The sequence below is a fragment of the Salvelinus alpinus genome, chromosome 26 (assembly GCF_045679555.1).
Source record: "Salvelinus alpinus chromosome 26, SLU_Salpinus.1, whole genome shotgun sequence".
Taxonomy (NCBI): domain Eukaryota; kingdom Metazoa; phylum Chordata; class Actinopteri; order Salmoniformes; family Salmonidae; genus Salvelinus; species Salvelinus alpinus.
This window is the reverse complement of record NC_092111.1, coordinates 14222070-14294158: the sequence shown is the minus strand read 5'-3', so window position 1 is coordinate 14294158 and position 72089 is coordinate 14222070. Positions and strand designations below refer to the sequence as shown.

At 43.7% G+C, this 72089-nt stretch overlaps 2 protein-coding genes, 1 long non-coding RNA gene and 1 pseudogene across 6 annotated transcripts; all 4 read left to right on the top strand.

The window, feature by feature from the left end:
- The first annotated feature begins 16734 nt into the window (after positions 1-16734).
- LOC139554793 (uncharacterized) lies at positions 16735-26091 on the top strand. Of its 3 annotated transcripts, XM_071367943.1 has the most exons (6): positions 16735-16864; positions 17220-17395; positions 17636-17736; positions 21710-21865; positions 23336-23464; positions 23653-26091. In XM_071367943.1, exons 3-6 carry the CDS (start codon positions 17657-17659, stop codon positions 25256-25258), a joined length of 1971 nt encoding a protein of 656 aa, XP_071224044.1. In that variant the 5' UTR covers positions 16735-16864; positions 17220-17395; positions 17636-17656; the 3' UTR covers positions 25259-26091. The 3 variants fall into 3 exon arrangements, with proteins under 3 accessions (XP_071224044.1, XP_071224043.1, XP_071224042.1); XM_071367942.1 differs by lacking the exon at positions 17220-17395 and having other exon boundaries at positions 16763-16864; XM_071367941.1 differs by lacking the exons at positions 16735-16864; positions 17220-17395 and having other exon boundaries at positions 17444-17736.
- A 14449-nt stretch (positions 26092-40540) lies between these two features.
- On the top strand, positions 40541-45357 carry LOC139554791 (uncharacterized). 2 transcript variants are annotated; one of them, XR_011670893.1, is made up of 3 exons: positions 40541-42249; positions 42369-43060; positions 44488-45357. It is a non-coding gene; the product is annotated as an uncharacterized lncRNA (long non-coding RNA). The 2 variants fall into 2 exon arrangements; XR_011670892.1 differs by lacking the exons at positions 40541-42249; positions 42369-43060 and adding exons at positions 43074-43744; positions 44075-44215.
- Positions 45358-45902: 545 nt separating this feature from the next.
- LOC139554792 (ras-related and estrogen-regulated growth inhibitor-like protein) lies at positions 45903-48049 on the top strand. Its single transcript, XM_071367940.1, has 4 exons — positions 45903-46083; positions 46293-46346; positions 46464-46540; positions 46713-48049. The coding sequence occupies exons 1-4, from the start codon at positions 45969-45971 to the stop codon at positions 47127-47129; spliced, it is 663 nt and encodes a 220-aa protein (XP_071224041.1). The 5' UTR covers positions 45903-45968; the 3' UTR covers positions 47130-48049.
- Positions 48050-50095: 2046 nt separating this feature from the next.
- On the top strand, positions 50096-66866 carry LOC139554314 (CMP-N-acetylneuraminate-beta-galactosamide-alpha-2,3-sialyltransferase 1-like; annotated as a pseudogene).
- The last annotated feature ends 5223 nt before the right edge of the window (positions 66867-72089 follow it).

Sequence of the window (72089 nt, the reverse complement as noted above, 5' to 3'; positions counted from 1 at the left end):
ACTGTAACAACGATTACAATCTCATTGAATAGGGTTTAGGTCATCTAGCAGCCATGTTCCATCCTCATGCTCTGCATCCTCTTGCCAGCTTCTTCCCCTCTGGCGTTCCCCGAAATCATTCAAAAGATGAAAACACGTATTTATTCATGACCTTACCACGTTCGGGCCAAGGGTCGTCTCCTACCATAGGGTGGTTGTAACAAATTCCCTTCTGGTGACTGTTATCAGCACCTCACAACCTTGAGCTGCACACTCCACTCCCCATTCCCCCAGAACCAGAGCCTGCAAGTCTAGACAGTACCAAAAACCTGCATCTCAAACTCTCTCTGACCTGAATGACCTGTGCCCTGATAGGTTCCTAGGGAGGTTACTAAGGGGCTGGATATCTGCCCATCCTCTTGACTCTGCAGGTCACGCAATACTTGCAGTCTCCCAATATTTGCAGTCTCCCTGCCAGTGACAGAGAGCAACATCTGTCTATGCCCATCCACTACTGGACTCACTCATATCTCTGGACTTGTGGGATGGAGTGCGTGCCCAAAAACCATCCCCATATTCATCTTCATCTGTGTGTGGTTAAAGTTCCTGTGTGTGTTAACTCTTGGGCTGCTTTATTCCCCTCTAACCGGGGGCGGTGTCATTGAGTCACAAACCAGTAAAATACGTAGAGCCGGGTCGCTCTCTTTCAGTGGTCATCCCCAACAAAGGCTGTCAGAGCCTTGGGACCGGACCACCTTGCTTGCGAAAGTTTCAGCCGGATACAGAGAACATGGCAGCTATGAAGTAGTGGCCCCAGCGCTCGCAGCCCCGGATACATTGATGCAGCTGGAACATCTGGCGGCAGAAGTTGTTAAATTCGGATGCCTTGAGGCCCTGTCTAAGCTCTCAGAGGGAATAGTGCTCCTTCTGGTCCCGGAAAACATCAGTGAATTTCTCAATTTCTTCCAGATGGTTAGAATGAATGTACTAGAAGGTTGTCCTATGCACCTTGAATGCAGTCGTTCAGAACGTAATACAAGTCAAAAACGGTCATCCCTGGAGTTGTACCTGTTCTCCACCAGCAGATTGAGAATGGTGGTGAGGTGCTTGATGAGAATGTCTCCCATGGGTTTGTGGTCAGTCAGCCACACGGGCGTGAGGTTCCCCTGGGCGTGTGCACTGGGACGTAATCTGGAGCGTGCCTTATTTCATTCTACTCAACGAACAGGCTCCATGTCAGCCCCTCTAGACAGTCAATCTACTTCTTACGCAAGTCTGCTGAGACAAACATTTGAGTGTAGGTCAGCCATTCTAAAGTCTGTATGTATAGGGCATGCCCCTGGTAGTTGGGAATGACCTCTCCTCTTTACTTTACTGACTTTATTGGGGAAATTTTGAGGCAGTGTCATGCATACATTTAAAGTGGGTTTTTAAATACAAAACAAAGTGAAAACTTTCATAAAAGTTTCATACTAATAAAAAGAGACTAGCCTGCTGGCCTTACTGGGTCGATAGGAACATTAGCCAGAGCTGTTTAGGAGGCATATGACACAAATTATTGTCTAGTTGTGTTTTTCCTACCGAGCTGTGCCCTATACCTGCACGCAGAGGGGAGTAGTTCAAAGTCCGGGTACAGGGGGTGGCTTGGGTCTAAATTTATTTTGTGAGCCTGACCTTAAAGATCTCATCTTGGCCTTTCTGTTTGACTCCAAGTACCTGCTTGCTGTGGTGATAATCCTTCTCAGCATATTTCCTGGCTGACAGTGGCATTGCCAAACCAACAAACAATACAAAAAGTGTAAATACTCTCAATGAAACAGAGGCAGTATAGTCAACATTAAAAGATCCCAGCTTTTTGGGAAAGTAGTCTCTGTTGACTCTTTTTGTAGGTCAGGTCTGTACATTTATGCAACTGAAGCTTATTGTCCAAGAGGTCACCCAGATATTTGTATTCTTCTACCATCTCTATCTTCTGACCTCTGATAGATGTTGCAGAGGTAGGTGTTGTACGCTTCCTGAAGTCTATGCACATCTCTTTGGTCTTGTTGATATTGAGGACCAAGTGTGATTTGTCACACCACTCTACAAAGTAATTTAGGACTGGGCCATGGTGTTCCTTGTCATCATGCAACAGGCTGATCAAGACAGTGTCATCAGCAAACTTAACGAGGTGTCTGTCAGGATGGGAACTAGTACAACTATTAGTGTACAAGATGTACAGGAGTGGGGACAAAACACATCCTTAAGGAGAGCCTGTGTTGGTGGTGCGTATGTCCGTGCGTATTTCCGACACGTGGGGACCTACTTTGACCCGCTGTGACCTCTGGCTCAGGAAGTCCAACAGCCACAAAACCAGCCCCTAATCTAAGGATAAGTCCCTAATGAGTCTCTGTGCCAGAATGTAAGGCTGGATTGTGTTGAAGGCAAAAGAAAAGTCAACAAACAGAACCCTGACATTGGATTTGGCACCCTCTAGATGTCTATAGACCATGTTGAGGAGAGTAAGAATGGCATAATCAATTCCTCTGGTGGGCTGATAGGCAAACTGAAATGAGTCAAGGAGCTTCTGGGTGACGCTGAAAATGACTTTTCACAATTTTCTCAAAGCATTTTATTACTATGGATATCAAGGGGACAGGGCAGTAGTTATTCACCACAGAGGGATTAGATGCTTTAGGAATTGGTATAATTATTGAGTTTTTACACAATACTGGCACGTGTTGCTGGTTAAATGAGGATTGGAAAATGTCTGTAAAAACACCAGCCAATTGTTCAGCACAGTGCTTTAACACATGTCCACTTATTTTGTCTGGGCCTGGGCTTTAGTGTGCGTTACATCCCCTGAACAACTTCAAAACATCATCCTGTTTCACAACAACCCTCTCAAACATTTGTAATGATGCTTCCATTTGTTTTACCTCTGACACAAAGTTGTCAGATTCAAATCTTGAGAAGAAAACATTCAGTTCATTAGCCATGTTTTGGCCCTCATGTCTCCCAAGGTCAGCATTGGTTTTTCCCCTGCCTATGTGGGGGGCACTAGCCATGGATTTAATCCCTTGCCAGGCCACCCTTGAGTTTCCTGAGGAGCGGGTCCTCTCCACCCTTTGATTGTATGCCTCCATGTCCACCAGTATCTGTCTTCTGATCTCAGGTTGTACGTCTCTTAAAGCCTGTCTGTTACCCTCAGCATAAACTGCCTCCTTCCTATTAAGTAGTTATTTTAGATTTTTTGATACCCAAGGCTTATTGTTAGGGAAGATTTTATAGGTTTTAGTAGGCACAACTGACTCAACACAGAAGTTCACATAGTCTGAAACATCTGTCATCAAGATCAGAGCTGCTGTCCTCAAATAGCTCCCACATAGTACAGTCAAAACATCCCTGGAGACCAAATACCTCCCACATGGTACAGTCAAAACACCCCTGGAGACCAAATACCTCCCACATGGTACAGTCAAAACACACATGGAGACCAAATACCTCCCACATGGTACAGTCAAAACACCCCTGGAGACCAAATACCTCCCACATGGTACAGTCAAAACACCCCTGGAGGCCAAATACCTCCCACATGGTACAGTCAAAACACTCCTGGAGACCAAATAGCTCCCACATGGTACAGTCAAAACACCCCTGGAGACCAAATACCTCCCACACGGTACAGTCAAAATACCCCTGGAGACCAAATACCTCCCACATGGTACAGTCAAAACACCCCTGGAGACCAAATACCTCCCACATGGTACCGTCAAAACACCCCTGGAGACCAAATACCTCCCACATGGTACAGTCAAAACACTCCTGAAGACCAAATACCTCCCACATCGTACAGTCAAAACACCCCTGGAGGCCAAATACCTCCCACACGGTACAGTCAAAACACCCCTGGAGGCCAAATACCTCCCACATGGTACAGTCAAAACACCCCTGGAGACCAAATAGCTCCCACATGGTACAGTCAAAACACCCCTGGAGGCCAGATACCTCCCACATGGTACAGTCAAAACACCCCTGGAGACCAAATAGCTCCCACATGGTAGTCAAAACACCCCTGGAGACCAAATAGCTCCCACGTGGTAGTCAAAACACCCCTGGAGACCAAATAACTCCCACATGGTACAGTCAAAACACCCCTGGAGACCAAATACCTCCCACATGGTACAGTCAAAACACCCCTGGAGACCAAATACCTCCCACATGGTACAGTCAAAACACCCCTGGATACCAAATACCTCCAACATGGTACAGTCAAAACACCCCTGGAGACCAAATACCTCCCACACGGTACAGTCAAAACACCCCTGGAGACCAAATACCTCCCACATGGTACAGTCAAAACACCCCTGGAGACCAAATACCTCCCACACGGTACAGTCAAAATACCCCTGGAGACCAAATAGCTCCCACACGGTACAGTCAAAACACCCCTGGAGACCAAATACCTCCCACACGGTACAGTCAAAACACCCCTGGAGACCAAATACCTCCCACATGGTACAGTCAAAACACCACTGGAGACCAAATAGCTCCCACATGGTACAGTCAAAACACCCCTGGAGACCAAATACCTCCCACATGGTACAGTCAAAACACTCCTGGAGACCAAATACCTCCCACATGGTACAGTCAAAACACCCCTGGAGGCCAAATACCTCCCACATGGTACAGTCAAAACACCCCTGGAGACCAAATACCTCCCACGATACTGTTGTCGTTCCAGATCTGGAAAGTTTTAACTAAGTTTCTCCCTCTCCAGGAGCCGGCAGTAGGTTAGCCTGAGGTAGACAACATTGTGGTCTGATGTCCACAGGGGAGGTCTGGTGGTGGCAGAGAAAGCATTTGGTATGGTTCCATAGCACAAATCAAGAGTCTTATTTTTCCTAGTGTTATATTTCACATACTGGTAGTACATGCGCAGGACCTTGTGCAAAGTACAGTTGTTAAAATCCTCTAAAATACATTTGGGTGCATCGGGGGAGATAGATTCCAGTTTCTGTGAGAGATTATAAATAATCTCTGATGCTTTTGCTATATTAGCTTTTGGTTGAACATACACAACAGTAAAAAACTATTGGGGGAACTCACGGGGCAGATAGTAGGGTCGCAGTGACACAGAAAGCAGTTAATTTACACCACTGGTCCCAGACAAGAAGGCAGATGCTCCCGCCGTGATGTTCCCTGTGACGGTCAGATCACGGTCCGCTCTGACCAGTGTGAAGCCGGCCGGCTCCACTTCCCTGACTGGGCCTCTAGCCAAGTCTCAGTAAAACGCCAGCAAAGAGGCCTCCTGGTATTTGTGTTGGAAGCGCAGATTCGCTGACAGCTCATCCGCATTCCACCTCAGTGACTGGGCATTGGTGGGTAAAGGTCTTTGTTTAATTTGTCTGATTCCCCCGCGTTTTCCATGTTTGCATTTGGGTTTATAATCCACTCGCAGACAATCAGGGATTAGATAGGCCATTGGGATATCCATCGCGTTTGTGTTTGAGTTGCATTTTAGTAGGAACGTGTTCATAATTTAGTCAGTTTGTAGAGTATGTACATGATCAACAAGATCAGTCCAACACCCCACCACTGTAAAACCATTGTTGACAGATGGTTTACAAAGTGTACAAATTAAAAACATAAAAGAACGCCACACACTGTCACCCCCTCCACTCTGGTCAGCAGGTTACCGTTCTGGTCCAGCTGGGTGATGACTTTCTTGCTGCCATCTTTGTGCCTCCAGACCCCCTCCTCTCTGGTCACCTTCTCTCCGTTGGGGCTGACGGATACTGCTGAGCTCCTCAGGTGCAGTTTGGTCTCCATGTTGAGGGAAATGAGCGCCTTTAGCAGCCACTCCGCGAACTGGAGGTCCTTTCCTAGCACACAGCCCATCAGGCTGAGAGTGTGCAGATGCCTATCATCTGTCTTCATGGCCTCCAGGACTTTGGCAAGTTCCTCTGGCCCATAACTCCCTAGTCTGGCCACCCCAACACTGCCATGACCCACCAGTACCACACGTCTGTCTGGTTAAACATGGCACTATCGGGCACTGCACAGGCTTTCTCAGGCTTGACATGATCATGTAAATCAGCACTGGATCTAGCACCATTTGAGGATGTTAGTGAGGAGACGAGGGCTGTGGTCCAAACACTTAAAAGACAGACTCGTCCACTTACCCTCGCCTTATGCCCTTGGGGGAATCCCTTTTGCTATCTTGGAGGGTGGTCCAAATGATTAGCCAAACAAGGGAAGTTTGCAGTGTTGTTTTTAGTCGGCTTTGCGAGTGTACAATTATATTCACACCGGGGCCTGAAACTCCCCATAATAAAATTTGCGACGATTGTACATCCGCAGAGAAAAGTCAGCGAAAACTTAAAAACAGCATCAATGGAGAAGTCAACATACAAGTGTAAGTAAAGACGAATGCAAATCAGTTAGAAATTGTGCTACTAATGCATGATGGCACAAACACGTCTCGTAAAAAGTACATTTGTTTTGTTTGGTTATCTTTTGAAAATTGTAGAAAACATTTTCCTTCTTCAGAAGTTCCAACTAGGCAGGCTAACGTTAGTTAGCTAATTAATTTGCTACCTATCATACAGTATGCATATATTAATCATTATATATTTAATATAAGTAGACATGCACAAATAATTGACTATAGCGCATAAAAAGCACCCACAAGCTTCCGGTGGCTGAAAACACAATCATCGCGGGATGAACGAGTGACCAATTTCCGGCCAAGGGTGATCCATTTAAAAATCATTCCTTCCTCCCTCGCCCATTGCCCTGCAAGTGTATACTCGTCAGACGTCATGATACGTAATCAGAAGTGTCCACTTAATTTGAGGGCTGAGGGGATAGGGTGTGTCTTTTAAGTGTTTGGACCGCAGCCAAGATCCCATGGAGTCTTTTCAGTTGGTGGCAGTCTGTACCTGACAAAGGCAAAACTTGGTTAGAAAAAAAAACAATATCTTCATAGTTCTCATTTTTAACAAGATGATTTAGGCATGTTATTTGGATTATGCTACAAAGGTCCTACCACTCCCATTGTTTTGCACCCTATGATGCGTATCAAACCAGGATCATTCAAATACTAAATTGAAAAAATTCTATAAATAATGTTACAAAGTTTAAATAACTGCATTCAACACGAATGTTGAAATAATTCTGGCCAACAAAATATATATATATATATATATATTTTTATATACATACATACAGTTGAAGTCGGAAGTTTACATACACCTTAGCCAAATACATTTAAACACTATTTTTCACAATTCCTGACACTTAATCCTAGTAAAAATTCCCTGTTTTAGGTCAGTTAGGATCACCACTTTTGTTTTAAGAATGTGAAATGTCAGAATAATAGTAGAGAGAATGATTTATTTCAGCTTTTATTTCTTTCATCACATTCCCAGTGGGTTAGAAGTTTACATACACTCAATTAGTATTTGGTAGCATTGCCTTTAAATTGTTTAACTTGGGTCAAACGTTTTGTGTAGCCTTCCACAAGCTTCCCACAATAAGTTGGGTGAATTTTGGCCCATTCCTCCTGACAGAGCTGGTGTAACAGTCAGGTTTGTAGGCCTCCTTGCTCGCACACGCTTTTTCAGTTCTGCCTACAAATTTTCTATAGGATTGAGGTCAGGGCTTTGTGATGGCCACTCCAGTACCTTAACATTGTTGTCCTTAAGCCATTTTGCCACAACTTTGGAAGTATGCTTGGGGTCATTGTCCATTTGGAAGACCCATTTGCGACCAAGTGTCACGTTCTGACCTTTATTTCCTTTATTTTTGTCTTTATTTAGTATGGTCAGGGCGTGAGTTGGGGCGGGTAGTCTATGTGTCTTTTTCTATGTTGGGGTTTTGAGTTCGGCCTGGTATGATTCTCAATCAGTGGCAGCTGTCAATAGTTGTCCCTGATTGAGAATCATACTTAGGTAGCCTGAGTTTCACTTTTGAGTTGTGGGTGTTTGTTGCCGTGTCAGTGTTTGTTCGCCACACGGTACTGTTTCGTTCGTTTGTTGTTTTGTATTTTGTAGTGTTCTGTTTGTTGGATTAGCATTAAAATTCATCATCATGAACACTTACCACGCTGCGCCTTGGTCCTCCTCTCTTTCACCCGAAGACGAGCGTTACACCAAGCTTAAACTTCCTGACTGATGTCTTGAGATGTTGCTTCAATATATCCACATAATTTTGGTCCTCATGGTGTCATCTATTTTGTGAAGTGCACCAGTCCCTCTTTCAGAAAAGCACCCCCACAACATGATGCTGCCACCCTCGTGCTTCACGATTGGGATGGTGTTCTTCGGCTTGCAAGCCTCCCTCTTTTTCCTCCAAACATAACAATGGTCATTATGGCCAAACAGTTATATTTTTGTTTCATCAGACCAGAGGACATTTCTCCAAAAAGTACGATCTTGGTCCCCATGTGCAGTTGCAAACCGTAGTCTGGCTTTTTTATGGCGGTTTTGGAGCAGTGGCTTCTTCCTTGCTGACCGGCCTTTGAGGTTATGTCGATATAGGACTCGTTTTATTGTGGATATGGATACTTTTGTACCTGTTTCCTCCAGCATCTTCACAAGGTCCTTTGCTGTTGTTCTGGGATTGATTTGCACTTTTTGCACCAAAGTACGTTAATCTCTAGGAGGCAGAACGTGTCTCCTTCCTGAGCGTTATGACGGCTGCGTGGTCCCATGGTGTTTATACTTGCGTACTATTGTTTGTACAGATGAACGTGGTACCTTCAGGCGTTTGTAAATTGCTCCCAATAATGAACCAGACTTGTGGAGGTCTCCGATTTTTTTTATGAGGTCTTGGCTGATTTCTTTTGATTTCCCCATGATGTCAAGCAAAGAGGCATTGAGTTTGAAAGTAGGCCTTGAAATACATCCACAGGTACACCTCCAATTGACTGAAATGATGTCAATTAGCCTATCAGAAGCTTCTAAAGCCATGACATCATTTTCTGGAATTTTCCGAGCTGTTTAAAGGCACTTAGTGTATGTAAACTTCTTACCCACTGGAATTGTGATACAGTGAAATATGTGAAATAATCTGTCTGTAAACAATTGTTCGAAAAATTACTTGTGTCATGCACAAAGAAGATGTCCTAACCGATTTGCCAAAACTATAGATAGTTAACAAGAAATTTGTGGAGAGGTTGAAAAACGAGTTTCAATGACTCCAACCTAAGTGTCTGTAAACTTCCGACTTCAACTGTATATACACACACAGAAATATGATCCCGTTGTCATTTCCTTTTTTTAAATCATGGCTTGTAGCCTATGTAACCTAACTTGATATATTTTCAGGTAAAGGAAGGTTATCATCAATACCCTCACCCCTTTTGATGCTTATGTTTTGCTCATTGTCTACTGTTAAATCTGACTCTGGCACAAAATATACTGAAATATGTCTCTTCAACTGACCACCAACTAGACAAAAATTATATTATTTCGGAGATAGTACTATTGGGACTATTTACTACTGACATGGTCAAGTCATTTGTATTGTAAAAAAAAAAAATGATACAAAACTATTTAGCAAAAAAATTGCAATTCTAGTCTAAATCAAAGCAACATACAAACCCAATGAATTTCCCCACAAATAGATAGGACTAGTCCCAATAGTACTATCGCTGAAATAATATAATTTTTGTCTAGTCGGTGGTCAGTTGAAGAGACATATTTCAGTATATTTTGTGCCAGAGTCAGATTTGTCTAACACCATGCCCAAACCGGTCGTGCGCATGCGTCCGCCATCGTGCGCAGATTGATTTTGTCCCCCACACAAAACGCGATCACGACACGCAGGTTGAAATATCAAAACAAACTCTGAACCAATTATATTAATTTTGAATAGCTGTCAGAACCCGGTTTGAGAAACAGTTACTAATAGTCGGCAGAACCCAGAAGATGAGGCAGACACAGCAGTACTAGAGACGGTGGTTTAATAAAGGAAAAATCTTCAGGCAAAAATAAAAATCCACAACGTCAAAAGTAATGCCAAGAGAAAAAATGAAAAACCACAATGTGGTAAGAACAGCAGGGGAAAAAACAAACCTCAAAAGACTAATCAAAAATAAACAAGAACAAAACCAGAGTACCTCTGGAAAATCCAACTAGAGAAATATATGTTCACAGCATGGCTGGGGCTGGGTGCTAACATACAAACACAGAGCAAAGAACTGAGGAACACAAAGGGATTAAATACCTACAAGGAAATGACACACAGGTGCAAATAATAATTAGAACAAGGGAAAAACAAAAGGTTCAAAAAAGGTGCAATGGGGGCATCTAGTGACCAAAACCTGAACAATCCTGGCCAAATCCTGACAAATAGCATTAAACATTTATGGCAATTGAACTGCTAGCTAATTTGTCCTGGGATATAAACGTTGAGTTGTTATTTTACCTGAAATGCACAAGGTCCTCTACTCCGACAATTAATCCACACATAAAACGGTCAACCAAATTGTTTCTAGTCATCTCTCCTCCTTCCAGGCTTTTTTTTCTGTACGCCTATGTAGATATTCCATTAAAAGATCTGCCGTTTCCAGCTACAATAGTCATTTACAACATTAACAACATCTACACTGTATCTCTGATCAATTTGATGTTATTTAATGGCCCAAAAATGTGCATTTCTTTCAAAAACTTCCGGGTTGGAGCGAGCGAGCGGTCGCATTCGCACTTCGCTCCGCAGGTAGTATAACTTTTCATTACATTTCATTATAGTACAACGGTTTGATTTGTCTAATCTTAGCAATTTCTTCTTAGCTAGCTACATAGCCGTCTTTGTATCAAAGACAATTGCGTAATTATCGTATTTCGTCGTCCTAACGTAGTCTACACTGCTATCTGCCCAGCAGCTAGCCAGCTAGCCAGCTAGCAAACGTCCACCGTCTACCGAATAGCAGCACTGTAGAAACTATTACACTCAACGGAACGACTTGATTAGTGTAGTGTTAGCTAGCTACATAGTTGTCTTTGCTGTCTTCGTATCCAAGATAATTGTGTAGTTTAGAGTGTGTAGTTTTAGAGTGATTATCTTAATTTACCGAGGTTAGCTAGCCAGCTATTTGTCGTCCTTAACGTAGGAAACACTGCTAGCTAGCCAACAGCTAGCCAACGTCTACCGAATAGAACTTCCGCACTCAACAACCCGGTCGCATTCGCTTCGCTCCACAGGTAGTATCACATTTTCATTTCATTTCATTACAGTACAACGGTTTGATTTGTTTGATCGTAGCTAGCTACATAGCTAGCTACATAGCCGTCTTTGTATCAAAGATAATTGTGTAGTCTAGAGCGATTTTCTAGGTTAGCTAGCCAGCTATTGTCGTTCTTTTAACGCAACGTAACGTAATCAACACTGCTAGCTAGCCAGCTAGCCACGGAATAGCAGCACTGTAGCAGCACTGTAGAAACTATTACACTCAACGGAACGACTTGATTAGTGTAGTGTCAACAACGCAGCCACTGCCAGCTAGCCTACAAAGTCAACAACGCAGCCACTGCCAGCTAGCCTACTTCAGCAGTACTGTATCATTTTAATCATTTTAGTCAATAAGATTCTTGCTACGTAAGCTTAACTTTCTGAACATTCGAGACGTGTAGTCCACTTGTCATTCCAATCTCCTTTGCATTAGCGTAGCCTCTTCTGTAGCCTGTCAACTATGTGTCTGTCTATCCCTGTTCTCTCCTCTCTGCACAGACCATACAAACGCTTCACACCGCGTGGCCGCGGCCACCCTAATCTGGTGGTCCCAGCGCGCACAACCCACGTGGAGTTCCAGGTCTCCGGTAGCCTCTGGAACTGCCGATCTGCGGCCAACAAGGCAGAGTTCATCTCAGCCTATGCCTCCCTCCAGTCCCTCGACTTCTTGGCACTGACGGAAACATGGATCACCACAGATAACACTGCTACTCCTACTGCTCTCTCTTCGTCCGCCCACGTGTTCTCGCACACCCCGAGAGCAGCTGGTCAGCGGGGTGGTGGCACCGGGATCCTCATCTCTCCCAAGTGGTCATTCTCTCTTTCTCCCCTTACCCATCTGTCTATCGCCTCCTTTGAATTCCATGCTGTCACAGTTACCAGCCCTTTCAAGCTTAACATCCTTATCATTTATCGCCCTCCAGGTTCCCTCGGAGAGTTCATCAATGAGCTTGATGCCTTGATAAGCTCCTTTCCTGAGGACGGCTCACCTCTCACAGTTCTGGGCGACTTTAACCTCCCCACGTCTACCTTTGACTCATTCCTCTCTGCCTCCTTCTTTCCACTCCTCTCCTCTTTTGACCTCACCCTCTCACCTTCCCCCCCTACTCACAAGGCAGGCAATACGCTTGACCTCATCTTTACTAGATGCTGTTCTTCCACTAACCTCATTGCAACTCCCCTCCAAGTCTCCGACCACTACCTTGTATCCTTTTCCCTCTCGCTCTCATCCAACACTTCCCACACTGCCCCTACTCGGATGGTATCGCGCCGTCCCAACCTTCGCTCTCTCTCCCCCGCTACTCTCTCCTCTTCCATCCTATCATCTCTTCCCTCTGCTCAAACCTTCTCCAACCTATCTCCTGATTCTGCCTCCTCAACCCTCCTCTCCTCCCTTTCTGCATCCTTTGACTCTCTATGTCCCCTATCCTCCAGGCCGGCTCGGTCCTCCCCTCCCGCTCCGTGGCTCGACGACTCATTGCGAGCTCACAGAACAGGGCTCCGGGCAGCCGAGCGGAAATGGAGGAAAACTCGCCTCCCTGCGGACCTGGCATCCTTTCACTCCCTCCTCTCTACATTTTCCTCTTCTGTCTCTGCTGCTAAAGCCACTTTCTACCACTCTAAATTCCAAGCATCTGCCTCTAACCCTAGGAAGCTCTTTGCCACCTTCTCCTCCCTCCTGAATCCTCCTCCCCCTCCTCCCCCCCTCCCTCTCTGCAGATGACTTCGTCAACCATTTTGAAAAGAAGGTCGACGACATCCGATCCTCGTTTGCTAAGTCAAACGACACCGCTGGTTCTGCTCACACTGCCCTACCCTGTGCTCTGACCTCTTTCTCCCCTCTCTCTCCAGATGAAATCTCGCGTCTTGTGACGGCCGGCCGCCCAACAACCTGCCCGCTTGACCCTATCCCCTCCTCTCTTCTCCAGACCATTTCCGGAGACCTTCTCCCTTACCTCACCTCGCTCATCAACTCATCCCTGACCGCTGGCTACGTCCCTTCCGTCTTCAAGAGAGCGAGAGTTGCACCCCTTCTGAAAAAACCTACACTCGATCCCTCCGATGTCAACAACTACAGACCAGTATCCCTTCTTTCTTTTCTCTCCAAAACTCTTGAACGTGCCGTCCTTGGCCAGCTCTCCTGCTATCTCTCTCAGAATGACCTTCTTGATCCAAATCAGTCAGGTTTCAAGACTAGTCATTCAACTGAGACTGCTCTTCTCTGTATCACGGAGGCGCTCCGCACTGCTAAAGCTAACTCTCTCTCCTCTGCTCTCATCCTTCTAGACCTATCGGCTGCCTTCGATACTGTGAACCATCAGATCCTCCTCTCCACCCTCTCCGAGTTGGGCATCTCCGGCGCGGCCCACGCTTGGATTGCGTCCTACCTGACAGGTCGCTCCTACCAGGTGGCGTGGTGAGAATCTGTCTCCTCAGCACGTGCTCTCACCACTGGTGTCCCCCAGGGCTCTGTTCTAGGCCCTCTCCTATTCTCGCTATACACCAAGTCACTTGGCTCTGTCATAACCTCACATGGTCTCTCCTATCATTGCTATGCAGACGACACACAATTAATCTTCTCCTTTCCCCCTTCTGATGACCAGGTGGCGAATCGCATCTCTGCATGTCTGGCAGACATATCAGTGTGGATGACGGATCACCACCTCAAGCTGAACCTCGGCAAGACGGAGCTGCTCTTCCTCCCGGGGAAGGACTGCCCGTTCCATGATCTCGCCATCACGGTTGACAACTCCATTGTGTCCTCCTCCCAGAGCGCTAAGAACCTTGGCGTGATCCTGGACAACACCCTGTCGTTCTCAACTAACATCAAGGCGGTGGCCCGTTCCTGTAGGTTCATGCTCTACAACATCCGCAGAGTACGACCCTGCCTCACACAGGAAGCGGCGCAGGTCCTAATCCAGGCACTTGTCATCTCCCGTCTGGATTACTGCAACTCGCTGTTGGCTGGGCTCCCTGCCTGTGCCATTAAACCCCTACAACTCATCCAGAACGCCGCAGCCCGTCTGGTGTTCAACCTTCCCAAGTTCTCTCACGTCACCCCGCTCCTCCGCTCTCTCCACTGGCTTCCAGTTGAAGCTCGCATCCGCTACAAGACCATGGTGCTTGCCTACGGAGCTGTGAGGGGAACGGCACCTCAGTACCTCCAGGCTCTGATCAGGCCCTACACCCAAACAAGGGCACTGCGTTCATCCACCTCTGGCCTGCTCGCCTCCCTACCACTGAGGAAGTACAGTTCCCGCTCAGCCCAGTCAAAACTGTTCGCTGCTCTGGCCCCCCAATGGTGGAACAAACTCCCTCACGACGCCAGGACAGCGGAGTCAATCACCACCTTCCGGAGACACCTGAAACCCCACCTCTTTAAGGAATACCTAGGATAGGATAAAGTAATCCTTCTGACCCCCCCCCCCCCCCCCTTAAAAGATTTAGATGCACTGTTGTAAAGTGGCTGTTCCACTGGATGTCATAAGGTGAATGCACCAATTTGTAAGTCGCTCTGGATAAGAGCGTCTGCTAAATGACTTAAATGTAAAATGTACATGTAAAAACAAGGACATTTCTAAGTGACCCCAAACTTTTGAACAGTAGTGTACATACAGGTTCAATATTATGTGCATTTATAAATGATTAATAGCTAAAGGTAAATAGTGGCTCACTATTTTGACCAATGTTTTATAACCCATTTAATAATGGTTTATAATGCATTTACAAATGATTAAATAACCATTATTAACGTCATTACAAACGGTTTAGAAACCATTGAAAGTGATGCAAATTAATACAAATAGTGGAATCATACCATAATGGAATAGACCAGGTTAAACGAGGTTGGAATGTTCCTATATAAATTCAACAAAATACAATTTGTTTATTTGACAAAAATCTGTGTTAATCACACTGGATCTATGTGTCTAGACTTTAGAATTGCATTTTTTGTTTTAAAAAAATTCACCTTTATTTAACCAGGTAAGCTAGTTGAGAACAAGTTCTCATTTACAACTGCAACCTGGCCAAGATAGAGCAAAGCAGTGCGACACAAACAACAACAGAGTTACACATGGAATAAACAAGCTTGCAGTCAATAACACAATAGGGGGGGAAATTAAGTCTATATACAGTGTGTGCAAATGGCGTGAGGAGGTAAGGCAATAAATAGGCCATAGTAGCGTTGGGGGCATATTTCACTGTACAGCCTTACCTATGGATTTTGGATCAATGACATGGGGTATCAGTCTACTCAGTGACAGCCAGAGAACATTATCGTCGTAGCTCTTATTGCGGGACTCTGAAACCATTGTGAATTGAGACACATTTATTGTACCAGTCAACCTGGTAAAAATCTGTGTATTGAACACTATTCCAGAGAATTAAAATTAAAATTACAACGTGGATGTTTTGGAGCCTGATAACTATTGAGGACTTTGGGAAAAGCACTTGGGTACTAAGTATTACATTTTTTATTTTATTTAACTAGCAAGTCAGTTATGAACAAATTCTTATTACAATGAAAGCCTACCGGGCAACAGTGGGTTAACTGCCTTGTTCAGGGGCAGAACAACAGATTTTTACCTTGTTAGCTCGGGAATTCGATCCAGCAATCTTTCGGTTACTGGCCCAACACTCTAACCACTAGGCTACCTGCCACCCCTAGTAGACTGATACCCCATTTCATTGATCCCCAATCCTTAGTGCAATATGAATGTCAATACGCACAATAGCCTAACTGGGGAGGTGATTTCCCAGTCAAAGTTCCGCAATAGTAGCTACGAAAGGCCAAACGCAAATTCCACTGTGTGGCTAATCTTTATTGTGGCTAGCTTCACAACACATAACCCCGTCCGGTCACGCCATACAAGACAGATGAAGCTAGCTGGCTGCTTATAACGTTAGATTTGGGCAACAAACAGGGTAGCTGGCTAGCTAGTTGTTTCAATAGGAGAACAACAAGTGGCTACCTAGCTAATACTTGCTCACATGGATTCCTAAATTATTGCTAAGAATATTGAAAATTACTGCAATTTCTACTGGTCATTGTTTTCAGGCTTGTTTCATTTGCGCTAGCTATGTACCAAGCTAAAGCTAGCTACCCCATAAGTTGCTAATAACGTCTGTATCAAAGATATTTGAAAACATTGTTTATCCTGCTCGTTTGATCCTGATCTAATTTCAAATGCTCACACAGACGTTTTCCCTTTCAGTCGAACAAATAATGCCTTATTCCCAACGCAGTATTGTACAGCAGTGATCATAATGGTGGTGCTTGGCTTGTACATGCAAATTCAGCACACACACCATTCTATAATATAATTGTGTTATTTGACGTGTCAAATTAAATGTGTATTTATATTTTGACACGCAAAGACCCTAACTTCGCTCCATAGAATTCTACTGTCTGAAAAGGTACATACGCTTCTGATGCGGCACCATTTTTACTAAAAACTCTCAGATCGAACGTAGAACCAAAACCAGCAACAGGTCTTTAAAAACAATTTGATTGGATATTAACAAACACAAACTACATCGCCTACCACCTACATAGATTCATTGGCTAGATTAGAAAGGAGGCGGGATTTATGGTAGACTAGTCGTCGTCGCAGGAGAGGAAGAGCAAGACGGCCATCTTCGTGAGGTCGAAAGATTGCGTGTTAAGGTAATTCTTCAAGTAGTGAACTTTTAAAAATATAAACTGCACAACGGTATACTATATGTGTTAATAGTCACACTGTTGTTGAAATATGGACAGCAAAGACGGCGCTCAGCTTCAACCACAGTCGTTTCTGAGCTAGCCAGTCGTTAGCTAGCTTGCTGGCTTACAACTTCTGTACGTTAGCTAGCTAACAGTCTTACTGCTGGAAATGAATGTGTTTTGTGGCGATGATATTGCCACTGTGAAAAATAACATGCAATGTTTGCTTGCTAGGAATAGTTAACAACCTAATGAGCTCCTGGGTCATCAATCGTGTCATCTTTTTATGATGAAACAAGCGCTTTTCTTCCATGGACAGGCAAGGCAAATTGTGCGAGTTTGACTGTGACAAGATGTGCTCGATTTAGCTTGGAAGGCTAGCCGGGTGGGCGTGGTGTAAATGTTTGGGACCATACCATCGGCTGGCACATCGGGCTGTGACTTAAATCGAGTGCACCTACTCTTATTTATTGCAACAAGCACAAATGTAAATGGGTATGTACCATAATAACGAATGAATGCACACGGTTTAGTATTTGGGAATTTGACTACAGCATAGGTACCTTCATTGTCAAATAACCAGTATGTTTCATGTTATTAATTTATTGAATTAATTAACCCTTAAATAAATTATTTGATTCAAACGAATAAGTTACCATATAAGTTCATGTGTAGGGTATGTCAGAGAATGGTTTATCTATAGATGGCTATAATAACAAATGTTTTCCCCCTCAGCTTTCCAGCTATCCTGCTCAGATGCCTAGACACTGCTCTGCAGGTGGATGCAAATCCCGTGACACCAGAGAAAATCGTAAGGCTGGCATTACCTTTCACAGGTAAGTGGGTCCAATCTAATTTTAGCTAAGCATTAAGACTGTGGCCTCCATTTTCGGCTGGCGCTAAGGAGGCGCAAGTGTCAAACGTATGTTAGTTTGCAATTTTGTCATGTAAAAATTGTCGCACTTACATTTTCAAGCTCTAACACCAGGTTTGGCAATTTACCTGTACAGTGCCTTGCAAAAGTATTCATACCCCTTGGTGTTTTTTCCTATTTTGTTGCATTAGAACCTGTAATTTTAAATTGATTTCTATTTGGATTTCATGTAATGGACATATACAAAATAGTCCAAATTGGTGAAGTGAAATGGAAATCTTTTTTATTTTTTAAATTAATTTAAAAGTGGTGCGTGCATATGTATTCACCCCCTTTGGTTGCACCAGATCTTATTTAGGGGCTTCATAGCAATTACCTTCAGAAATCACATAATTAGTTAAAGTCCACCTGTGTGCAATCTAAGTGTCACATGATCTGTCACATGATCTCAGTGTATATATACACCTGTTCTGAAATGCCCCAGTGTCTGCAACACCACTAAGCAAGGGGCACCACCAAGCAAGCAGCACTACCAAGCAAGCAGCACTATGAAGACCAAGGAACTCTCCAAACAGGTCAGGGACAAAGTTGTGGAGAAGTACAGATCAGGGTTGGGTTATAAAAAAATATCAGAAACTTTGAACATACCACGGAGCATGATTAAATCCATTATTAAAAAATTGAAAGAATATGGCACTACAACAAACCTGCCAAGAGAGGGCCGCCCACCAAAACTCACGGACCAGGCAAGGAGGTCATTAACCTCTCTGGCGCAGGTGTGCCGCTAGCGACCCACATTGACAACATCCGGTGAAATTGCAGAGCCACAAATTCAAATTACAGAAATAGTAATAATAAACATTCATGAAAATAACAAGTGTTATACATTGTTTAAAATATGAACTTCTTGTAAATCCAGCTGCTTTGTCAGATTTCAAAAAGGCTTTACGGCGAAAGCATAACATACGATTATCTGAGGACAGCGCCCGCACACAAAGCATACAAAAAAATTCCGACCAAGCAGATAAGTCACAAAAGTCAGAAATAGCAATAAAATGAATCACTTACCGTTGAAGATCTTCATCTGGTTGCAATCAGAAGGGTCCCAGTTACACAATAAATGGTAGTTTTGTTCGATAAAGACCCTCTTTATATCCCAAAAACTCGGTTTTGTTGGCGCGTTTTGTTCAGTAATCCACTGGCTCAAAGGCGGTCAAAACATGCAGACGAATACATCCTAATAGTACCGGTAAAGTTCGTCGAAACATGTCAAACGATGTTTATAACTAATCCTCAGCGTGTCAATTATCAAAATAATCGATAATATTTCAACCGGATAATAGCGTATTCAATAGAAAGGAAAAGAACGAAGGGCGCGCACACAGTCACGCGTGCAAACCAGTACTGCATGCTTCCCCAGTCCCCTAACCAAAGGGTATTTTTTTCTTCGTCGTTTTTCAGAAAACAAGCCTGAAACCATTTCTAAAGACTGTTGACATCTAGTGGAAGCCATAAGAACTGCAATCTGGGCCCTAACCAATTACATAGTCAATAGGCATTCAATGGAAAACCACTCACATAAAAAAAATCCCACTTCCTGGATGGATTTTCCTCAGGTTTTCACCTGCCATAACTTTTGGAAACTGCAGTGTTCTCTATCCAATGCATATCCTAGCTTCTGGGCCTGAGTATAAGGCAGTTTACTTACTTTGAGCACGCCATTCATCCGAATTTCCGAATACTGCCCCATGTCGCTAAAAAGTTAATCAGAGGCACAAAGAGACCAAAGATTAACCTGAAGGAGCTGCAGAGCTCCACAGCGGAGATTTGAGTATCTGTATCTGTCCATAGGACCACTTTTAAGCCATACACTCCAAAGAGCTGGGCTTTACGGAAGAGTGGCCAGAAAAAAGCCATTGCTTAATAAAAATAAATTGCAAGCATGTTTGGTGTTTGCCAAAAGGCATATGGGAGACTCCCCAAACATATAGAAGAAGGTACTCTGGTCAGATGAGACTAAAATTGAGCTTTTTGGCCATCCAGGAAAACGCTATGTCTGGCGCAAACCCAACATATCTCATCACCCCGAGAACACCATCCACACAGTGAAGCATGGTGGTGGCTGCATCATGCTGTGGGGATGTTTTTCCATTGGCAGGGACTGGGAAACTGGTCAGCATTGAAGGAATGATGGATGGCGCTAAATACAGGGACATTCTTGAGAGAAACCTGTTTCAGTCTTCCAGAGATTTGAGATTGGAGGTTCACCTTCGAGCAGGACTCTTTTTTTTTTTTTTGTAGAATCTGCCTCGCACATAGGCAACGATACAATTGACAGGAGCCTATTTATTTTGTATAGACGTGCGAATGTTCTGCGTAAAGATATTTAGGCCTGCGAGTGCACAGAGTGCCTTGGAACGAGAGAGGCAATTAATAATTTTTATGTCCGATCCTATTTAGAAGTAACAGGGTTTTATTCAAATTAAAAGAGTAACTTATTAGAAGGATTCACCGTTCATGGGTTTATGGTGTGAACGTACATGGCTCAAATGTAATGCTATTTTTGGAGAAGTGCAAATATGATCTGTAAGATGGTTCCACGGTGTTTATAAAACATTACTGTTATAATGCTCGCAAATGTGAGGTGCCATTCCCTCTGTCTTTATATTGGATCTTTATCCAGCCCCTTTGAAAAGTTTGGATGTGCATCAAACCCTCCATAGTCTACCATAGATACCTTGTCTGTATTATACGCCCACAGGGAGCAATTATAATTTACCATGTTAGATATGTTAAAATAGACCCCTGTGACTTGTACAGTGCGTTCGGAAAATATTCAGACCCCTTCCCTTTTTGCAAATGTTGTTGCGTTACAGCCTTATTCTAAAATGTATTAAATTGGATACCCCATGACAAAGCAAAAACAGGTTTTTATAATTTCTTCGAAATGTATAAAAAATAAAAACATAACATAGTAATAACGACACATAATAGTGTCGTCTGCGTAGAGGTGGATCAGAGAATCACCAGCAGCAAGAGCGACATCATTGATGTATACAGAGAAGAGAGTCGGTCCAAGAATTGAACCCTGTGGCACCCCCATAGAGACTGCCAGAGGCCCGGACAACAGACCCTCCGATTTGACACACTGAACTCGATCAGAGAAGTAGTTGGTGAACCAGGCGAGGCAATCATTAGAGAAACCAAGGCTGTCGAGTCTGCCGACGAGGATGTGGTGATTGACAGAGTCAAAAGCCTTGGCCAGGTCAATGAATACGGCTGCACAGTATTGTTTCCTATCGATGGCGGTTAAGATATCGTTTATGACCTTGAGCGTGGCTGAGGTGCACCCATGACCAGCTCTGAAACCAGATTGCATAGCGGAGAAGGTATGGTGGGATTCGAAATGGTCGGTAATCTGTTTGTTGACTTGGCTTTCGAAGACCTTAGAAAGGCAGGGTAGGATAGATATAGGTCTGTAGCTGTTAGGGTCAAGAGTGTACCCCCCTTTGAAGAGGGGGATAACCGCAGCTGCTTTCCAATCTTTGGTAATCTCAGACGACACGAAAGAGAGGTTGAAAAGGCTAGTAATAGGGGTGGCAACAATTTCAGCAGATAGTTTTAGAAAGAAAGGGTCCAGATTATCTAGCCCGGCTGATTTGTAAGGGTCCAAATCAATTTTAGAAGGCTGTAATGTCAATGTAACAAAGTCAAGGAGTCTGAATACTTTAAGAATGCACTGTAAAGCAGTAGCCTACTATGGCAGAAAAGTTGTGTTCAGTTATGAACTGGTAATCATCACCAACCCACTGTTTTGGAAACTATGTTTGTCAATAATACAGAAGATTTTTTAAATTAACACAGACCTACTTAACCATGTATTACTCTGCCATGCACATTATTGCAAGTCTAAATTAGGTTCCTGTGGTTGCCAGGTTGCCAAAGCGTGGAACCCCACGCCGGGACCTATGGATCATCAACTCGCACCGCAAGGGCCCACAAGGCCAGGGGCCATGGGACCCCCAGAGCAACTTCATCTATTTCTGCTCCAAGCATTTCACCCCAGAGAGTTTTGAACTCTCAGGAGTCAGGTATGTATTGTCTCTTCCAACTGATAGAGGGCAGTGTTTACCTCAGGATTCCAAAGGTTAGGTGATAATGTACTGTATCTCTAGTGCCTAGTTTCCACTGGAAAAACTTCAGCCTAACTGTCAGGGTGATTATGTATTGATGTTTAGTGTTATAGTCTAACTCTTTAATCCCATTTTTTGGGGGGATGTCTGTATAAGGACTGAAATGAAAGAAAATGCAATAAATTGCAAAGGAAGCTTAGTGCTGTTGATATTAATACACTATACATAGAAAAGTATTTAAACAACCCTGCAAATTAGTGGATTTGGCTATTTCATCCACACCCGTTGCTGACAGGTGTATAAAATCGAGCACACAGCCATGCAATCTCCATAGACAAACATTGGCAGTAGAATGCCCTTACTGAAGTGACTTTCAACGTGGCACCGTCATAGGATGCCACCTTTACAACAATTAAACTGGTCAACTGTTAGTGCTGTTATTGTGAAGTGGAAACCTCTAGGAGCAACAACGGCTCAGCCGCAAAATGGTAGGCCACACAAGTTCACAGAACGGGACCGCCGAGTGCTGTAGCACGTAAAAAACAAACATCTGTCCTCGGTTGCAACACTCACTACCGAGTTCCAAATTGCCTCTGGAAGTAACGTCGGCACAAGAACTGTTTGTCCGGAGCTTCATGAAATGGGTTTCCATGGCCGAGCAGCCGCACAAGCCTAAGAACAACATGCACAATGTCAAGCGTTGGCTGGAGTGGTGTAAAGCTCGTCGCCATTGGACTCTGGAGCAGTTGAAAGACATTCTCTGGAGTGCTGAATCACGCTTCACCATCTGGCAGTCCGACAGATGAATCTGGGTTTGGTGGATGTCAGGAGAACGCTACCTTCCCCAATGCATAGTGCCAACTGTAAAGTTTGGTGGAGGAGAAATAATGGTCTGGGGCTGTTTTACATGGTTTGTGCTAGGTCCCTTAGTTCCAGTTAAGGGAAATCTTAATGCTACAGCATAGTGACATTCTAGACGATTCTGTTTTTCCAACTTTGTGGCAACAGTTTGGGTTAGGCCCTTTCCTGTTTCAGCATGACAATGCCCCCGTGCAGAAAGCGAGGTCCATACAGAAATGGTTTGTCGAGATCAGTGTGGAAGCACTTGCTGGGCCTGCACAGCGCTTAATCGCCTAACATCAGTGCCCGACCTCACTAATGCTCTTGTGACTGAATGGAAGCAAGTCTCCGCAGCAATGTTCCAACTTCTGGGAAGGCTTTCCACTAGATGTGTGGAGGCTGTTATAGCAGCAAATGGGGGACCAACTCCATATTAATGGCCATTATTTTGGAATGAGATGTTCGACGAGCAAGTGTCCACGTACTTCTGGTCATGTAATGTATGAAAATATACGGTATGTAACAGTGCATCAAGGATAACTGCCAGCATTTTAAATGATCGTCATCTTACCTTCCAACTTTACACAGTGGGTACCGAAGGCTGAAGGACGATGCATTGCCCACAGTCTTCGAAATGGTCATGCAGCCAGGAGGAAGAGGAGGGGGGGAAACTCCTAGAGGAAAGGGCAAACAGAATGTCATAAGCCTACAGCCCAGGTAAGAAAATGGAATAAATCAAATGTATTTGTTATATTGTCTATCATATATATGGATATGGAAGTACATGTAGCACAGTGTGCAATTTTGTTTATTTAAAAAAAATGTTTTAATAGAAACAATGAGTCGCTATTGTACATGTAGCTCAGAGCTGGGATGTATGTTAAATGTCATCTTTCCTTTTTAAGGAGGTCCCGCTCTCTGAAAGTGGAACAAAACAGCCAGAATGGTGCACAACAAGAAATTGAAGCGAAAAATATAGATCGTGGAGAACAAGTTCAGAGCTCTGAGACACCCAATGGGGAAGCTAATAACCGGATAGAGCTGGGCAAAGCCCAGGCCCTCCCTTCCCCCCAGGGAACGTCTGCGCCGACTGTCGAAACACCACAGAGTTCCCCTCAACAACCATCAGGCTCTTCACCCGGAGACCCACCTGGCTCTCCCCGTCCTCATTCCCCATCGCGATACATGCTGCGCCTACCCCCACCTCCTGGCTTCTACCTGCCCAAGGAACACAACTATGCTCAGCATTGCCCCCTGGTGTGGCGGAAGCGTTACGACAGGGCCATCGACAACCTGGAGAAGTCCCTGCGTCTGCTTAGTGCGGCCAGGCGGAGGGAGAACCGGCTGCGGCATGCGCTCCTGCGCCTCAGAGAGAATCGTCTGAAACACACCCTGCTTCGCTCCCGTGACGGAGCTAAGGGCAGGGGAGGTCGAATTCAGGGGTTGGAGAGGAAAGGACATGGAGATAAGGCAGGAGGTGTCAGCCTGGCTGAGCCAGAAGAGACTGAGATGGATGGAGTGCCAGAGGACTTGGGGTTATTTGAAGACGGACCTGGGGAACCGATTGACTGGGGAGGGCGGGTCCGGACTACAGAGACTAAAGCTGGGTTGGAAGAGGAGGGAGGTTACTGCTTCTACTGTGGAAGAGGGCGAGAGGACGATGGGGTTAAAGTGACCAGGGGAAGCTCTCAGATCAGGAAAGGTGGACAGGGAACTATGGATGATGGCTCTTGGAGCTCTCAGGTTGATGAGGGGGACAGAGATGGTCGAAGAGGAAGACGAATTCCAAAGAAGGCTCGAGTTCGGAAGGTTGTAGAGACCACAACATATGCAGGAGCGCCACAGGAAAGCTATGAAAGCTACTACTATCACTGTGGCGCGTCTGAGAGTGGTGAAGATGTGCAGGTAGTCATGGTGGAGCTGCCACCTGAGAAAGGGGTGAAAGCTGGCGTGGAACTTCACTGCAACCCTCAGCTGTCCATCCCCCTGTTGCAAACACAATCACCGGTGGGCCTTCAGCAGATGCAGCCCTCAGGCAGAGCAGCACTGCAGGATACCCACAGCCGGGTTCAATTCCTGCAGCCTTGCCCAGCCTCCCAGCAAGGGTTACTCGTCACAGACCTGAACTCAATAGAAGCAGAGCCAGTGGACAGCCAGCAGCAGCTGGAGGAGCCGGTGTTCTGGATGCAGGAGGGCCAACTGCTCTTAGTGCCTGTGCCCTCTGAAGACTGGCTGAAGGGCACAGTTGGGATGGAGGGAGTGGCAGAAGAGGTGGGAGCACAAACCATATTAGTGTCAGAGGTGGGATTTCCTAGAGACTTGGTGGAGGAGAAAAAGGGGCTGTGCTTGGAGGGTGGGGGTACAGGGCTGAGGGTTATATTGCCCACTGATGGACAGGGAGGCCACCACTCAGACATCAGGACTACTGTGGTGAGCGGTGATGTGAGGGAGCGGTTGAAAGAACACTTGGAGGGGTTTCAGCTCCAGCTTAGCAGTGAGTTTATTGACTGAAGGCTGTATCATATTAAAGGGCCAAAGGGTGAAAGCCTTCATGTAGAGAGTGAAAAGGTGTCAGCATACTGTTGTGTTTTATATACATCAGCTAAGATGGTGGAATGTTAACTTATAACTTAAATCAGGTGGAAAGGTCAAGAGAACCATTTAGCAGGACAAATCAGTCATATTCTTACCAGCTTGTTAGCCCAAAATGCTTCATAAAAATACAAAAACATTCCATTTACTCACTTCACGCAGGCTTGTGTAGTAGAGCAGTGGTTCCCAAACTGTGGGGCGCGCCGAGAGGTCGGTGGGGGGGCGCAAGGTGCAATTTCGAAATTGGGGTAGTGCAGCATCAGTTCCTGTTGTCTTGTCAGTCATTGCAGACCTTAGAGCTATTTATAACTTGTTAGAAATCAACTCGCCCATGTCAGCTAACTTTTTTTTTTTGCTAGGTTTTTTTAGCCTATAGATTCTGTTGTGATGTTTGAGTCATTTAAATATCACATGAATAAACATTAGACATGGCAAACTGTATAGAATTGCAAGAAAATTTGCTTTAAACGGCAAAATGTTCTCTAAGCAAACAAGAAGGGTGTGAACAGTTTGTGTCATGAACAGTGCTTGTGCCCATAAAAATAAACATGGTGCACGCATGCGCGTGATGTTCCCCAATGCCTGTGTGAAACGTTTGGGAACCCCTGTAGTAGAGCATACAAAGTCTAATTGAAAACATTTCAAAGCATACATCACAGAATTAATGAAATACATTGTAAATTATGCTCAGTTACACTTGTCATTGCCTGTACATACAATTATTACAGTTAATAAAATAACGTATAATTTCACCATCTGTAACCTTAAGACTTTGTTCATGCTTACACATTTCATGAAACTGATTACATTTGGCATGCATGTAATTTATACCGTATTACAGGGGCTGCCAAAAGGTTGCTGGAATTGATATTTAGTTATTTTAAGACATTTCTGTTAGTTTATTCACAAAATAGTACAGAAGTGTGTGGGTCACTGCAATGTCCCCAAAATGACTCAATCTAGGTACGCAAAACCCATCCAAAATATTGTCTTGGGCAATAAGGTACAGCCAAAATAAGTGAGAAAATCATGTTAGATTGTATTAAGTGGAACATCCCTTTAATTAGGGTGCCCTGTCCTAAACAACATGCCACAATCGGCTCACAATCTGAGGGCAAATTTAAACAATCCAGACTTGGAATGTTTTTTTTCCCCAAAATGTGTTCTACCTTTACCCCTTCAACTGGTGGTTTGATTATTCTTCACACTCAAGAAACTAGTGGCAACTTGCTATATATTTAACATTTTATGCAGCTAAATTCATACATTGTGGGCAGTCTGTTTTAACTTCGAAAAGGTCTAGGCCTTTTCTCATTTTGAAAAAGTCAGTTCTCCACCCTCTGTCCTCCATCCTCTGACCCAGAAACCGATAAGTGGTCGAGGAGATGTCAATTTGCCTGTAAGTGAACGGAAGTGTCCCCTCCTCAATAGCCAAATCTCATCGAGGATAGTGTGTATCCTACCTGAATCCTTTGCGTTAGACTTTTGAAATCTAGGTCTTTTTCGCAATTTTCAATTCCTCCGTCCTGTCGCCTCTTTTTGAAAAAGGTAATCGAGGAGAGGCGGCGAAGAGAGGGGAAAGTCAAGGAAAATGTGCTTGTATGAAATTACTCTCCTCCACTCGCAAATTCCGTTTATAGGGGTGGATCCCAAAATAAATACGTAAAGTGATGCAAACAAATTGAAGTTAGCATTATATAGGTAACACGATAAGCAGTGGGGGAAAAAGTACCCGATTGTCATACCTTGATAGAAAATGACTCAAGTGAAAATCACCCAGTAAAATACTACTTGAGTAAAAGTCAAAGTATTTGGTTTTAAATATAAGTATCAAAAGTACATTTGAATTGCTCAAATATACTTTATCAAAAGTAAAAGTATAAATCATTTTAAAATTCCTTATTATTAGGCAAACCAGATTGCACCATTTGCTTGTTTATTTTAATTTACATTAATACCCAGTTGACTACATTAAAATGGTAGAAGCACTCAATGGTGCTGCCCATCCTTATACAGCCTTTTGGCCCCTAGAGGCCTTTATCATTATCTATGGGTAGGATACACTTGACTAGCCCCAAAGAAAGGTGGCTATTGAGGAAGCCTACTTGGTGGCTTTCCACACAACCCCCTCATAATTGTTCCTCTGTCTTTAAAGGGGCCGTTTGATTGCTACATACATTTGACTTTTAATTTCATGATATATAGCCATTGATTCTTAAAGATTATAACTTAGAAATGCCTCATGATCTTAGCTCAACTGTCCAACCCATCAACCCAAAGTTTATGCTTGTTTTACTCCTTTGTGTGTAAACAATGTGTAATTGTAAACCCTGTATAGCCTCAAAATTGTTACAAATGTAAAAATATATCATGGATGGTCAGTCCTTGCATACATAGCTCTATGAATTCGAGTGGTTACATTTGTCTATTCCAATTCCTCAGCTGTTTACCAAAACAGTGGCGGGGACCCTGCTTTGTTATTGTTTGAACTGCAGATTGTCTCTTCAATCGAGATTCGGTAATAGACAGTCGTGAGAACACCACAGACAAGACAACTTTTTGTCTGCTCTCGTGGAGTCTGAGGTAAGTAATCTCTGGCCAATTTTAGCAATTGCTTTAATGTAGGTTAAAGCCGAATGGCTAGACTTTAAGTGGTTCTGTCATTAGCTAACGGTCGCTTGGAAATTAATTTGAGGGCCTTGCTTCCAATGTGACTCCAGGTTAATGCTTCGTGTCATTGTATGCATTTTACTCTTCATTACTGACTTTTCTTCTCGCCTTTTTGTTTCATGGTTACGAAGGTAGAACGTTTTTTTTACCGTTTGGTGAAACAGTATCTCTGAGAACTGACGAGGACAACCTCGCCTGTAACCGCGTGCCCTCTGTGGCCCCTTTGACAGTGGTTGTGGTTTGTGTTGCACGGAATTGAAGCCTGACAAATCTACCATGCCTACCTACACTCTGTGTGTTCCCTTGAGTGATTTCAAGACCGATAAGCCATATTGAATGACGGCACTGTAAAACGTTTAATTTCAGTGATTAGGTTATATTTAGTACTGTTATAACTAGGCTGAAGAGTCTCTGACCAGTCTGATTCACATACTTTAATTATTGGACTATGTCACACATGGGCAAATAACACGTTTACCACAAGTACAGTTTGAAGTCTGATCAAGACATGACAAAGTGATGGCATACGAGCATTCCTGTCCCTCCTGTGAATTAATGTCACTTCAATTTTTCTCCTGGAAAAAGGCGGTACACTTCAGAAATCATTGACAATCCTTTCCTCTAGCTTCCCCAATGATTCAAAACCTCTGATAGGTAGTGGATGGATGCTGCTGTGAATGACTGTGAATAAAATTGTGATATTAATCACTCAATGTATACATACCTGTTGGCTTTGAATGTAATGAACGCTGATGTGATGCCCCTTTCTCTCTCGCAGTGTGGGGGTTGTGATGAGTCTGGCTGGTGTGCAGCATGTGGCGGCCCACAAGATGGTGAACTTAACACGCGACCATAATGTCATACCCCAATTACCTCCAGGTACCACAACCTGTCATTGTCACACCAGACTGACCACAAACCTGTAGCACTGATCAATAATTTTTTTTAATGCATTCAAAGGAACACCTTATTCAAAGCAGTGCTAACACCCGCACCTGTTGGATATTTGTTTAGCTGTCAGTGATGGCATGAAATGTTCTATGTCCAGGTTTCAGCAGGACAGCATTGTGTCCCATCCATAAGAGAGAGCAGATGAAACTTTTCTGTGTGACTTGTGATCAGCGGACTTGCCGTGATTACCTCGACTAACCTGTACCCCCTGTATATAGCTTCGTTACTTTGTTTTACTTGAGTTTATTTAGTAAATATATTCTTAGCTCTATTTCTTGAACTGCATTGTTGGTAAAGGGCTTGTAAGTACGCATTTCACGGTAAGGTCTACGGCGCATGTGGCATACGATTTGATTGTCAGCTAACCTTCCACAGGGAACACAAGTAAGATTTCCCTCAAGCACCTCTTTGCTGGCAACCCCGAAGGTGGCATTAGTTCCCTCATGCCTTACATTACTTCCTATGCCAAAACACTTTTTTTTAACTTAAGTATATTTAACTCTTTCCTCTGCTTCCTTCAGGATATTTTTTTTAAAGATCCCACTCTTATAGTCTTGTTCTCTCAAATTGTTTTGTTTATTTTCTCTAGGTACCAGTTAGCCCAGGAAGCTTTGCCAGAGCAGAGGAAATGGTTACAGTATCTAATGGAGACTTCGAGGACAGAGAGAGTGACCGTGCAACAGGGCCTGGATGGACGGTCAGTTGTTAACATGTTTGTGTCTGGGTGTGCGTGAATGAAAAATTATGTTGCTGTGAAAAGGATGACGGCACACCTTGTTCAGGAGTCTGCTGTGTCCAAGACAGTGTCCAAGTCTCTCACTGGGTCAGACACTGTTGATCGTTCATTTGTGGTCATTTATTCTCATGAAAGAACAAAGAATGAATGTCTTAGCTAGCCTTGTGTCCTTTGCTCCCAGGCTGTCCGACTTGAAGGATCAGCAGGAGAGTGTTAGAGCGGAGGTCAAGGATATCCTCAAGGGCATCTGGAGTGTCCTGGTGAAGAGAGCCATGCAGCTTTCCAAGGAAATGCAGGTAAAATTTCACACTCACAGATTGTCAGAATCTGGTCTCTTGGCCCTCCCACCAATACAGTAGGGCAGTCAAAGCTATTTTCTGTCCTCACACCCCAATGGTGGAACCAGCTTCCCCCTGAAGCTAGGACAGCAGAGTCCTTGCCTATCTTCTGAAAACATCAAAAATATACCTCTTCAAAGACTATTTTAAATAATTCCACAGAACACCCCCTGCATGACTAAAATGTAAATGTGATGTAAATCAGAATGTCAATAATCCTATGTGATGGCCAATTTGCTTTGCTAATTGCTCTTTGGGGTCTCACTCTGTTAGACATCTATTCCTCATGTGTCTTGTCAGTAGGCAGGTTTCCATTGAGGCAGTTTTATTCAACAAAAGCAATGTCTCCCCCCAAAAACATTGCAACATGTGTAATGGAAATGGCAGCTAAATGAGAAATGTTCTAACTATTTTTATCTGTTGACAATTCAGAAGTAGGTGATACTTATACACTTCAGAGCCAATGAGCTTAAGTTTGTAGATAACAGCCCCACCCACATCCTCTACCAGTAATGCAATGTTGTACCAATTTGTGTATTGTTCACACTTTCTCACTGCTGAAGCAAACAAGTACAACACAATTAGTCTGATGGACTGAAGATGATGTTTAACCTGCTGTGAGGTATAGCCTAGGTATCTTCAGGTCTCCGATAAGGTTACTCCTCATGAAACTTACGAGTCAACTTAATTCCCTGAGTCAACCCAGTCCTACCAATTTTTTTTAATCCACAGTATCCAGCCAGCTGTTAAAATACCTCTATCACTGCATTTGAATGATTGGTCATGGACTCGTTTTTTGCCTAGGATAACTGTTGGAAGGAGAGTGAGTGTGTCACAAAGAGACATGCCCATCTTAGGAAACTGGGAGAGCGGCAGGAGTATGTCCTGGCCTTCACAGAGAGAGCCCTGAACAGTGAAGACCACACCTTCCTGCTCTCTTGCAGAAGACAGGTACATAATACGTGTACTCTAAGATCAAAGGTAATGTATAGAATTACACTAAAGACATACTCGGGTAACATTAGAGATAATACATACTACTGCCCTGATCTATTCATGTAAAACTAAAAGGTATAGCCCAGCGTTGTAACGGCTGTCGTAGTCGTTCTCCTCCTCAGACGAGGAGGAGCATGGATCGGACCAAGATGCGGATTGGTAAGTATTCATATTTTAATGGGAAAACAACAAACACTACAAAATACAACAACCAACAAACGTGACTAACCTGAAACAGTCCTGTGTGGCCCAAACACTGACACAGGAACAAACACCCACAAAACACAGGTGAAACCCAGGCTGCCTAAGTATGATTCTCAATCAGGGACAACGATTGACAGCTGTCTCTGATTGAGAATCATACCAGGCCGAACACAAAATCCCAACATAGAAAATCAAACCTAGACCAACCCACCCAACTCACGCCCTGACCAACTAAAACAAATACAAAACAAAGGAAAACAGGTCAGGAACGTGACAAGCGTTTTATTTGCTTCAATCGCTGAATGCAACCGGTGCTTATTTGAGACAGGCTTCTATTTGAGCCAGGCTTCTATTTGAGCCAGGCGTCCATTTCCTTAATGCACAAAGCTTTTGCGCCAAATAAAATGTTGAATAGACTACCACACTGTTTATTCTGACCAGTATAAACATTATAATAACATCCATCGCAGATCAGACTTGCAAAGACTAGATTGCCTATCATATACCGCTTCGTGGCGCCATGGCTAGCAACGTTGACCGAATAAAGTTACTATGGGAATGTCAGCGCTGTGTCCATGGTAACCTCGTAAACAATTCATTTAGACCCAGCGTTTATTTGAAACAGGCGATTATTTGTTTAAATGTGTGCCGATACCTGGCTATTAAAGGGATACTTCAGGATTTTGGCAATGGTGCTTCTAGTCGTTGCGCAAATGCTAGTTAGCATTGGGCGGGCATAAGCTACGGACAACCAACACAATTGCATTTTAATGTTATAGCTCAATGGAGTAAAATGGTTGAAGATGATGGTAGTTGTACTTTTAATTGTCATTCTGTTTGCGTACAGGGGAAATTGACTAAGGAGGTCCCGTTTGCACGGCTAAACCTGAGAACCTCGGGTTAGTCCCATTCAAATCAATCTTCCCAAATGTTCTCTGGAACAGCAGAGAAACAGCACAGCATCCACAACATTGTCACCTTCATCCCAGGGATCCTCCAGTACATCAAAGGGAAATGCTCCCTTCTTCCGATGGCAACCAACACTAATGCGCTCGCTTTCCCTTCCCTATCCCTATGAACCAGAGAAACTGTCGTTGTACCACTTTTCCCCTGACCCTAGCAGACTCTTTACAGTAAAGTGACCAGATTTCTGAAATTAAAACCGGGGACATTTGCAGTTCAACGGTCAATATATCATTAAAATATCCAATGTTATTATCTATGAAATAAAAAAGGGGGACAATTCCGGTTCCATGTATTTAGTCTAACAGGCACACTGTGATAGAGAACACAACTATATTACAGAAACACTACAGACAAGACAGAACTGTCCGATCTGAACAGCCATTCCTGGTCCTGGTAGTCTGGGTAGAATAAGAGCAGAAGAGAACATGAAAAACAGAGACAATAGTATATGTGAATAGTTAACAACATAATAAATAAGACGATGATGAGATTGGTAACTACATAATATACTATACCAACCTAATCTGTATATTTCTCAGAAGAATGTATCTTCTTCAGGATTGCTCTGTCTTTGGCCAGGTTCTCCATGAACTCCTGGCAGGGGAGGTTGAAGTTTATCTTCACAATAAGCATGGCCTTGATGGTAGGAACAGTGAACATATTCCTTGCTGCTGTCCATAGATCATTCATTTGGGAGAACACTCTCTCGACTGGTGCATTACTTCCAGGTAAGCACATGACAACAGATGCTAATCTAGCCAGGTTAGTGTGTGGGATGTCGTTCTCTTTGAAGTGGGTAACCACCGTGCTCCATCTCTGACTAAGCGGTGTCTCAGATGTTTTCCATTCTTCAAGCGATCCCCCCTTTAGGAACTCTTGCAGGACAGTAACCTCGTCACACAATGCATCCTCATTGATGGTCACATTGGGGCATTTTCCTGCAGTGTGCCTGCTGCCTTCTGGATCTCTTCACGCTGAGGTTGCCTTTTTAAAAGGAGACAATGTAAATATTTTAGATTATCTGTGTGCTTTCCCCATGCTTGCAAGTAGTTCACAGCCGTAGTGAAGAATGATTGGGATCTTTTGAGAAAGCTCTCTTTAGACATGGCTCCATTTTCCTCTAGCTCTCTCAGAAGTCCTCAGACCAAAACTGGAATGAAGTTGTCATCACGTCTTGCAGTCAATTTTGCCTCAATGTTTCTCAGAATAGCAGCGGACTCCACAGCACAGCGGTCCTGGCCTTCAAGCATCTTGATCGTGTCACTGAATACGGTCAAGTTTCCATGGACAAAGGCCAGCCAAAGTTCAGTCAGTGGATCTTCGAACATTGTTCACAGGACAACAGGGCATTTGTCTTCAGAAAGAAAAAAGGATTTCAATGGCACATACATTTTCAGCACTCTTTCTAGAGCAGGGAGCATGGACAGCCAGCGAACATTGCTGTGTCCTAAAATGTTATGGTACTCCTGGCCAACAAAATCACAAAAGCTCTTCAGTCTTTCTACTCTGACGGTGAAAATATCCAAATATCTTTGTGAGCAGGTACTCAACATCAAGGGGAATCATATCCAAAGCTGTTCTGGCCGTGTTATGAATGATGTGGGCAGGACAACCTAAGCCAATCACCTCCCGCTGCAGAGCATTTTTAACTTTGGTATTTGTGTTGTCGGCAGAGAATGCCACGACTTTGTTTTCCAGGTTACATTTTTAGATGACCACCAGGACCTCAGCTGCAATTTCCTCTGCTGTTTCTCCTTTCAATTCAACAAAATCAAGCAGGTTTGTTTCCACAGATGTGCTGCCATCATATCTTACAATTTCTGACTAGTATTGGCAGTAGCTTTACATGTCCATGATTGGATGCATCAATGGACAGGGACACATTCAACCTGGTCTAGGTCCTGTGCTACCAAAGTAGTTGCCCATGGTGCTAACACGTTACTCACTATGGCTTCACATTTTGTCCTAGCACATGTAAACTTTGGCTCATAAAGCTTCTGTGTGAGTTGTGCTGTGCAGTCCATAGATCTGTAACTATGATTGTGTCGCATAGTGTGGTATGCAAAGACACCCTCCTGCACAGCTAAACCATATTCTTCTCGGGACGGCTCTACCTTCTTGAAGAATGTGGTGACAGAGGGCATACCAACACGGCCAATCAGACAGGCTTTATGCTTTTTCGTCTGTTGATGTTCTACCACTGCCGTTCTTCCCCCGCTGCCAATTGAAAAAGAGGAATTACAAATGGTGCAGTTAACCATTCTATCGTCTTGACCTGAGCGTATAAATGGAAATTCTCTCATCATGTTGTCATTAAAATGGCAATTCCGTTTCTTGGAAAGAGCCATTGTACCTCCTGTCTGCTCTTCTTCACTCTCTTTGTGTCACTCTTCTTACTCTCTTAACTTTTTCTTCTCTTCCAATCTTTCTCCTCCTCTTTTCTTCACTCGTCTTCCTGCTCTTTCTTCCTTTCCTTCTCTTTACCTTTCCACCTCACTCTTCCACACTCTCCTCGCTTCACTCTTTTTACTCCCTTAATTTTCCTTCTCCTTCCTCACCAATCTTTAATAATAAATAATACACTATTAGATAAAAATACTTTGGTTAACAAAAGTTGCTTGCCTCATTTTTGTATTTTATCTCAAAAACATTGTTTGGAATAATAAATTGTCAGGCTCTGTAACCATATCTGTATTTCTTTCCTCCTCTCTCACTCTTCTTCCTATCCAGTCTCCTTCCTCTCCACTCTAACAGAAAACATTATGCTAATGTTATCCATGAAAATTTTTAAATATATTTTCACACTACTTATAATGCCAAACCATTAAAATTGTAATCTACAAATAAATATGATGCATTAATTTAGTATAATCATATTTTCAAAATAGCCCGTCCACTGCATGTTTACATGTGAAAGTGTTTTAACCTAGCTACCATGAAAGTAGCTAGTTAACCTAGCTAGATAATGTTAACTTAGTCGACCTAGCTAATGTTAGCTAGCATAACCTATTTAAAACCTTATAAAGCAGATCATCTATCTATATAATAAATTGTGACATTATAACATCATTAGCTAGTATCTCAAACAATTGTAATTTACCTGTCTTGAAAAGACGTTTGTGGTGATGTTGTGGATTAACTTGACACTTGCTAGCTTCTGGCCGAGTTTTCCACAGCAGTTTTCTCTAAAACTAGCGCGAGCAAGTAGTCAGTAGAAGAGATAATTGTCTTGTTTTGCACGCTTTGTACAAAATAATAAAATGCAGTACTACAGGATATTTCTTAACGTAGCTCTTTATTAACTAGCTATAACTGGCATGTTCACGTATCGCCAACCAGGATCAAAACTGACCATGACCTAACCATTTGGGTGGTCTTAACCAATCATAGCACAGTATGATATGGCGGTAAAATGCATCCAATTATAATTCAGTATGTTCACACATGAATATTACAATAATGAAGCTGCTATAGCGAGCAGCCCCCTCTGCTGGACAAAACAAACACAACGTGATTGAGAAGTTAACCGGTAGGCTCTGCTGCCCGGTCTTTCTTGCCACGTAAAATATTATTTTAACTTTGCAGTCTGTTTTTAACGCACAGTTAAAAACTGGGACATTTCCGGGGACAGCTCCAGCCGGGGACAGGCCACCAAAAACGGGGACGTCTGGTCACCCTACTTTACAGGCACTATCCTCTTCCTGCTCTCACAGCCCTCTGTCCTTGTCCTCTACGTCTGCTGTGAACGCAACAGGTCCCCAGCGATCTTATCAAAGTGCTGTGAACACGGGAAACAATGACTGCTTGTCATTATCAGGGGTTGCCCAGGACACCCCTGTCCCCTATCAGGGTGGCTCCTCAGTCTGACCTGATGGTGGATCATGTTTCCTGGCCCTTTCATGTCAAAAGGAAAGCGGCGGATGAAAATGTGGGTCCGAAGTCGTTTGCGGACCTTGAAGGTACCAGCGGAATCCCCCTGTGAGAGGGTTCCCCCTGTAGGTGCTGAAAAGCAGGCTGTGGACGTGGCTGCTACAGTTGTCATGGAAAGAGAAGCTGCGCCCACCATCACCAATCAGAATGCGATGGCTCCAATGTACATACAAAAAGCTACTAAGGCTTCAGGCTGCCATCAATCAAATCAGGTTGTTGGCTGGAGTGCCAAGACGGCCAATCGGGTGGTTTTAGCTCCCTTCACACTCCCTGTTACGGGAAACTCCCATCATGTCACCAGCTAATGGCACTTTATTTTCCTTTTTTTTTTCTGGCACTGTGAACACTCCCTCCATACTTAATTTTGTCCAACAGCGCCCCAGTTTCTGGTTCCACTGGCATTGTGGGCAGCTGTTACGTTCCCCAGTTTCTGTGTTGTTGCGGGTTTGTATGTGTTTCAGGAAATGGCTTTCTGGATTCCCCCAAGCAGCTGATTGGTCGGCCCCATTGCAGATTGGAGCTGACCCCGCCCTCTCGTCAGGGGATACAGCTGTCTGCAATTACAGACTCCTTCTCCAGCTGTATATAAGCCCGTGTTCCTTTGCTCAGAGAGAGAGCTTATTGGTATGTCATGTGTTGGTTGTTGCTCAGACAGTTTTCGTAAAGTATTTTGTAGCTGGTCCTGCTGAGGTATGTTTTTGTCACAAGGACTGTGTTTTGATTATTGAAGTTGTTCACGTTAAATTAGTATTATTCTGTTTTTCTTCCCGGGGGGAAGGGGAAAGCACCTTGGGAGTGCTTAGGCAAGAGGCCTGCGGGCATACATATACCCGTAGTATGTACTTTGTCTATGCACACTAGGTAAGACCTGGGCGGACCATCCCCTGTATTTTGGTTAGTGCGCCAGGTGGTGTTAGTAAGGTAGAAGAGGGAGCTCTTTAACTTTTAACTTTCTTTGATTTGGTTCCATCCAGACCCTTTTTCCCAAATTTACCGTGTGAAGGAATAAATTACCTGTTAATTGTAAAATTCTCTGTCTCAGTCATCCTTACCCGCACCTACAGTCACATACCTCTTTCACTCTACGGGGAGTTGAGTATAGCAGGGTGTTGCCTTCCCTCCTCCCAAGAGGCGTGCGTAACAGCAGCCTTGACATTGAAAGCCTGGTCTTCAGCCATAATGACATGCCCTTTTTCAACATCTTGACCCCTGTTGGAGGAGGTCAAAACCAAGTGCTAGCTGGTTCTGTCCCAGGAGGACCCTGCCCACCAGGTATGCCAGACCTCACCTCTCCAAAGAGCCCAGTGGTTAGTTGTGAAAAAGGTCTTTACTGTTTATTTCCCTCTTATCTATAGTTTCTCCTAGTCGTTCCTCTATCCCATAGTAGTTCATCTGTGTTCTCTTTTGCCTCCCATCTTTCCTTCCTATCAAATCCATCTTCTGTCCGTTGGTCCCCCAAATCTAATTTTATTTGCCGATTGTACTATTTTGTAGTATCCTCAGTTTAGTATTGTGTAGTTGAGAAAATAATGTTAAGTTGAAAGTTTTGCTAAATCACAATTAGGGAATCTTCGCAAGGACTACTTACTGTAGTGTTGCATTATCTGAAGTATAACAATTGTAGATCAACTGTGTAATTAATCACAACTGCATTTTGAAATGTAATTGGAAACATTTTGAAAGCATTTATTTATGAATTGTTAAGTACGAACACGCCTTTGATACAGTCTTACATTCGTATTAATAAGGCACTATCACACCCTCTCAACAGGAAGCTCCTCAGTCCATTGGTCCAATCAGAATTATTCAACAGGTAAAGAAGAATATTTCAACGGTTCAGGACACAAAACAGCCCACCCAGGATGGCACTGCTCAATCAGGATTGTTCAAAAAGGATGATTCTGCCTCTGTTCTCCTGTCCAGGCAGACTGCAAATGGAAATTGCCCAGACAGACATTGACCTCATCCTGGCCAACCCTAGTCTGACAGTCTTTGCTGTTGAAGAAACCACAGAGACAGACATTGTCCAGAATAAAACTGCCCAGCCAGACTTTGTCCAGAATGAGACCAACCAGGCCGAACAGCCCAGATGTAAATTGTTCCTGCTCAAGTAATAGGAATCAAGGAGGAACAAATGTTACGGACAGTTACAGGACCAATGGAGTCTGAGTGCAGACATGCTTGACCCTGCCCAAACTGTTCCTGTTCAGATTAACTATGTGCAGACTGAAACTGACCAGACTGACTTTGTCAACGTAAGTACACAAGTATCTGGGATCACAATCAAGGAAGAACCGCCAACCACAGACAGCTTATCACTTACAGGGCTAATAGAGTCCATCAGAGTGATCATGCCTGACACTCTACCTCCTGAAACTGTCCAGACTGACCTTGTCCACACAGAAATGGTTCATGCAACAAACTGTACAAAGGGATTTTGTGCAAACCAACTTTCTTCAGACTGATAACCAGACTGAAACCGTGCAGGCTGAGACATTGCTGAGACTGAAATTGTGCAGACTGCAACCTTCATTGAAACTGTGCAGAACGAAATTGACCTGTCGAACTTTAACCAGACTGAAACTGTGCTGACAGACCCTGTCCTGACTGAAACTGTGGAACCAGTGCACAGTGGAACTGTCCTTACCGACATTATGCAGACTGCGACTGTACAGAGGGACCCAGCCCCAACTGACTTCAGATATTGTTCAGACCGACATGTCAACCACCAATGAAACCGATGTGGTACCCACCAATAACACTGTCAATTTGGTCAGTGTAGGGCTGTTGCTGTGACCGTATTACCGCCACACCAGCGGTCACGAGTCACAAAGGCAGTCAAATTCCACGTGACCGTTTAGTCATGATAATTAGGCTTCTCCAAGCTCTGCTTCTCCAAACTTGCTAACTGCCTGGTACTCAGCACTATTGTCCCTTTAATCACTCTGATGTCAATGCAAATGTATTCGAAAATCTATTCAAACACTTCATGTTGTGCGCGAAAACAACTGTGATGGCCGCTAATAAAAAGAGGAGGATCCCATCAGCTTTCTATAGGCTAGGCCTAGTATATTTATTTCTCAACTTTCCTAATATTAAGCACATTGCTTATATTTACAACAGGAGTATAGCCTACCTGGCTGGCATGAAAATCAACCACGGCATAGGTGACATGTATTTTTTTCCCGCTGCCCCTGTTTCGATACAGGTGCATGATAATGGTCCATTCTAAATCAAAATTCTACACACATTATATAGTGTTTGTAAAGACAAGATTAAATCAAGAGTAGTCTGATGGGTGACAATATTAGCCTATCACTTGTGAATTATATATCACTTGTGAATGATGCCCTGCATAAGATAGACTTTTTTTTCACGACTTTTTCGACTCATAGTCGCACAGCTCATGTAGCCTAGCCCATAGGCCTATATGTTTTGATAAGGTTTGTATCACAACTAAAGTGGCCAAATATCTTCTTAAAATTAAGCACATTAATCCTCTTTACAAGGGGTTTAGAACCTAACTGGTATACATAAGCAGCGTGTGAGTTTCAAATTTGTTGCTGAAGATCATTCTTACCATAAAAATGCATCTTTTATAATAAAAGTATTACATGCATGATCGCAATTGCAATCATTTTTGATTATGGTGTTTTCCTGCTAATGGAACATTCGTGCTTATAGTCTACTGCCATGTGCGCATTGCTGCATTTTATAATATGAAGAAATAGCCTAATAGTTTATCAACATTTTAAGCTAAATGTTCTGATCTGTTGCGTCAGCCACATTGTGTAAAAAAGGTTTTGATGCTCGTGGTTGTATTCATTTGGGCTCTCTTTCATCCCACAGCTGTCCCAGACTGTGTTTGGAATATTTATTTATTGAATAGAAAAGGTCGACTTTTGTACAATGGGGGATAGTAGATTGACATCGGCTAGTGCTTTTGCTGTTCTTTAGGTCTACTCATCTTGTTGGCTGACAAATTAAATGCGGACTGTTCTTCCAATATCTTCAATAGTCTCCAATGTGTCTGTCTTCACTTGTAGCCTGTGAGAAAGACCCAATCGTGATGGGAGAAGGGCACAACAGCCACTGGCTGCAAAAGGCATGTGCGGACTCCCTCAAATCGTTTGGAGAAAACATCCTTTCTATTTTATTCAGCTTTGTTCAATTGTATTCTTCATACTATAAAATAATGCCACGGAATTCTTAGCAAATCTTGTCTGCTAAGTGGAACTAGTGTAGCCCACAGCCATTTGGCATAGCCATGTCAGGACCTAACATAAGGACAACTCAGAGTATGTTATTCTGTTCTTCTGAAATAGACTACATTTTCTTCATATCACGTTTCTTTAGACCTGTCTAAAATAAATGTATTTATTGTGAAGGTTATATTACATGGATTTATTATCCTTTTTAAAATGTAGATGTTCCAAAGGTCTACATCAGTGGTTTGTAGGCTGTTTATGTTAATGAATGGTCAATTACCATGAGCCCGACAGTTATTTGCTTGACAATCACCGGCTGACGAAATTGTGACGCCACAGCCTTAGGTCAGTGTCCCCAACTGCACTCAAAGATGACATTGACCTCACCCTTCACCTAGCAATGAAGTCTGCTCTCCTATAGAGGTAACGTAAACACACTCACTTTTGTACATCGCCTTGGTCTGTACAATTGACCTTATTTTAGCGCCCCAAAAACGTAATACTTCCAGCTCATCTGTAATGTCAATACCATTGTAAAGCACAATTTCTCCCCTTTCCAACAAAATTAATGACATGACCTCCAAGCTGCCCGTTTCTGCATAATTCAAGAAGGCAATGGGCTCTGTCAGGTCTTTTTAAAAATGGCGGGTGGGGAAGCGAAACTAATGCGTGGTAGTGAGAAGAAGAGGAGATGTGTGGGAAAACTGCTTTTTTCCCACTCGATCTGTCCAACTTATCACCTTATCGCCTCTAAAATGTAACTAAAACACTATAAATAGTTTATATGTGTCATTTCAAATAGGTATGTATTGGGTTTTTAGGGCGGTGCTAAAGTGATCTTCAGAAGTAAACAGCGGCGTTGAGAGTCATGATTGCTTACAGTGATGATGCAAAAAATGACTAGGTATCCCCCCTTACCCCCATCACTGTCCATTTCTTGTTTTTAAACGATGAGAGAAGTGCTACACCTGGTGGAGAGATTGTTAGACAGAAATAGTTGCTTTATGCGTGCTGTACGTTACAGGATGACACGTCACGATGTAACGGAGGGTCTGTTTTTTTTACTTTTCTCCAATACTATAGAGCCATTACCATATCGATCAGCGCTTGAATAGAAACCTAGTTCACACCCCCGATTTTGAAGTCAACAGTCACTACAGTTCCATTAGTTTTCTTTGTAGCCTCGTTGCCTCGAATGTTGCGGTTGCGCACATTTGTACGGAATGGGGTGAGTTTACGTTAAGTGTTTTGCTTTTAGTCCAAATCTACCATGTTAATGCCCAGAATCATAACTGTACAGCCTTTCTGCAGTCTCTTGACCTTCATACTGAACAAAATTTGAAATATTGTGTATATATGTATTTTAATATAAACTCTTCTTGGTGTAGTCTATACTCTAATGGTGTCCTGTGTTTCTAGTTTCATTTGAAGCATTTTAATGGCCAATTTAAAAATAAAAAAAATCTGAGCACTAAGGATGAGTCTCTCTCCCCCACGCAATAGTAAATGTAGCCTATCTCTCTTGCTGTCATACAGGACGGTGATGACAATATGGATGATTTTTTATGTCTGTGCTGCTGACGGTATTGAAGAGACTGGGTGCCAGGTGTCTGTTGGGCTTAATAGCAGGTTACAAAAACGTTATATCCTTTATTGTAACATTTGTCAACCAGAAAAAACAGCACAAATCATTCTGTGTGCATGACTTCAGTGTGGTGGTGCGTAGCATAATATTGAGTTTGTACATGCACACGTTCGTCATATTGTGTGCACCATCATGGGGTGTAACGTCTCTGTAGTTTTCTGCAGGTTTCTTTGCTTCGGATACCCATTCTTGGTACCCCTATTGGTGCCCCGCCAACCCGCTTCCGCCGTCTCCCAGGTGTCAAAGGGCAGGAAACTGACGTTCAGGTGAGCCAGACGGACGTGCCGGTAAGGCCAACTATTTGGTTTCACCGACTGCATGTGTTATTGGTTTGATTGTGTTAATGTCAGATTTTCCTGCTCACACTGGTTTATACATCCTCCAGCAGCCAGAGTCTCCTTGCTCCTCTGTTGAGCCCAGACGGTCTGAGGCGCACCCCCTCAAGCTACGACCCCCTCCTGGCCAGGAGGAAGCTCACCCCTGTGTGTCACGTGTGGACGGAGCTTCCACAGGAAGTGTCACATTCCGCCCATCTATGCCTTATCCACGTAAGCTTGTTTTAGTTAACCAAGTTAATTGCATTCTGAATGAACATAGAGTATTTCCTTTTTTTCAGCCCTGAATTAAGTTAATGGGCAATTTCTGTTCATGAACAGACTTGTTGCGTTATCTGAACCCTCTGCAAAGTGCGCCTACATTATCTGTCTGCATAAAGCAGAAACATTTGTACTGTAGGCTCCCATACTGATGCTCTTCTAATGTCTCCACCCACCATGAACCGTTAAGTGTGATTCTCAGGAAAATTACGTATCTATTACTTCAATAATTGATGTCTTATTTCAATCTGTATTGTATATGGACCTCTGAAAATATGGGCCCCTGTGTGGAAAGATGTTTCACTGTGGGCACAAATAAAGCATTGAGATTGGTCTCTCTCTGTATTGGCTTGGTGTGTGTGATGCTGCTCTCGCTGTGAGTGCTGGCAGTGTCTGCGGTGCCGGGACCTCTGATCTGGCGTTGCTGCAGGACTACAGTGGGACAGACAAGGAACTGTGTATGAGCCCTCCTGACCAAATGGTGAGCCTTTTTACTTTGCAGAGCATGTCTGGGCACGTCTGCTACCTTTCACCTGGAATATACGCATCTGGGTACATACGGCTGTGCATGCCCAGTTCTATGAACATGTCTGGTATTGTTTGCTGTGTCCGCATCTAGTACTTATTGACCCTGATACTATTTTAGTGGAGATGGTCTGTTTTTAGATCCAGGGAATCATTTTTTAATTGAAAAAGACACGGGTAGAATCAAAATGTAAACCATGTATTTCTGATGTGACCGGATCTTGATTGGTTATTTTATCACTCATCCAACCCACTTTTTTTTTTTTTGTCTGGCCGTTAAATCGCCATTGTTTCTGTTAGTTTGCCCACTCCAAGGTGTTTGTTTGTCCAGTGTAGTCTACAGCAGTGTTTCTAACTCCAGTTGCCCCAACAGCACACATTTGGGTTGTTGCCCCAGGACAAACTCACCTGATTCAACTCATTCAGGGCTTGATGATTAGTTGACAAGTTGAATCAGGTGTGCTTGTCCAGGGCTACAACAAAAATGTATGCTGTTTGGGGTACTTGAAGACTGGAGTTGGGGAAACACTGGTGTGTGTGTGAACCATCGCTTACCCTTTGGTGTCGACCCTACAGAGATGTGAGCGCCTACTGCTTGTCCTGTACAAAGTACAGCATTGTCCTCTGCAGACCAGGAAAGGTAATCGACAAGTGCAACTTACCGCATTTATGTATACACATCCTTAGCATCCCTCTTTTAGTATTGCCATTGTTTTGGCTATTAAAATGTCACACAATCACAAGACTTTGAATATTGATATGAATTTAATGTTAATAAAGAATATGTTAGTGACGGTCTTCACTGCAATGTTTATTGCCAAGTAGGTTGCTGGCAAATGACTGGTCCCTTTAATGAAGTATGACTTTTCAATTGTGTGTGTCAGATATACTGTAAACAATTGCAGTTTGATGTTAGTCAGTTGTCTTGCCTTGACTTTAGAGAAATAATTTATTGACTCCCTCTCCTTAGCTCTCTTAACATCGTCATGATACGGGGACTGTTGCTGCGGAAACTGCCCCCCCCCCCCCCCCCCCCCCCCCCCATTACCGCACCCAGTCAGAATTTGTGTCCGATGTCTGACTTCTCCACACACTGTTGAAGAGCGTGAAGGTGAGGAGACTCACAATGGATGTGTCCATGACTCGGCACCCGGATTTGCCTATAGAGAAATATAACGGCTACAGTTGCATATGTAGGCCCTCATTTCCAAATGATGGCGCTTTGCCAAAATCCCCTAACTCCTACCTTCCTGGTAAATTGTGAAACAATTTGTCAGAGCTCTGAAAGTTGGAAAGCAGTATTATATTGCTCTCTTTAGTCATCAATGTAGTGATCTGGATCTCTGTTGCTCTTGACCTTTCATCGCCCTTTTCTCTTCTCAGTATTCCAAGTCAGTGGACCGACTTGAGGCATGTTTCGGGAGAGAGCTGGTCAAAACGTTTGTGGGGATCCTGCACCCTTCGCTGCTCGTCAACCCCCACCACGGGGAAGCGGAGGGCGGAGAGGAGTGCAGAACAAGAGGGGGACAAGGAGAAAGTGTCCATGAGGAGAATCCGAGGCCTCTAGAGGAGGAGCGCGCAGGCACACTCCTTTTACACAGGACTCAATGAAAGATGGAGAATGGCAGCAGAAGCCTGTATTTGTGTATTTAATTTGGCCTTTGAATTCCTTGGTGAACATATTTGTACATAGTTGCAGCCAAATATTGGCACGCTTGCACTTTTCTTAATAATTCAATATTTCTTCTAAAATAACTCCACACCTTACTGTATTTTTAACATTATAGAACCAATTTTATTTTGGTAAATTTAAGTTTACAATTTGGCATGTACAAAATGATTGGCAAGTACTTGGTTGCATAGCCTTTAGCCAAGAACTGCAGACAAATGCTTCTTGGCTGCATCTTATTACTGGCGATTTTACTCAGCCTTCAGAAGCAAACTGCTCTAATTCTTTCATGTTTGAGGGGTGCCCTCCACCAAATGCTGTTGTCAGCTCTCGCCATAGGTTATGGATGTGGCAACTGCTCGGTCTCCATACAATGGGTTCTAGAATGTTGAAAATTCAAGGTCTGGAGACAAAGTTCTCAATTTTTCAAAGAAATAGGGAATTATTTGAAGTGCAAGGGTGCCAACTAGTTTTTTACAAACCTGATTTTTACACTGGGGATGAAAACAATGTTGCACATGGTTTGACTTTTGGGATTTAATTAACCTTTTGTCTATTTACAATAAATACTTATGTGCATCTTATCTCTATGATTTTGTCTTGGTCAAGTTTGGTAAATGTCATAACTCTGTGAAAATCTTACTGGGCTCTATTCAAACAGGACCATGGTAAAGTAGAAACGTCCATAATATTACCACCAGCAGGTGGCATTGGTCATCAGTGTATGCAATGCAAAATGTTGGTTCTCCCATCATATAGGTTCAAATAGCTCTATACATCCTTGTCTTTGCTCTTATGACTACAGGGTGGGATAACTATTAATTGCAGGTTATTTTAGCATCTACACGCAGTTTTTTTTATTTGTCTTTTTGGTATAGATTGTTCTGTTAATCCCAAGATTATGGTTTCTTATGAATTTGTGTCCATTTAATAACTAAACTCCAACAACAATGGTGAAGATAAAATCGATACATTTTGAAGGTTAGGAATGTATGCTATTCTGGCACGGAGTTCTAGACGAAGCGCATTGGCCGTAGACAAGCGCACAGTCCTCATTGGCCCATACTTTTTGTCCATCAGCGAACAGGGCCCGCCTACCCCTTATAAATTGCCAGGCAGCACAATCCTAGAGAGTTCACTTTGTGCATCTTACACATTGATCAGAGACACGGAAACCGCTGCGCCCTTTTAACAAATGGTTGTCCAAGTAAATCAGCCAACTCGCCACTACAGCAAAACGATGGAAGGAAGTCAGCAAAAGGTGGAGGCTAATGTCTTACTACTTGGAGCGGAAAGCGTCGGTAAATCTGGTGAGCATAGTTGAATGAATCCTTAAAATTGAATTGCACTTTCATTCATGACGTTGACAATCTTTGTGCACGGTGAAGAGGGACTTTACTGTGATCGTTGAAAGTAGACAGGAGTTATGACGGCCAAATGCAATGTGAAATGGATTTCCTGTTGTAATACATTTTACTGTTCAACATGTCTCATTAATTACGCAATTTTGTGTCCTCAGCTCTCACGGTGCGGTTTCTCACTAGAAGGTTCATCGGAGAATACGGCGATATTGGTAAGTGCTGGTCTTTTGACTTGATCCATTGATAATTATATAATTTCAATCAAATCAATAGTTTACAGTATATCAAACCAAATATATAAATGGTTCGGATTTGTTTTGCATTTACAGAATCCATCTACAGTCACACTGACCGAATAGAAGGACGGGAGATCAGCTTCAATATCTGGGACTCGCTTTGCCCCCAGGTGAGGGAAAACATTCTAAATAATTTAGGCTACATGATAATAACTTTATAATGGTAACGACAGACTTTGATTAATGGATTCTCAAACAGGCAGGGCATACTGGAGTATTTCTATTCAACAAGGAGGTTAAAGGGTTGACTAAACACATGTATTTTTTCTTCATGTGTTTTAGAATGGTGAGGTCGAGGGACACATCAGTGACAGACAACTCCAGTGGGCGGACGGTTTCATCCTGGTTTATAGCATATGTGACCGTGCCAGCTTCAACGTGGTGCGGCAACAGGTGCAGCGCATCCAGCAAGCCAAAAGCAAATTCCCCGGAGCCCATCCCGTTATTATCGTGGGCAATAAACGTGACCTCCAGCATCGCCGCACCGTCTCCAGCGAGGAAGGACGCCTCCTCGCTCTTTCCACAGACTGTGGCTTCTTTGAGATCTCTGTAGCGGAGACATACCACGAGGTACAGCTGGTATTTCACGAACTGCTAGACCTTATCCGAGAGGCGAGGGCGCTGAAGAAGGGGGCAGCTGGGATCAAGGGTATTGTGAGAAGCATGTCCGCCGTTTTCGGAAGGAAGAGGACTGAGTAGTTCCAATATAGCTTAATACCAGAGACATTGAGATGTTACTGTAGTTCTGCATCTCAACAGCCCAGGACTTGTCCGTGCATAAAGTGGATGGTTATGTTTCCATATTGGAATAGGTCCATGCACAGCTCTATGATTTTAGGCCTAACTGAACTCAAGCTGGTTGGATTGTTACTCAAATGAGATGATTGACAATCAAATCCTATCAAACTGACAGGATTAAGTACTCTTGTGTCTGAGGTCAGGTGGCCTGAAGTAGCAGAAAAATGCCCTTAAATTGCCAACGTGTTAGACATGCCATTCAATTGCTAACTGTAAAGCAGAAGGGTTCTTGTTTAAATTCCTGGAAGAAGTATTGTGGAAAACCTATGTGCAATAGACAACTTATTTCTCTTCACAAATCTGTATCAGCAGGCAGAACGTTCTACGGGTCTGCTTGGTCTTATCGTTGGACTGTTGACAATCTATGTAAGACAGAGAAGTGAATGTGTAGCATTATAATGGCGTGATCATTACCTTTGCTCCCTTAGTTAGTATACAGACTCCAGTAGCTTTGCTGCGTTTCCATCCATGGCACCTACATCAATCACACCTTTTTAAGGTGTTTTTGAAAGGTCAGCCAGTGGGGGACCATTCTCTGTTCATTAATGTCAATACCCTCTATTTGTCTGAGAGTGCTGTACATTTCACGTCTTTGAAGAATGCCGAGGCCTACTTGACTTTTTCGTAGGGGTGTTAATGCAGTGGACAAACATGTCTATTTCAATAGCCTACTGATTCTTTCACTTTTTTTGTAACTTTTCATGAATTAATGAAACTGAAGTCATGTTTGTTATACAAGTCATTACTTTAACTGTACAAAGTGTACATACTACAGAACTTGGTCCTACAATTTCATAATAAAATGTGAAATGAATGCTTAAGTGAAGTCTTTATATTTTTTTCAAGCACTATTTGTCAAGCCATGCTGGAGATCTTTAATGTGCTGTAAGAGGGGAACTTCTTCTCACAATTCAACTAGAGGTAAAGATTAACCAAGTCACATCTCACTCCTCTCTCAGGATACTTAACAAATTACTGACAAATCTCAATGAAGGTTTCTAAGGTTATTCGGAGAGAGAAATCCTTCAGTGCTCTCTTAAATCTCTCATTCTGTCAATGTAGCGCTGAGATCGCAGAACTGAGCTTACCAAACCTAATCCCATAGACTCACTATGGGGACGGCAGTCAGCCCCCATCAACGTTGACCTTCTAACCAAGGTCAGTCACCCGGAATCCCTGGCACATCAGCTCTGCCTTCAAAGCCATTTCATCCGCTGCATTTGACTTCTCTGACCAAATGAAACGGGAACGAACAAGCATCCTCGATCACATCAAAAAAGGGGAGCTCGTGCCACTTCATTACCCCCTTACTTACTCACAGGTTCACTCTACATTTGACCTTGTGGGACCAGACAGGATCTAAATGTGGGAAGCTGACTGCTGTGGCCAAACATGGGAGTTCTCTATTCACAACACCAGGGCATCGCATGTCTAACCCCAGCAGAAACCACATCTCAAGGGACAGTTTGGTTTAAGGGGTAGGGAGGCTATGTGGGGGGCTTTGATAATGCTGTGAGTAGAGTGACGCACATCCAGCAGGAAGGCTATGTACAAAAGGTACTGATGAGCAGTTGATAGTAGAATCAGGTGTTTGTGTTCAGCAGGGCTGCAGAAGAGTCCTGCATACCCTGTAGTTCTCCAGGAGGGTGAGCCTCCTGCAATAACAAGCAATGGGGGGATTCCACAATGACAGACACTGAGCTTGAAGCAGTCCCCAGAGGCATTTGAGTCCACGTCTACACACGGTTTTAAAACGTGTATTGTCCACTGTGTCCTCATTGTGAGCAGATTCCCTGGTCCCTCCCTCTATGCAAATTATTTGACATAGTCTTTCGAAAATAATATTTATATACCTTAAGACATATTGTTGCCATAAGTCAATGGTTCCAGCTGTCAATGACTTTAGAGGGTGGGATAATTATTATTTAAATGGTTTTACTTTCCAGATCTGTCTACACTAAGATATCTAGTGACAGTGCGTGCCTGACTACCTCTTGAGATGGGCAGGAAGATCAGATCACATTCAGATCACAATTCGTTTTTTAATCATCTACACCTGTCTTAAAATCTGAACTCAATCAGAATGTGGATCAGGATAAAGGATGCATGTTACAACCAGGTATAAACAGGGCTAAAGAAGCAAAAAGTCCATGCCCACCTTCCGTAGTACAGAGCCTCTCATTCTTCTCCACGTGTTCCTGTCCTTACCACCACTGGTTGCCACAAGTTCACAACCTATTCTCCACTGACACTCCTCGTTTAGGTCCCGTTCCTCAGACGTAACCACATTGGGCTCACCAGGTCTCCTCTAGGCTCTCCTTAACCTTTACAAGAAAATGCTTTGAGAGAAGGAAGGGGGAGTCTCAACTGTCTAAATGAGCTTCCTTTTCTCGTTGTGGACACACAATGATGCTGTAGGAAAATAGATATACACATTCAAATCATATCTCATACACATAAATACTGTAATACATCACCAACACATGTCCATGGAGTTCAGGATTAACTAAATGGATAGTTCACCCAAATTACAAAAAAAGCATACTGGTTTCCTTACCCTGTAAGCAGTCTATGTACAAGGAATGAGAGCAATCCATGCTTTGGTTTAGTTTCCTTGGCAGTGTTTCCAAATGCTTATGTTGTAGCATTTGTGGCGCAAATCTCATTCAGTTCATGTTAGCAATTTTCACTCATGTCCAAATAATTCAAAAGTATCTCAAATGAAATGTTATGAGGTCCATTCGTTTAGAGCATTGTCTCCTGTTCTAAAATCTACACCCTCCCACTCCCTTCCATCCTCCTGAAAAATGTGACGCAAGCAACAACAAACGCTGGGTTCTTCAGTGCTTCAGTCAGTATTCATGAGTATGGATGTGAAGGTGCATGGCAACAACACCACCATTGTTGACACTTGTCTGTCAGAAGTGGGAGGGATCGTGCCAGTTGGAGAACAGGTTGCTGTGCCACACAGACTAAGAGCTGCCACGATGTCATCATTGTGGGACGGAACGGAGAAGGGAAACACGGTGTCCATGGCAACCAGTGCTGTCACTGTTGCCCACGCTCTCTTCCCCACGCCATCAAGAAATCAAGCACGCACCACCGGGGAGATCCCACAGAATGAACTCTACTTCCGATCAGCTGTGGGGGGGTTGGGAGGTTAGGGTCATGTTGGCAAGAGATAGTGGGTGTTTTTTTTCACAGCGAGGATTCTCTGGAAGCCCCCGGGGGTTTCACCTGTGCCAGCGAACGAGGAGCACAGAAACACACCTCGCAGCTTCTTGCAGGCACGTTGTTAACACACGTCGTTAACACACACACACACACACATACCAATCAATAACGACCAGAAGGCAGACAGCCATCAACAACATGGATGACAGCCATGTCAATACTATCGGACACGTAGTAAAACAGAGCAATGTCCAGCCTTGCCCCTCAAACGTCAATGTGTGAAATCCATTTAGAACGTTTATTTACTTTATTACAAAAGTAATATTGAATTGTGTTTGCTTGACAACTCAACCAACTATCAACATTTGAAAGGAGATGTATATACTGCTTGGAGAGTTCTGTCTGAGCCACTGGCTTTTGTATTTTTTTACACCCTTTTCCTCCTCAATTTCATGATATCCAATTGCGATCCAATTAAGATCTTGTCTCTTCACTGCAACTCCCCAACAGGCTCGGGAGAGGTGAAGGTCGAAAACATGTCCTCCGAAACATGACCCGCCAAACCGCGCTTCTTAACACCCGCCCGCTTAATCCGGAAGCCAGCTGCACCAGTGTGACGGAGGAAACACCATTCAACTGACGACCGAAGTCAGCCTGCAGCGTCGTCACTCTGGAGGCCCTGAGCCACTTGCTTCCTCCCATTACTTAACTTTTATTTTTGGTTGAGTTGGAGAAGTGAATCCTGAATCTTGCAATCACACAAAATAAACCGCTCTAGAGATGCATAAGAATGTTCATCTGCACTTTGTACTTCTACCAAGCCGAGGAGGATGGCTTCCTTCCAAAGGAGATTTTCCTTCCCACTGGTCACAGAAATCAATTCAACGTCAATTCCACGTTGGTTTAACATCATTTTATTGAAATGACGTGGAAACAACATTAAATCAACCAGTGTTCCCAGTGGGGCTTTAAGTCTGGGTTGTTGTTCTAAGCATGTAACAAATGTATTTGCAAACAGTGCTATAGAGACGGGTGGGGTGTTTACCAACAAAACCGATGTGTGCACTATTACGAGGCCAAAACAGACAGGGTTGGCTTACAATCTAAGGATTATTGACAACATGTAAGCTATATTTCGTCTGCAAATGTTTACTGAAAACGTTCATTTGCCCAATAAGCACTTGCTGTTTCTCAAATACACGTCAAATACACGTCCCTTTTTCAGGACCCTGTCTTTCAAAGATAATTCGTAAAAATCCAAATAACTTCACAGATCTCATTTGTAAAGGGTTCAAACACTGTTTCCCATGCTTGATCAATGAACCATAAACAATTAATGAACATGCACCTGTGGAACGGTCGTTAAGACACTAACAGGTAGGCAATTAAGGTCACAGTTATGAACACTTCGGACACTAAAGAGGCCTTTCTACTGACTCTGAAAAACACCAAAAGAAAGATGCCCAGGGTCCCTGCTCATATGCGTGAACATGCCTTAGGCATGCTGCAAGGAGGCATTATGACTGCAGATGTGGCCAGGGCAATAAATTGCAATGTCCGTACTGTGAGACGCCTAAGACAGTGCTACAGGGAGACAGGATGGACAGCTGATCGTCCTCGCAGTGGCAGACCACGTGTAACAACACCTACACAGGATCGGTACATCCAAACATCACACCCGCGGGACACGTACAGGATGGCAACAACAACTGCCCGAGTTACACCAGGAACGCAAAATCCCTCCATCAGTGCTCAGACTGTCCACAATAGGCTGAGAGAGGCTGGACTGAGGGCTTGTAAGCCAGTTGTAAGGCAGGTCCTCACCAGACATCACCGGCAACAACGTCGCCTATGGGCACAATCCCACCGTCGCTGGACCAGACTGAACTGTCAAAAAGTGCTCTTCACCGACGAGTCGCGGTTTTGTCTCACCAGGGGTGATGGTCGGATTCACGTTTATCGTCGAAGGAATGAGCGTTACACCGAGGCCTGTACTCTGGAGCGGGATCAATTTGGAAGTGGAGGGTCCGACATGGTCTGGGGCGGTGTGTCACAGCATCATCGGACTGAGCTTGTTGTCATTGCAGGCAATCTCAACACTGTGCGTTACAGGGAAGACATCCTCCTCCCTCATGTGGTACCCTTCCTGCAGGCTCATCCTGACATGACCCTCCAGCATGACAATGCCACCAGCCATACTGCTCGTTCTGTGTGTGATTTCTTGCAAGAAATGTCCGGGAACTTGCATGTGCCTTGGTGGAAGAGTGGGGTAACATCTCACAGCAGGAACTGGCAAATCTGGTGCAGTCCATGAGGAGGAGATGCTCTGCAGTACTTAATGCAGCTGGTGGCCACACCAGATACTGACTGCTACTTTTGATTTTAACCCCCCCTTTTTTCACTGATACATTATTCTATTTCTGTTAGTCACTTGTCTGTGGAACTTGTTCAGTTTATGTCTCAGTTGTTGAATCTTATTATGTTCATACAAATATTTACACATGTTAAGCTTGCTGAAAATAAACGCAGTTGACAGTGAGAGGATGTTTATTTTTTTGCTGAGTTTACATAGCCATATTAGCAGAGACGTGGCAACATTCAAAACACTTCAAAACAAGAGATGGTATCAAGAACAAGATAAAACTAGCTGAAATGAGCCATCTACCATACAGCCTTTTACCTCTGAGCTGTGAATGCAGTATTGTTGTGATGTCGTCAACCCGTCCGTCTATATTAATAGAGAATAAAGATTGATTGATATAGACAGAGCTGTTTGGCAACTTGTGTCCTTAAACCTATGTCAGTTAGTAGCCTCATCATACACAAAATCACCGTATTTTACCATTCTGCTTTTTTATATGGTATATCTAAAAGAGGCGGGGGATAAAAAACAAGGGGAAATAAAAGCCATGATTCCTGTATTTTCACAGAACATGTAACCAAAATACAGGAATCAGGTCTGTGTGAATGGTTCTCTGCTTTTTTGCAGGTAAATCCATTAACACTTCCATTGTTTAACACCTTCCTAAATTGAAATGCACCCCCCCCCCCCCCCCCCCAACCCCTACCTCTTCCAATTTGCCAGTTATCCACTGACATGTATAAAAGCAGTATACCTGCAAGAAAGTGGTAAACACGGGGCTGTTTAAAGGGGGTAATAAAAACGTTGCCTTGTATTTTTTAAGGGTAAAAGGAAACTGAAATGGAATGAAAACAGGATGCTAGCTGACTAAGCCTATTTGCAGTGCAAGAGGAAGGTACACTGACACTCACACACACACAGTGTGGAGTAAACGGGTCACTCCGACACTCACCTGTGCCTGAGGGCCATCTGTGTCTTTCTCCAGACACAGATTGAAGTGCCCCTCCAAATCAGATTGGTCTATAGAGACCCTGCCTCTCTGTGTGCAAGGTATTATTTTCTCTCTTCAGCTGCTCCCCCCCCCCCCTCTCCCTCTCTCTGCCGCTCTCTCTCTCTCAAACATAAACACACTGGAGCTCTCCTAAGGTGAGTGGATGGTATGATATGAAATTATTAGGTTCCTAACAGTCTGTTGACGCACAAAGAAGATTAACTACTTTTGTCATTGTGTCTTACTCTGTGTGTGTGTGTGTGTGTGTGTGTGTGTGTGTGTGTGTGTGTGTGTGTGTGCGTGCGTGCGTGCGTGCGTGCGTGCGTGCGTGTGTAACAGTTTAACAGTATTGCTTCCATCCCTCTCCTCACCCCAACCTGGGCTTGAACTAGTCACCCTCAAAGCATCGTTACCTATCACTCCACAAAAGTCGCAGCCCTTGCAGAGGGAAACAACTACTTCAAGGTCTCAGAGCGAGTGTCATCACCGATTCAAATGCTACTAGCGCACACTGCTAACTAGCTAGCCATTTCACACCGGTTACACGTGTGTGAGAGAAAGGCCCATTGTGAGAGTGTGCGTGTGAGCATTTGAACGTGTCTGTTACTATGAGTTTATTATTTGACTTCCTCCTGTTAGGTACCTCCCTGATCAAACACATCTTATCTCCACACCCATGGTTTTTACAGGACTTGACCTGTCACCTTTAGGGATTGGCTCCTTGAAAAGGCTTTGTTGGGTGAGTGTCTGACTCCTGAGATGCAATCAGGGCACCTCAGTGACTCTGTCTATTGAGCTGTCTGATCTGCATCTGGGTTGACCCTTGACCTCTGACCTACACAGGCACTTTGTTACATGTAGCCTGAGTCACCCAGCAGACAGTGTACATTGTATGATACTGACTCTATTGACTGGCTGAGGGCAGATGACAGTACTGAAATGTCAGATAATATCATAATTATCATAAATGTCAGACAATGTCATAATTTCTGCAGTTTTTCTCTCCCTATCAAATGCTAAAGCCGTCCTGTGTCGGAGGATGGCCTAGTGGTAGTGCTGCCATTTACTGTACAAATAAATAAGTTAACAAGGATCCATTGGATTGCCGTTCATGTAGGCTAATGTCATTTCTCAATGTGGATTTCAGCAGCTGAAGAGAGAAAATAATACTTTGCCATCAGCGTGTAGTGTACCTCTGTATACATAACCTCAGCCTTTCTGTCAAGCTCACTTTCTTCGAGACAAATAGACATGTGCGCGAGTCATTTTTTTGCAAAGCATAGCTGAATGTGTAAAACCCATAATCGTAAGTAAGTGGTTTCAGGTAGCAAGTGTCTGAATCATCTGGTAGGATTGGCCTTCAAGTTTGCTGATCTCACTTTCTTTGTTGAAGGAGCGCAGTCTGAACCCAACCCCCAGACTACATCTTGGCATCATGCCTATATCAAGATAACGACCGTCAAAATGTCCTTTTGTACATGCGTTCTTTTATGTTGGACTGTTGAGTGTTAGAATGTCCGTTTCAGCAGTAAGGTGCCTTGTTTCAGTGTTCCCTGGCTGAGATAGTAGAAAACTACTCTGTTTGGTAGACAATGACTCAGCCCAATCTCAGCCCAATAGCTACCCTCCCATGGAGAGTGGTGGACCCCTAGCAGAGTCCGCTAATCATTAAGCTCCATGTTCAATTGACTGGAATGTGCTTGGTACCACTCACACCCTGCCAAGAGCTCCATGCACTACCCAGCGAGAAACAAACAAATGTAGCTACTGTTTGTTGATGCTAGCTGGACGGACATGCAGACCCAAAAACAGACACCCTGCAGACAGCTCTCTGCTAGACACATCCGCATTTTTACTACCATACTCCGTTAGGTATGGACATTCAGTGCACAGTACTCACATGAATGCAGAGATGTACTGTACCTAGGAAACCTATTAAAGTCTTATTTCAGCTTATTTGGGAAGTACTACTGCTGCTGGGTACAGATATATTTTTTACAACCCCCCCTAGAGAAGACAAGAGGGATCGCAGGATTTATTGTACTTCTATCTATACCGCACACACGCACACGCACGCGCACACGCACGCACCTCATTGACAGCTTCTTACTGGCATGTTTGTGTGTGTCTTTGTGCCTATGGCTTCATGTAGTTGTTTTTCTCTATGTAGTCATTTCCCCCCCAACACACTCACACACCACTACTACTGTGTCTGGGAAGAGGGGACCGGTTGAGTGTGAGTTGAACGAAGTGTGACGCTTTCTCCACCCTCCAGACGTGGCATGCTACGACAAGACTGCAGAGGCCACGGCTACTGCATCGGAACCCCATGATGCCCACGATACGAATGTTGCATAAAAGAGAAAGGTGATACCTAGTCAGTTGCACAACTGAATGCATTCAAACAAACCCCTTTGAATCAGAGTGGTGCATGGGGCTGCCATAATCAAGGTCCATGTCACCGGCACCCAGGGAGCAGGTGGGGTTAACTGCCTTGCTCAAAGGCAGAACGGCAGATTTTTCCAACTTGCCGGCTCTGGCATGCAAACAGCAACCTTTTTGGCTACTGGCCCAATGCTCTTAACCGTTAAACTATCTGCCATCTATGGACTCTGTGTTTTGTTGTGTATTGCTTTTATCCTGTAACCCCCTTTTTAATACTGAGAAAATCTATTAAATAGCAGTGGAGACTGACTGTCTGCCTCCTGCCTGTGTCTGGTATTGAGATTGAAAGAACCTTGTGGTGTTTATCAAATCACATTTTATTTGTCACATGCTTCGTAAACAACAGGTGTAGACGAACAGTGAATCTTACAGGCCCTTATCAACAATGCAAAGACATTTTTTGTAAAAATGATGCAAGGAATAAATACACAATGAGTAACGCTAACTTTGCAACATACTGTACACAAAGTACCAGTGTCAAGTCGATGTGCAGGGGTACGAGGTAATTAAGGTAGATATGTACATATAGGTAGCGGTACAGTAGGCAACAGGATAAATGTTAGCAGCAGTGATGAGTCAAAGTTGGTGCAAAAAGGGTTAATGCAGATAGTCAGGGTAGCTATTTGGTTAACTATTTAGCAGTCTTATGGCTTGGGGGTAGAAGCGCTTCAGGGTCCTGTTCATTCAAGATTTTGCATCGATACCACTTGCCGTGTGGTAGCAGAGAGAACAGTCTATGACTTGGGTGGCTGGAGTCTGACAATTTCCTCGGACACTACCTGGTATATACACGCAGTACTCTCTGTAGCGCCTTGCGGTCGGATGCCAAGCGGTTGCCATACCAAGCGGTAATGCAACCAGTCAAGATGCTCTCAATGGTGCAGCTGTAGAACTTCTTGAGGATCTGAGGGCCCATGTCAAATATTTTCAGCCTCCTGAGGGGAAAGACACGTTGTCGTATCTTCTTCCCGACTGTGTTGGTGTGTGTGGATCATGTTAATTCCTTAGTGATGTGGACACTGAGAAACGTGAAGCTCTCGACCCGCTCCACTACAGCCCCGTCGATGTGGATGAGGGCGTGCTCGGCCCTCCGTTTCCTGTAGTCCACAATCAGCTCTCTTGCCTTGCTGATGCTGAGGGAGAGGTCGTTGTCCTGGCACCACACAGCCAGGTCACTGGCCTCCCTATAGGCTGTGTCATCGTCGTTGGTTATCAGGCCTACCACCGTCGTGTCGTCAGCAAACTTAATGATGGTGTTTATGTGTAGGAGGGGAGAACAGTAAATCCTTTGATCCCTCTATATTTAAACCATTCACAGCAAAACATAGCTACACCCACCATAGAGACATTTCCCATACTGAAAGGTCACATTTACACTTTGAACCTTCACACACACACAGGACAGAGTAATTTGGTTGAGAGCGTTTACAGAGAAAGGTCCAAGTCATCTACCAGGATGAACATCCCACTGCTGACTTGCCTCTGAAGCTAACCAGGGTTGGTCCCTGGATGGGAGACCAGACACTGCTGGAAGTGGTGCTGGAGGGCCAGTTGTAGGCACTGTTTCCTTTGTTCTAAAAATATCATGCTCCAGGGCAGTGATTGGGTAGGGTGCCATCTTCGGATGGGATGTTTAACGGGCGTCCGGACTCTTTGTAGTCACTAAAAATGCATGACTCTCTCTGTAGGGGTCCAAAACAAATCATCATGCTGGGAGGATAGATTACTGTATGTGTTATGGAGAAACTTAAGTCTGTCACACACTACATTATCTTAATACATCTCCCCGTTTTAAAACAACCCTTTTGGACATGAGAGGAACACCTGGGAGCTTGCGTGTTGTGAAAGGTTCTACATGAACTGCCTCGTAATATGGAAGGTGATGCAACCATAGGGTTCCAAAAATGTACTACAGTATGTTTTTGGCTCAAGGTTGACACAAATTCCGTCAGTTGTTTACATGATTTAAGTGCATACGATTTATTGTTACGTTTTTATTAATATCGAGGTCCAGTTAAACGAGGGATAACCTATATTAAACAAGGGATAAAATAAAACATTTAGTCATGCACATTCCATCCACTCCACTTCCTGTTGCGCAACACTGAGAGTGACACAATTCTCATCCCTCCTTTTCCTTATAAAGCAGATATAGCAGACTACGTGCTTCAGCAGTCTTGTTCAGTTAAGACTTTTCTCCCCTGGCTTGGCTAGTATGAACTAAAAACATCCATTGTTTTGACCTGACAATTAATGACAAACTCCAGCCTGCATATCTGTCCTGGTTGAACTCTGAAGTTACTGCATATTGGCTCCAGGCCACAGAAAGCCAGCAGTTAAATAATCTATCCTCATAAGTAGACCAACTTCACAATCAACTTGAACCTTGCTCCAAATCACCCCCCTGGACAGCAGCAGGGGACAAAGAAGGAGCTGGTTGGCTAATGATTAACCAGAGTGACCTCTTGGCAGAGACTCTCTAAGTGAGAGAAGGACTCTTAGAAAAACAACTTGGTCGAAACCAACCGCGCCACGCCGTTTGCAAATAAACAGCACTGAGGTCAGCTTGCTCCTCTGACTGTCCCCTATTCCTGGCATTCCAGGGGGCACGTCGGCCCCCTCCGGTCCTGCATTCCACACATAGCAGGTTCCTCATGCCACACAGGGCGCAGGAGGGGAACACAGAGCCCTCCTCTCACTCCTTGCGCACCTGGGCTGCCAAAGGGTGAGCGGCTCAATCGACGCGGATCGCTAGCATCGCTTCGCGCACCTGTGCCTCAGATCAGCTGATCGTTACGCTGGCAGCTAAATTAAAATCACGTGCCGAGATGTCCGACCCTCTGCCATTTCTAATAAGAGGGGCATCTGACCTTTTGACCTTGACTAAGGTTTATCTTCTGTGGCCGGGATATCTTGCAACAAACTATAGACATCTACTTTGTGCATGACACAAGTACTTTTACCAACAATTGTTTACACACAGATTATTTCACTTAAAATTCACTGTATCACAATTCCAGTTGGTCATAAATTTACATACACTAAGTTGACTGTGCCTTTAAACAGCTTGGAAAATTCCTGAAAATTATGTCATGGCTTTAGAAGCTTCTGATAGGTTAATTGACATAATTTGAGTCAATTGGAGATGTATCTGTGGATGTATTTCAAGGCCTACATTCAAACTCAGTGCCTCTTTGCTTGATATCATTCAAAAGAAATCAGCCAAGACCTCAGAAAAGAATTGTAGACCTCCACAAGTCTTGTTCATCCTTAGGAGCAATTTCCAAACGCCTGAAGGTACCACGTTCATCTGTACAAACAATAGTACGCAAGTATAAACACCATGGGACCACGCAGCCGTCATACTGCTCAGGAAGGAGACGCGTTCTGTCTCCTAGAGATGAACGTACTTTGGTGCGAAAAGTGCAAATCAATCCCAGAACAACAGCAAAGGACCCTGTGAAGATGCTGGAGGAAACAGGTACAAAATTATCTATATTCACAATAAAATGAGTCCAAAATCGACATAACCTGAAAGGCCGATCAGCTAGGAAGAAGCCACTGCTCCAAAACCGCCATAAAAAGCCAGACTACGGTTTGCAACTGCACATGGGGACAAAGATCGTACTTTTTGGAGAAATGTCCTCTGGTCTGATGAAACAAAAATAGAACTGTTTGGTCATAATGACCATCATTATGTTTGGAGGAAAATGTGGCAGGCTTGCAAGCCGAAGAACACCATCCCAACCATGAAGCTCGGGGGTGGCAGCATCATGTTGTGTGGGTACTTTGCTGCAGGAGGGACTGCTGCGCTTCACAAAATAGATGCCATCATGAGGGAGGAAAATTATGTGGATATATTGAAGCAACATCTCAAGACATCAGTCAGGAAGTTAAAGCTTGGTCGCAAATGGCTCTTCCAAATGGACAATGACCCCAAGCATTCTTCCAAAGTTGTGGCAAAATGGCTTAAGGACAACAAAGTCAAGGTATTGGAGTGGCGATCACAAAGCCCTGACCTCAATCCTATAGAAAATTTGTGGGCAGAACTGAAAAAGCGTGTGCGAGCAAGGAGGCCTACAAACCTGACTCAGTTACACCAGCTCTGTCAGGAGGAATGAGCCAAAATTCACCCAAATTATTGTGGGAAGCTTGTGGACGGCTACCCAAAACGTTTGACCCAAGTTAAACAATTTAAAGGCAATGCTACCAAATACTAATTGAGTGCATGTAAACGTCTGACCCACTGGGAATGTGATGAAAGAAATAAAAGCTGAAATAAATCACTATTATTATTATTATGATCTTTCACATTCTTAAAACAAAGTGGTGATCCTAACTGACCTAAGACATGGAATTGTTACTAGGATTAAATGTCAGGAATTGTGAAAAACAGAGTTTAAATGTATTTGGCTAAGGTGTATGTAAACTTCCGAGTTCAACTGTATGAGCACCGGGGCAAACTAACACAGCAGTTCATTCCCTCGCGGAGCGGTGGCCAATGCTCGTTCCTTCCATTCTTTCCGAGCAGGGTTTGTTCGGCTCTAAAAATCAAATCAAATCAAATTTGATTGGTCACAAACGTGTGTTTAGCAGATGTTTTTGCGGGTGTAGCGAAATGCTTGTGTTTCTAGCTCCAACAGTGCAGTAATATCTAACAAGTAATATCTAACAATTTCACAACAATACACACATATCTAAGTAATTTAATTTGTATTGGGAAGGGTTCGTTCGGTCCTCCCGAGCAGGGGTCGTTAGTCGATGGCGGGTTCGGTTGGCAATGGCAGGTCGCCGGCTGGCCTGGTGGCGTGGTAATGTTGGGTGTAGACTCTAGCAGCTGCGTCAGGTGTGTCCCCAGTGTCTGTAGTCACAGGGGACACAAAACATACAATTAGAGCATGTACTGGCCAACAATTAGAGAAGAGGACGTTGGTGGCACCTTAAATGGGGAGGACGGGCTCCTGGTAATGTCTGGAGAGGAATCAGTGGAATCGTAATTGTATAGTAATTAGTTTGGGGAGGAAGGAGGTGATAGGGAATTGGCAACAGCTACCTCAAGTCAACGTAGTCTATTCCAATCTGGGAGATCACGACACACAGTGCAAGCAAACAAATAGTTCATGCAATTCAATTTTACACGCGAGGATGTCAGAAGGTGAATGCAATCGTTGTCAATAACACACTTGAGTTAAATGCCCTGGTAAATAGGGGATGATGGCCAAATCAAAAGACATGCTGCTAATAGAAACATAAAGGCAGAATGGCAGTCTAGTCTAACGTGTGACACAACACACGGTACATACCGTAAGGTACATACTCACTCACATCAGCAAATACATACATTTGCACATCTAATATACACACATTGCCAAAAAAGGTATATTACATTTTTGGAATGTTGCATTTTTCCAACAAAAGGAACGTCATGCACACACAACATAAACGGATGTACTCACTCAGACAGACATTCACTTACACAGATCAGCCGACACACACATTCACAACTTAAACATTAAGCGTCTGAATCGATATGAACACGGAATCTTCCATGCCTATAGGACTATGACAGGTTCTTGGAGGCTCGTTGTCATAAGTTTCTAAATTACTATTCAGTTCTCCAACATTGGCCATAGGTGGCCCCGTAATGACATTCTACCAGGCCAACCAACCATGCTCTCATGGTGTCAGTTATCGTTTTCATCGAAGGGCTCTGGTGAAGCCTAGAGTAAGGCCTAGATGTACTAAGCGTTTGCATCATACATTATATTTACAGGTTAGGCAACAGAATACTGCAAGCCAAACATCGACCGTACCCTGTCAGGTGTTCTGCTATTGGCTAATCACTTTGGGCAAGATGGTCCTTCCCCATGTCCTGCCTTAATTTAAGTCCTTTTTAAAGAGCTAGCAAAAGCCCTACAACTCTGTTTGGTCGCCCCAGCGTTCCATAGTTTCAACTGGTGACTGGCCAATAGCAGAACACCTTACAGGATGTTATAGGACAGGGGAAATGTACCAGTCCCCCTGTCACAATATACACACCTTGATATGCACATGCACACACATTACACATAACATAAGTACACGATCAAAAGAAAGTAAAGTATGAGCCAGAAACCTGTAACACATGGTTCTCATTGGATTGGTCCCTTTAATACCCCCGCTCTTTATTTCTCTGCATAAGAATAACAGTATAGACCGGCATCAATTCTGGTCCATGCTGGTCTGTGCTGGTCGGATACTGGTCAAGTTGGTCTGACCAGAATGGTCAAGTTGGTCTGACCAGAATGGTCTAGCTGGTCAAGCTGGTCTGACCAGCATGGTCTACCTGGTTAGGCTGGCTGACTAGCTGGTCAAGCTGGTGATGCTGGTGACCAACTAATGCTGGAATGCTGATGATGCTGGTATGCTGGTGACCAGCTTATGCTGTTATGCTGGTGACCAAGCTGGTCCATGCTGGTCCAGCTGGTCAAGTTGGTCTTCAAAACCACGCCCATCATTATCATATTTCACAGCGTGCTCTATTGCAGTTAGATTTTTAGAATTGTTTGTTTCAATATGTTTTTGTTTGTTGTGTTTTGGCACATGTACATGTGCATTGATTGATTAATTAATGTTATGCTACAAAAAGATTAATAACATACAGTTTTCTAAACCAATTCAATCTGTTAGTTGGACTTATTTCACCCATTACTGAAATGGTTGTTCCAGTTTAGATTATTTAGGTAGTCTAATTTATTCATCTTTCTAACCCTGACAATCATTATTTTCTTGCAATTTGTGGGTGAATAAAAGTTCAACTAGGAATGAAACATCATAATGTGACTTAACTATGGATTTGCTTGTGACCAGCATATACCATATACCAGTGTCCAAAACAAAGTGAAGGCTGGTCACCAGCAAAAACACAGCGAAGGCTGGTCAACAGTGTTCAAAACACAGCGAAGGTACCAACAAAAACACAGCGAGGGCTGGTCAACAGCAAAACCAGAACTCGTCACCAGCATATGCTGGTCTATGCTGTTTTTCAGCAGGGTTGCCAGAGCTTTGACAAGAAGACATGACAATGAAATGTGGAAATGACATGTTCACCCCCAGTCTTTCCACTAGACGTTGGAACATTGCTGCTGGGACTTGCTTCCATTCAGCCACAAGAGCATTAGTAAGGTCGGGTACTGATGTTCGGGGTGATTAGACCTGGCTCGCAGTCGGCGTTCCAATTCATCCCAAAGGTGTTCTATGGTGTTGAGATCAGGGCTCTGCGCAGGCCAGTCAAGTTCTTCCACACTGATCCCAACAAACCATTTCTGTATGGACCTCGCTTTGTGCACGGGGGTATTGTCATGCTGAAACAGGAAAGGGCCTTCCCCAAACTGTTACCACAAAGTTGGAAGCACAGAATCCTCTGTAGCGTTAAGATTTTTCTTCACTGGAACTAAGGGGCATATCTCGAACCAAGAAAAACAGCCCCAGACCATTATTCCTCCTCCACCAAACTTTGCAGTTGGCACTTTGCATTGGGGCAGGTAGCGTTCTGACAGCTGCCAATTCCAGATTTGTCTGTCGGACTGCCAGATGGTGAGGCGTGATTCACCTCTCCAGCCGATGCTTGGCATTGCGCATGGTGATATTGCTTCCAGAGGCAGTTTGGAACTCGGTAGTGAGTGTTGCAACCGAGGACAGACGATTTTTACGCGTTAAGCGCTTCAGCACTTGGTTCCGTTCTGTGAGCTTGTGTGGTCTACCACTTCGCGGCTGAACCGTTGTTGCTCCTAGACATTTCCACTTCACAATAACAACACTTACAGTTGACCGTGGCAGCTGTAGCAGGGCAGAGATTTGACGAACTGACTTGTTGGAAAGGTGGCATCCTATGACGGTGCCACTCATTACCCCGATCCACCAGCCTTAACATGGTGGCCAGGGTCATAGAGGGGGTTGACATGGTCGTTCACGTGCTACTGTAAAAATTGCCTTGTCCAGAGCTCTTGGCACTGGTAGCCAAATAAAACTTTAAAGAGGCAGCCAGATTAGGGAATTCTATGCCATGTAAAACCCTTAAAGAGGTAGGGTGATATGAAGGTGGATATGAAGGGGGATAAGAGGGGTTTCTTATGTGGTTAAGTGGGTGTTTTGGACATTAGGCAAACCCTAAAGCCTGTTTTCCAAGGAGAGTAACGTGACTCCGATCTAAACATCATGTTTATAGGGGACCTTCGCCACCTGAGAGAGTTGGGTACCGTTTTTTGTTCTCATTGTATCAGAAGGCAGTCACCCAGTTAACTCTACAGAGTATTATATCAAGTTGCTAGCTTCTCTGTGTCAATATCCTGTAAATTCAGAGCACCACTACAGCTTCTTAGGTGTCATCATCATCTCTCTCCCAATGCTCAGAAGTTCTAGTTGACCAAAGCTTCAAACATGGCCTTCGTTAACCCAGTAGAAAGATCAGGATAACTCCCTCTGGATCCCCTGTCTTCTCTACCGCTGTTTATGTTCCCCTTGTAGGCACTCATCTGGTGCAACACGGAGATTTCCGCTGTTTGTGATGTCCATTCTGTAATTTTATTGGGTAACCCTGCTAGCATGAAGAAGAGATTAGAGTGTGGAGGCAAGATAAGCCTAGTTTAAGCGCACTACACTGCTTCCTGAGTTTGACTTGGATCGATTTCCCTGTTTGTGGGTGTTTGAAGGATCTGCATTTATAAGTGCCATTGCATTGAGCACAGCCATTACACTTGTAATTTCCATCCAGTAGGGGCGCAAATAGACGTTGTTCAGGAATATCTTGGGGTGGTAAATCAGAGTGTACCAATTGGTCTCTGAGATTTCTGCCCCGCGAGAATACGACCAAGGGAAGGTCCGAAAACACACTACCAAGACTATCATCGGATTTTAGAATGTGCCAATATTTGTGAACGATTCCCTTGATTTGTTCAGAGCGCTTTGAATAGCGGGTAGTTAGAATGCAAGAATGTGTCTTTTTGCGAGACTGCCCTTGAAAAAGGTCATGTCTCGTTTTGTTTTGAATTTTCTCAATGGCAATATTAATCTGATCATTTTTGTACCCCCTCTCCTTGAACTTTCTTTGTGTCTCAGCCATATTTCTGTTGAAATCTGATTGTTTTTCCACCTACTTATAGCAATTGGTAGGGATGGGTAGCCACAGCCAGTCGCTTCAGTGTTAAGCAACTCGGTTAAGCGTGGGTGAAAAGTAACCACACTCTAAATTTAGACAACTCAATTCGATTAACAACTTTGTTACTGGAGATCTGCTAGACCAGTGGTTCCCAACCTTTTCCTTTTCCGGGGTAAATTACTACCAGATCATTGTCCAAAGCTCTAGAGAACCACCATTCGTGGAATTGCTGAATTTGATCAGTCAAATGTATCAGTGAATGCCGTACCCAAACTGTTGCTCTAGTGTAACTAGCTGTGCATTTTTAGAGTGGAAAAGACGCAAAGGAATCATTTGAATTTTATTTTCACTGTATACCAACGGGAGCGAAGTTGTCTTTTAGCTTTTGTCATGTGTTGATCTTGGGGGCTATATATTTGGTAGCTGTACGATTCATATTGTATACTTAGATTGTTTGTGCTTCAGATCCATTGCAAATATGTTTGCGTTGATTGGTGTGGTGGGTCTCCATGCTCCTCCTGGGGGTGTGCACTTTCACACTCCCCATCATGGATTTAAAAGCGTTGGGTAGATGGAGTTTCCAGTATTCGGTGGAGGGGAGATTTCTGGTGGGCACTTTGGGCAAGTGTGGATAATTAGAACCACCCCAAAAATGTGGCTGCAACCTCAATGTAAAACTATCCACAAAATGCATTTCTTCATGATCAGAAAAGGTTGGCTTCTCACCGTTCTACTCTGCATCACCACTATCTTTGTTTTTTTATCTTGGACAGCCATCCTATTTCTTTTTTAAATGCCCTCCGGTTGCCGGACTTCCAGTACAGTAGCTCTGCACGTCATTGTCTCAAATGTACGACACAGCCGGGCGATGACCTCTAGTTTCAGAAGTGCTTCTGACCTCTATGTGGACGCTGTGCTGTGGTGGAGAACTCTGCCAACATCAAATGCTCTAACTATGTAGACCTCATCAACTCCAATGATATCATCATCAGATTGTACAAGGCAGTAACCAAGGGCTATGAGGAGGATGTGGGGAGCAGGACCAGCCATCACGTCATCTACCCGAAGAGTGCCATGGATCTGGACAACACCACTAGTCTCCTGCTCTTTCATTTCAAGACTATGGATCTCCAGTGGCTACTCGGCGCAGTGACTGATCCTAAACCCAAGATTAAAGCCAACAAAGATTTGGTATTGGTTCTGAATCCTGTTTTCATGAAATATGTTCATGAAATCTGGCTTGACTATAACATCCACTGGATTCATGGCTTTGATATTTGCTTTAAACATTTGTGACGAGGTGAATGTGTATGAATTTGTGAAAGACATAAATGGGAACTGGCACCACTACATTAAACACTAACTGACAAAACGTTTGATACTGGACAAGAACACAAAGGGCCAGTTTCCCAGATACAGATTAAGCCTATTCCTGGACTAAAAAGCAAGCTCAACGGAGCCTACGAGTACAATGTTATCACGAAGCTCTCTGAAAAACACAAACTACACGTATTTAGAGGATGTCGATAATTCATCCGTATTAGTTCACTAGCATACAACTGTGTTTGCTACAAATATACATTTTAATGGCAGAATCAAATGGGTGTTAAATATATTAGACCTCTATAGTTAACCCTGACTTCAGGGGCAGTAATGCCGCTGTTAAAGAGTGAGTGGGATCATTTGGAATTAAAATGACATAGTTCCCACTTCCGGGTAGAAATAGATTACTCTGTGTCCGAGAAGTCGTCCATGGGGTTTACCTGACTTCACTACATTATTGACCTGGAGTATGGTTACAGAGACTTTGTGAGACAATTTATAATTGTCTCTCTAACGCGTTTAATCTGGACTCATGATCATATTATTATTTCTTACAACCCCAATTTGCACTGCCTCAGTGCTATTAAGTAAGATTGACATTGCGCGAGCTTTTGATGACCGAAAAGGGAAAAACATTTTGTCCAGAGTACCCAAGATATTTGGCACAGTAGCAGATGGAAAAATCGAGGTCAGTGGGTCAAAATAACAACAATTAGAAAGCTCAGGAATGTCAGCTCATTTGGGCAGAGCGAGGCCTCAAGTTACTCTTGTGTTGCTCTTTTTGGAGACAGAGGGGTCATGCAAAGTTTGGGAACAAGAAATGCCGCTTGATCAAATAGATTCAACATGCAGTGTACGTGCCCTTCAGGATCTGGTCTAGGAGTGTAGGTGGCTGGTAAACTACTTAAAAGAGTTCTGTTCCAGAAGTGGCACACAGGAGCCGAACTTAGCCGAGCCAAGTCAGCTGCACTGAGCTGACCTGGTTACGCATCCACCAGTTGCTGGAACCATGCTTAAAAGGAACATTTAAAATAATATGATCTTCAGATTAAGCAGTGTGGTTCGGGTCAGCAGCATGATAGTGTGAAAATGTCAAGAGAGATAAAAATGTCCATTCTCCCACGACAGGATAGAAGGGTGGTTTAAGGTTCTTTTTCCACAGCCTTTCTCCTTCATAAATGATTTAATTGAGTCAAAAAGCTGACACTTGAGTAGTCCCTGGAGTTGTGGGGAATGTATGCTAACGCCAAGAGTGTGCAAGGCTGTCATCAAGGCAAAGTTGGCTACTTTGAAGAATATAAAATATAAAATGTATTTTGTGTGTTTAACACTTTTTTGGTTACTACATGATTCCATATGTGTTATTTCATAGTTTTGATGTCTTCACTATTATTCTACAATGTAGAAAATAGTAAAAATATATAAAAACCCTTGAATGAGTAGGTGTGTCCAAACTTTTGACTGGTACTGTAACTTAGGTTGAAGTGTTTTTGAGGAAGTTTCGGCTTGCAGTGCAGCATTGCTAATATCGGTTCGTCTCTTTACGTTCATACATTTTTACAATGCTAATATGCTAACTCCTGGTTGGGGCAGAAGTAATTCATGGATTATTCTGGATTCTGTCACCATTGGCCTTCAGACACAACTCAAGGTAAGGATAATTCGGCCCAAATATAGATTTTGCCTGAACTATACTTTTAAAACAGACAATTTAAAACAACAACCAGCTGTCATTATTTACAATGGAACCACAACAGAGAAACCCACATGTTTATCGTAGTCCGCAACTTTAGCTGGGTTCACACATGGAGCGGCAAACACAAGGTGAAAATTAATTGGTTCTAGCCGGCAGAAACATGGGGCATCTGTGAAATGTTGCAGTTCACTGGTGAGAGAGAGAGAGAGAGAGAGAGAGAGAGAGAGAGAGAGAGAGAGAGAGAGAGAGAGAGAGAGAGAGAGAGAGAGAGAGAGAGAGAGAGAGAGAGAGAGAGAGAGAGAGAGAGAGAGACTAAACAAATAACAAACAAGAAGAGCTATTTATCCAAACTGGAGTTGTATGGATAAACCACTTCTCCAATATTTTTGGTCATATAACAAAGAACAAAAACATATACATAATAAATTACAAATTGTAGAATCAGGTATTAAAGACTACCAGAACTCACTGGATTCTCCAATTACATTGAATGAACTACAGGACAAAATACAAACCCTCCAACACAAAAAGCCCTGTGGTGTTGATGGTACCCTAAACTAAATGATAAAATATACACACCACAAATTCTAATGAGCTATTTTTAAACTCTCTAACATTATCCTCACCTCTGGCACTTTCCACAATATTTATAACCTAGGCCTGATTGCCCCATTCCACAAAAGTGTAGGCAAATTCGACCCCAATAACTCCCATGGGATATGCGTCAACAGCAACCTCTAGATAATCCTCCGCAGTATCATCAACAGCAGACTCCTACATTTCCTCAGTAAAAACAATATCCTGAGCAAATGTCAAATAGGCTTTTTACCAAATTACTGTACAACAGACCATGTATACACCCTGCACACCCTGATTCACTAACAAACAAACCAAAACAAAAGAAACGTTTTCTCATGCTTTGTTGGTTTCAAAACAGCTTTTGACTCAATTTGGCATGAGGGTCTGCTATATAAATTGATGGAAAGCAGTAATAGGGAAAAAACATACAATATTATAAAATACATGTACACAAACAAGAAGTACGCAGTTAAAATTGGAAGAAAACGCAGACTTCTTTCTGCAGGGTCGTGGGGTGAGACAGAGATGCAGCTGGAGCCCCACCCTCTTCAATATACAGCATATATCAATGAATTGGCGATGGCCGTAGAACAGTCTGCAGCACCTAGCCTCACCCTACTAGACTCTAATGTCAAATGTCTACTGTTTGCAGATTATCTGGTGCTTCTGTCCCCAACCAAGGAGGGCCTATAGCAGCACCTAGATCTTCTGCACTGATTCTGTCAGACCTGGGCCATAACCGTGAATCTCAGTAAGACAAAAATAATGGTGTTCCAAAAAAGGTCCAGTTGCCAGGACCACAAAGCAAATTCCATTTAGACACCATTGCCTTAGAGAGCACACGGAGCTATACCTACCTCGGCCTAAACATCAGCACCACAGGTAACACCCACAAAGCTGGCAACGATATGAGAGAGAAGGCAAGAAGGGCCTTCTACCCCATCAAAAGGAACCTAAAATTCCACATCCCATTTAGGATCTGGCAAAAAAATCTTGAATCAGTTATAGAACCCATTGCCCTCTATGGTTTTGAGGTATGGGGTCCGTTCACCAACCAAAAATTCACAAAATTTTACAAACACCAAATTGAGACTGCATGCAGAATTCTGCAAAAACATTCTCAGTGTAAAACATAACCCTCCAAATAATGCATGCAGAGCAGAATTAGGACGATACCTGCTAATTATCAATATCTAGAAAACAGCTGTTAAGTCCTACAACCATCTAAATCACATATGTCAGAGTCAAGGCCCGCGGGCCACATCCGGCCCGCGAGAAGGTTTTTTACGGCCCCTGGGATGATCTTGATTTATTATTAGAACCGGCCCGCAGACCGCAGCAAGCCGGCAGCCCGCAGATCTTTTACACGCACCAATACTACATTTCCCACAATGCAACGGTGACGCACCGAGCAGTAGGCTGCTTCATTTCAATATTTATTGGCACAGCAGTCGTCAGCATCACAGTAAAATTAACTTTCAGATACCCATCAAAAATGGCAAAACGGAAGGTGGACACTGAGAACCGGGGGTTTCAAACAAGGTGGGAGTCGGAGTATATGTTCACGGAGGTAGCTGGAAAACCTGTGTGTCTTCTGTGTGGAGAAAGTGTGGCGGTACTGAAAGAGTATAATCTGAGACGACATTATGAAACGAAACACGCGGACAAAAACAAGAATATGGACATGGAACAAAGGCTACAAAAGGCAGAGGAATTAAAACGAGGCCTCAAATCTCGACAGGCTCTGTTCAAAAAAGCCAAATCACAAGGCCAGGCTGCTGTCAAGGCCAGTTTTATTTTGGCAGAAGAGATCGCTAAATCAGCCCGGCCATTTACGGAGGGGGATTTCATCAAAAACTGCATGATTAAAGTTTGTGACGAAGTTTGCCCAGAAAAAAGGCAACTCTTTTTAAATGTGAGTCTGAGCAGAAACACCATTGCCGAGAGAGTAGACCAGTTGTCCATCAATCTAAAAGAGCAGCTTGTGAAAAAGGGAAAAGATTTCATTGCATATTCCTTGGCTGTGGATGAGAGCACCGACATTTCTGACATTGCCCAGTTGTCAATTTTCATCCGCGGAGTGGACTCCAGCCTAAGCGTGACAGAGGAGTTTTTGGCTTTACGTCCTATGCATGGCACAACTACGGGGCATGATTTGTATGAAGAGGTGTCAAGATGTGTAAATGAGATGGAGCTGCCTTGGGAAAAACTCGTGGGTTTGACAACCGACGGAGCACCTGCGATGTGTGGACACAGGAGCGGACTGGTGGCGAAGATACGGGAAAAGATGCAAGAGGAAAACGCGACAGGTGAGCTGACAGCTTATCATTGTATCATACACCAGGAAGCGTTGTGCGGTAAAGCCTTGAAAATGGAGCATGTAATGAGCATCATCACGCGCACAGTTAACTTTATCAGAGCCAAAGGTTTGAATCACCGCCAGTTCAAGGCATTTCTGACGGAGTTAGAAACGGAGCATGGTGATTTGCCTTATCACACAGAGGTGCGATGGCTAAGCCAGGGAAAGGTGCTTCAAAGATGTTTCGAGCTTCGTGAGGAGATTTGTCTGTTCTTGGACAGCAAAGGGAAAGACACAACACAACTCCGAGACGAAATGTTTCTGTGTGAAATGGCTTTTCTGTGTGACATTACGAGTCATCTGAATGCAATGAACTTGCAGCTGCAGGGTCGGGATCATGTCATCTCTGATATGTACAGTACAGTGAAGGCATTTAAAACCAAACTGACTCTGTGGGAGACGCAGATGCGGAAAGAAAATTTGAGCCACTTTCCCAGCTGCCAGACCATGAAAGAGAAGCTCTCTACCAGTGCGTTCCCGAGCGCACAGTTGGCTGATAAAATAGGTATGCTTGCCGCTGACTTTCGACGCCGATTTGCTGACTTTGAAGCACAAAAAAGCAGGTTGGAACTGCTCGGTAACCCATTTGCTGTTGACGTGGAAAGCTCACCACCAAACCTCCAAATGGAGTTGATTGACCTCCAATGCAATGATGCACTGAGGGCAAAATATGCGGCAGTGGGTGCTGCGGAGTTCGCCCGTTTCCTCCCCGACACAATGCCCCAGCTGCGCATCCAGGCTGCTCAAACGTTGTCTATGTTTGGCAGCACATACCTGTGTGAACAACTGTTTTCTT

What these genes read in the sequence shown, in the direction of transcription:
- LOC139554792 (XM_071367940.1), top strand. Translation starts at nt 45,969, where the DNA reads ATGGTTGTCCAAGTAAATCAGCCAACTCGCCACTACAGCAAAACGATG. An exon ending in GGAAAGCGTCGGTAAATCTG is followed by an intron (nt 46,084 to 46,292) that starts GTGAGCATAGTT and finishes TTGTGTCCTCAG; the next exon opens with CTCTCACGGTGCGGTTTCTC. An exon ending in CGGAGAATACGGCGATATTG is followed by an intron (nt 46,347 to 46,463) that starts GTAAGTGCTGGT and finishes TTGCATTTACAG; the next exon opens with AATCCATCTACAGTCACACT.
- LOC139554793 (XM_071367941.1), top strand. Translation starts at nt 17,579, where the DNA reads ATGTCAGAGAATGGTTTATCTATAGATGGCTATAATAACAAATGTTTT. An exon ending in TTTGAACTCTCAGGAGTCAG is followed by an intron (nt 21,866 to 23,335) that starts GTATGTATTGTC and finishes AACTTTACACAG; the next exon opens with TGGGTACCGAAGGCTGAAGG. An exon ending in GTCATAAGCCTACAGCCCAG is followed by an intron (nt 23,465 to 23,652) that starts GTAAGAAAATGG and finishes TTCCTTTTTAAG; the next exon opens with GAGGTCCCGCTCTCTGAAAG.